Source organism: Heteronotia binoei, chromosome 16, assembly GCF_032191835.1.
Source record: "Heteronotia binoei isolate CCM8104 ecotype False Entrance Well chromosome 16, APGP_CSIRO_Hbin_v1, whole genome shotgun sequence".
Lineage (NCBI taxonomy): Eukaryota > Metazoa > Chordata > Lepidosauria > Squamata > Gekkonidae > Heteronotia > Heteronotia binoei.
In genome coordinates, this window is record NC_083238.1 from 43,807,669 (window position 1) to 43,879,172 (window position 71,504).

The following is a 71,504-nucleotide window of genomic DNA, read 5'->3' on the forward strand; positions in this document are numbered from 1 at the left end:
TAATGGCTTTATCTATCAGCTAATACTCCACCAAGAGGTAGGGCAGGTTTCTTTAATGTGCAGGCTTGCATACGTGAAGATGAAAATAATAGCAGGGACCATAAATACGTTTCAAGGATAACTATCTTACCTAATGATCCCAGGTAACAGGGCTTTTTCTGTAGCAGGAAGAAGAGCCCTGTAAGTTCTTGGAGGATTGGCTACATCAGCGGGTGTGGCCTGATATGCAAATGATTCCTGATACAGAAAAAGCCCTGCCAGATAAGATATCCTGTGCTGATTCTGGTGGGCCAACTCCTCCTCCCAAGTCAATCAAAGCCCATATCTTTTGTGATAAACAGGGAATTCTGCTTATCAGACCGTTTGCTGTTTTAATTACATGTAAGGATCTCGTCGAGCGGGCAACAGGCTCTTTGAAAAACTAGTAGACAACAGGGAGAAGTCTTTTAAGAGGATCTGAGATGCTCTGGTTTGCGTTTCTTTCTTTACCCACTCTGCATGGTGTGTGAGTTGGTAGTCTATTCATGGTTGCCTCAGACAGTATAGCCGCTAGATACAACACAATAGAAACCACCATGCTTTAATGCCCCTTTCTTCTTCCAGATCGTGTCTCCTCTTCTAGGTCTCAACTGCGCTTTACTGCTTCTCCTCTACTGCTTACTGTGAGTTCGTATCACACCAGGATATCAATGGTACCAGATTGTCGACTGCATTCAGAAGTCTGAATGCATGACATTTCTTTTTTTAAAAAAAATTACAGAGAATTAACGAAGGACCCAAGGTAATCTTTTTCAAGTTATGGAGAAGCTTCTAAAAAAAACCCTCCCCAAAACCCAGATGGAGATTACGAGCGACAAAAAAGCAAGCTAACAAATTCTTCTCTGCGAGTTCATTCCTTCCCTGCGAGAGTGTGTCCTTTGGCATCGTCCCATCGTACAGCAGTTTGAGAGTGGATACTGGAAACCTTGCAGGCATTTGGCAACCACTGTTTCGTTGGAGGAGCATCATACCTTGGCTTGGCTCTGGGGGTGGGGCACGGGATACATCTGGGCGGAGACTGGGGTGGCTGACATTCCGACAAGCTCAGCACTCACTCCTGAAACGCTGGTGACAAACATCACTTTCCCACGACACCATCACAAGAGAACATGGTTTTCACTCCTTGAAGAGAATGGCAGGTAAGGAAGTCTGTTCTTGTTCTTCACACTCGGGACAGGCTGGGGTGAAAATAAACTTGTAGGGAGAACGGGGAAGGGGGGGAGTAGCGGAGGCAGGTGATTTCAACATTCACAGTTTAATGCAAAAGCACAGACGAATTAAATTCTGCAGTTGCTTTCAGGCAGTTTTGCGCGTAGAAAAAAAAAAAGAAATGTTTACAAAATAAACAGTTCGCTTTTTGTCTTTCTGGCTGTCGCCGAACCAGTCTTTGTCCCCACGTTAACAAACCAAAGATGGGAATCTAAAATTAATCCGATTTGTGGCAATAGAGGTCCTTAAGTGCTTTTAGCTCTTCGATCAATGTCTTGTTTTGGTTTTCGAGCACGGCCACTCTGTTTTCTAGACATTTGACGTATTCCTTTTTCTTCCTGCGGCACTCACGCGCTGCCTCTCTGCAAGCAAAAAAGTAGATACTGAAAACAGTACGCATATTATGGTCAGGCTACACTGGACAACCATCATAACAGTTTTAAGGAGAATGCAATGTGACTCTAGGCAAATGAGCTGTATCTTGCCTCAGCGCTCCATTTCTGCTAGGCTAAATGAAATTCTAAAGGCGGCATTCACTCAACTGTGTGGGGGCTTATAGTCATTCACAGCTGAGCAAAAAGACAACAGGAGGCCACTTCAACACAAGGGTGCTGCTGACGCAACTCCAAGGGGTCTCTCTGTCTGGGGCAGTGATGCTCTGTATTCTTGTGCTTGGAGGGGGGCACAGTGGAAGGGCTTCTAGCCCACTAGTGAACCTCTTGATGGCACTTGGGGTTTTTGGCCACTGTGTGACACAGAGTGTTGGACTGGATAGGCCATTGGCCTGATCCAACATGGCTTCTCTTATGTTCTTAGGTCCTTAAACTGGAGATCTGTTGGTGGAGTGTTGCGTTGATACCATGCCGGGGTAAACCTGGTGCTGGCAGAACAGCCAGAGACAAGCTGCACTGAGGGTGCGTTGGGCAGGCCCATAGCCACGGGGGGCCTGGCCCCCCCCCAACCCCCCCCGGACCCTTATGGGCCCTCCGTTCCCCAGCCCCCGCTCTCTCTGTCCCACTTTGGCGGCCCCCACCCCACTCCGCAGGCACCTGCCTCTCCCTCCCTCCCAACTCACCAATGCAGCGAAACAAGGAAGAGCGGGCTTTCAGGGGCTCTTTCAAGACATCCACCCCCGCCAGTCATGTGACCGGCAGGCAAAGCCGCTCCGAGGCCGGCAGTTCGTATGCCAGCTTTACTTGCTGAGCGCGCTGTAAAGCCAGTGTAGGAACCACTGGCCTCGAAGCAGCTTTTCCCGCCGGTCACATGACTGGCAGGGGCGGCCGTCTTGAAAGAGCCGCTGAAGCCCGCTCGTCCTTGTTTTGCGGCGTTGGTGAGTTGGGAGGGAGGGGGAGGCAGGTGCCCGCGGAGTGGGGTGGGGCGGCCTCCATCCAACATTTTTTCCTGTGGGTCTCCCATCTGGAATTTTCTGGCTACGGGTCTGGTGTTGGGAGAGGAGCGGGATTTAGTTTGCATTCGAAACCCTCTGCCCACGTCTTGCCATGGCACATGGATAAAAGAACCCCATTCCAAACTGACCCATTTCCCAGCAGACCACTACATTCTTTTGGTACAAATGAATGCGACGACATCTATGTCTGGAGGCCCAATCCAAGTTAACTCGGAACACTGACCTGTTCTTCATTAGACGGACTTCCCTCTTTCGTGCGGCTTCCTCTGCTGGCTGGGTGGGAAGTGCGGGTGAGGATGCCATAACGACGCCTGGGGCGATGGTGCTGGTGGGCGCTGTGCGGATTTGGTACGTCTGGACATCTCCTGAGGCTGCTAAAGAGGAAAAAGTGTCCCGGGGTGGAGGAGGGGGAGAATATGAGACTTGACAATTCTGGAAGACCACTGAACGAAAGAGCAGTGGAAACAATCCCCATTTTTATACAATTTTTATACAATTTAAACGTTACTTGAAGTGGGATGAGGTCACGGGGGTGCCCACTTTCCTGCCTCCCCCTGCTGCGGTGGCCAATGAATGAAGCTGCACATGCTCTAGCTGCATTTGCACCTGTTTTGTAACACAGAAGCAATTCTCTGGCCTCTCTCTTTGTCCTTCTAGCCTTTCTTGGCCTCTCTGCCAATGCTCCCCCTAGGCTGCAGAGTCTTGTGAGCAAAAATTCTACTTTGTGAGCTACTGGCATTAAAGCTATGAGCGACTGCATCAATTATTGTGCTCTGGGGTCATCCTTCCTGAGCTAAGACAAAAATGTGTAAGCTGGAGGCTAAAAATCTGTGAGCTAGCTCATGCTAACTCAGCTTAGAGGGAACACTGCTCTCCGCTACTACCTCATTTTGCTGCTTTGAATCTTCTTGTACATTCCTGGCCAGACCCTCTCCTGTGTTTAATGGCCTCCTTGATGCTGTTCCCCAAGCGTTACTTGCCCCTCCAATCCCTTTCCAACTCCGCTCTCCCGACCTGTGGCCTTTGCGGCTGTTTCTCCAACCCGTTCAAGCACCGTCTGCTTCCCTTTCATGTTCTCCACCTGCTGCTCTTCAAAGGCACTGCTGCTTTCTTCCCTGGGGTTGGCTGGCCTGTGTGGCTTTTCAATGGCATGTTCAATTTAACTTATATATATTAATTACTGGGACCTTTCCAGAATGCTGCTGAGCCCTCGCTCGGCTGCCTTGATTTACTGAATTTGTTTCTCCCAAGAATAGAAGGACGTCTTCGCCATGATTAGATCGCTCTTGCCAAAGATTATTTTGGCAGGGCCAGAAACTAAATTCTAATGGAAGGACAAAAACAGGGGTGGAATTCTAGCAGGAGCTCCTTTGCATATTAGGCTACACACCCCTGATGTAGCCAATCCTCCAAGAGCTTACAAAAAAGAGCCTTGTAAGCTCTTGAGGGATTGGCTACATCAGGGGTGTGGCCTAATATGCAAAGGAGCTCCTGCTAGAATTCCACCCTGAGACAAAAATAACATTTTTCTTTCTGATGGAAATACAGGCTTATTATGGGGTTGTTACTCTGGACAGCAGTGTTTAGAACTGAAAAGCCAAATCGCTACCTACCCCACCCACACTACTTTATCTCTCGTCATTTCCAAAAGAAGCAGAAGTAACCCTTCCCAAACACATGATGCTTCATCAGACCACCATGCTTCTCAGGGTCGCTCGCTTGATATATTCGGGGAAACTGATTTCAAAAGTTAACACATACATCCCTTAGGTAAGTAGAAAGGGCCGTCAAGTCGCAGCTGACTTATGGCAACCCTGTAGGGCAGGGGTGTCAAACATGAGGTCCGGGGGCCAGATCAGGCCCTTGGAAGGCTCCTATCAGCCCCCCACCGAGCAACTGGCTGTCATCTGCTTCCTTCTCCCTCTCTCTTGCTTCCTTCTGCATCACAGCTTGCTTTGCGAGGCTTGCTCAATCACACAGGAGTTACAGAGTAATGCTCCTCCCTTGGGGAGAAAGTGGGGGAAGGAGAGTTAGCTTCGCCAGGCTCTCTCAGTTGCACAGCAGAGCTACTGAACCAAGCCTCTTCTCCTTCTGTTGGCTAAGGCTCAACAACCCAGTGAGGCGGATTAGGCTGAGTCTGTGTGCTTGTCTACGTCCTTTATAAAGTTTATATCTCCCTTACCTGGCATTACATTTTATGACACACATGGCCTGGCCTGACAAGGTCACGTTTATGTCAGATTCAGCCCTCCTAACAAATGAGTTTGACACCCCTGCTAGGGATTTCAAAACGAGACACAGTACTGCAGCTCTACCACTCTGCGCCACGGGGCTCCTTCACCTAGTGTTACTCTTGTCCAAACTGCTTCCAAAGGTTCTTACCCTGAACGACGACTTGGTTGCTGGGGACAAGGATCTGCTGCCCGTCGGTGGTCTGTGCGTACTGTAAAATGGTGGTGCCAGGCTGGGTGGCGGCGGCGTTGGGGATGGTCAGCGTCTGCAAGCCCTGCACTCCGTCCGTGCCGTTGTTAGCTAACTGTATTGCACCTCCCTGGGTGATAGCAACTGAAAGGGGGCAGATTTGAGTGGGCGGTTAGGTTATTGAGTCCCTCGGCGCCACGCACACAAAACGATTTGCAAAGCATAGTCCTCCTCCCTTCCCCACTCAAGAGAAAAACCACCACCACTTATAACTAAACCTGCTTGAAGTTCCTTTGGTGCGGTATTTTGTATAGTATGTAATGACACTATGGTTCCTGGCAGGGGCGGAATTCTAGCAGGAGCTGCTTTGCATATTAGGCCATACCCCCTGCTGTAGCCAATCCTCCAAGAGCTTACAAGGCTCTTTTTTGTAAGCTCTTAGGGGATTGGCTACATCAGGGGGTGGGGCCTAATATGCAAAGCAGCTCCTGCTAGAATTCCACCCCTGGTTCCTGGTTCGTTTCGTCCACTGAATGCATGATGGCCTTGCCCCGACTCTGCAGTCCCAGCTGGGGAGGCTTCGCACCAGGTTCCCTGTACTAGACCAATTGTGAGCTGCTTGGCAAGGGCTTGCTATGGGGACTTCCCCAAAAGCTCCAGGTATCCCCACACAGCATTTGCTGGAAAGCCTGCCTCTCTCTGCAGCCCCTGCTGCAGGAGAGCTGAGCTGCAAAGACTGGGGAAGGAGACAGCACCGAACGGCATAAGGTTATTACAGCACCTTGGTTGACACATGAATCGCTATGTAGGTCAGCGGAAAGAACGCTCTCATCATCTCTCTGCCAGCGCCACGTCTGGGCTAACCTGCAGCACTGCTGTGGTTATGGCTTTTTTTGTTTTAAAAAAAGCCTCAGTGAACTGGTCATTTCTTTCTGCAAGCATAAAAGCCGCCCTCTTTTTAAAAGGCAAAAGACAGCTGGGTTTTCCACTGCCCCCTCCCTGCCCCCCCCCCCCCCAACTATGCTGCAAAGGCAGCCAAGAAGATTTGGCTTTGGTTCAGAGAACATCAGCTCCCATAAATACATGCAAACAACATTTTGTTTATTAATAAGGCACTTCTGAAGAAAAACACTTTTAGCCCTGTTCAGTATGTAGGAAACTTTGTGTGCATTTATCTTGCATACTGTGGTATTTTGCTTTTTTTTTTTTTTTGAACAGTTCAAGAATAGGGAGACTTGATTTTTGAATATGGATCGATACTGAGGTTACATATTTACAGCCTGGCTAAGTGAAAGAAATATATTTTATTATCAACAGAAAACGAGCTGCAAATCATCAGTGATGTAATTAATCAAAGCTCACCAAAAGCAGCAATCTACTTGGTGACATGGCTGTCTAGCACACGCTCCGGTCAGCTGAGTGTGCAGAATGAATAATTTTCCTTTCCTCCCTCACAGACCAGCATACGTGTTCAATGTCCTTACTATTTAGGATGTTTCCTCCGACACAACTTGATTATTCTTGTATGTTTGTCTTGTTTCTCTTTGTTCTTCGCACACCATTTTCCCACTTCACAGTTTCTTTTCACATTTTGTTACAGTCAGGGCTTTTTTTTGTAGCAGGAGCTCCTTTGCATATTAGGCCACACACCCCTGATGTAGCCAATCCTCCAAGAGCTTACAGCAGACCCCATAAGAAGAAGATGATATTGGATTTATATTCTGCCCTATACTCTGAATCTTAGTCTCAGAGTGGTCACAATCTCCTTTACATTCCCCCCCTCCACAACAGACACCCTGTGAGGTGGGTGGAGCTGAGAGAGCTCTCCCAGAAGCTGCCCTTTCAGGGACACCTCCTATGAGAGCTATGGCTAACCCAAGGCCATTCCAGCAGCTGCAAGTGGGGGAGTGGGGAAATGAAACCCAGTTCTCCCAGATAAGAGCCCGCACACTTAACCACTACACCAAGCTGGCTCTCTGTAGAGCCCTGTAAGCTCTTGGAGGATTGGCTACATCAGGGGGTGTGGCCTACTATGCAAAGGAGTTCCTGGTTATAGTCTACCCCTCCTTCATGAAACTCCTGAGTCCACTACATCCCCATTCAGACTGCAGCAGGTACACCGTTCACACATGGCCCCTTCATTCAATGCTTCCAGCACGGACTCCTCTGTTCTGCCACATATGCACCAATCCATTCATGCAGACAATACCTGCATTGCCATATTGATGGTGGATATCAGCAACACCAGTCCCTAAAAGAAAATCAGGACCACACTGGGGAGGAAGCAGATGATAGTTCACAAGCACTACGCCCTCAAGCCTCCCGCCCAGCCTTGAAAAATCTGCCATGTTAGGATGAACTGCTCAACCACGCATCTCCAGGAACGACTGCAACTACGCTTGGCCTGTGGGAGGCGGCTAGTTCCAGAGCAAGGATCACAGAGCCAGCATCAGTGGCAGGGGAACTGGAATGTGATACTTGCTAGCTACTCTCAGAATCTTATGTCTGCCAGCCCATCAGTCAGAGGGCAAAAAGGGCTCTTGATGCTGGACAAAGCTGGCCACCTCTGCCCACAGACAGGTCAAAAGATGCTGGGACTCACAGGCCCTGGCTTTCCCCTTCTGGCGCTGCTCACCACCCTGCTGGTCTCCCCTGGGTTTCATCAGGGCAAGCACAGCAGGGCTGGGTGTGGCCTTTGGCACCTGCGAAATAAGCTGCAACCAAGGTTGGTATCCATTCCTTTCCAGCTTATAAGATTGGCCTAATACTGTGCTTCTGGGCTTGTTTCCGCACATTTTCTTCTCTCCCCTATTCAGCGTGTCTAACGGCACATTTTAAATTTCATAATGTGGATCTGAACACTCTGTTTTGGGTTTATTAATCCCACACTTTTCCTTTGCTGTGCCTAGTTCGTTTTGGGTGCTTTGGATTGAATGTGCTTTTTCTCTCCAATCACATAATAATAGTAATAATAGTAATTATAATGGTAATAATAATGATAACACTGCCGTACTGTATTGCCCGCTGCTCGTCTGGTAAATTGGAGTTGGCACTGTCACGGTAGCAATGGCAGGTGCTGCTGCTTCCTCTTCCGATTTTTCTTCTTCAATCCGTGGCACTCCTGGGGCATCCGAGGACAAGTCATTCAAGATTTTTCTAAAAGAGAAAGAGTACTGAGAAATCTTACCCATTCTAGTAGCTGCAGGAATGCTTGGGATCAGGGCTTTTTTTTGTAGTAGGATCTCCTCTGCTATTAGGCCACACCTCCCTAATGTAGCCAATCCTCCTGGAGCTTTCAGGGCTCTTTGTACAGGGCCTACTGTAAGCTCCAGGAGGACTGGCTACATCAGGGGTGTGTGGCCCGATACGCAAAGGAGCTCCTGCTACAAAAAAAGCCCCGCTTAGGTTGCATCAGTCATAGGAACGTGAGCCTTTCTCAATCAGATTACTTATCCGTTCAGTTCAGGGTACGGTTTGCAGGCTTGGCTCCAGACTAAACCAGCCATTGCCACCGATTCCCCCTGCACACTGCAGGATCCCCCCTCCCCCGAGGTCAGGGTCCCTTATTACTCTAGAAGCAGGTCGGGGGTTATAATAGGAAGGGGAGGCAGGCAAGTCCCATTCTTCTGATGGAAAATTAAGACCGGTTTCCCACTAGCCTTATGCTTCTCTGACGCTCCTCTTCTCAGCGGGGCTTCAGTTGGATTTCACACTATCTGTCCCGGGGGTGCAACTAGCTTTGCCTTTTTTGTGTGGAAACAGAAACTGGCTTTTAGAGGATCTTGTTTGCTGTGCGAAAGAGGCGGGCAGATAGTGTGAAATCCAACCGAAGCTTCGCAGAGGAGACTAGTGGGAAATCGGCTCCCAGTCTGGATCCAACCCAGATGCCACTAAGAAGTTTCCCAGCAAGGAATGAAGGCAGCGGCTCATCCTTACTGTACAAGCAACTGGTATTTAGGGACATTCTGCCTCTGAACCCAGATGCTCCATTTAGGAACCATGGCTGATAGCTACTATTAGATCCATCCGTCAGGATTTTGTTTCATCCCATCAGCAAAATAAATAGGGTACGAAGAAGCAACGTCTGTCCTAAGTCTACTGCCAAACAAGTTAATTTTGTGAGCCAATGTCCACGTCTTAGGAAAGAAGTCAACACCCTCTTTGGCCAATTCTCCACAACATGCATAATATAATGTTTTTGAGAGACAAAGAAGAGACAAAACTGTGTGCTTTCACAGAAGAGAAAGTGATGGACATGAAAGAGAATGGCCATGGGGAGGGGAAGGCAGCTAACGAAAGGAACAGAAGTGACGAGTCTGTCTTTCATACAGCCCTGAAAAAAGTCACTGTCTTAACTGCCTAAAAAGGCAATTGTTAGGCACTGGAGATACAGGCCAGGTGGGTTTCTAGGCAAAGCCCACTCACAAAGGAGCCCAGAATGACGGTGAGCAGGAGAGGTGGGGCAGATACTAAAACTGCTTTACATAACCACAGGGCCTTTTTTTTTGAGCAGGAATGCACAGGAATGCAGTTCCAGCTGGCTTGGCACCAGGGGGTGTGGCCTAATACGCAAATGAGTTCCCGCTGGGCTTTTTCTACAAAAGAAGCCCTGAATAACCATGCCCTGCCAGTGTGCCTATTTAAAATGACTGAAAGCTGCCACCTAATACCATAAAAAGAATTACTTCCATGAAACAGAATGACGTGGCTTACAGCCAAGCTCTGCGTGGTACAGGACTGATTCTCTTGATTTCCCCCCTTTAATGATAAAAAGCAGCTGGAAGGGGATGGGGAAGGGATGAGGCACTCTGTTGAGTGGAGGATGGGTTTTCCCTCTTATACTGTTAACCAGGGGTGGAATTCTAGCAGGAGCTCTTTTGCATATTAGGCCACACACCCCTGATGTAGCCAATCCTCCAAGAGCTTACAAAAAAGAGCCTTGGAGGACTGGCTACATCGGGTGTGTGTGTGTGGCCTAATATGCAAAGGAGCTCCTGCTAGAATTCCACCCCTGCTGTTAACCAACAGAAATGTCTCCCTGGGCTCTGTTAGCTACAGAAGGAAGGGAAAAAAAGAGACCGGTACTCATATTGGTAAGGACAAAGAAATGTTACAAAAGAGGGACCCATTACCTCACACACCCCCAGCACTGTGGCCCCATAAAAAATGCCCCCCTCAACCAAAGCCTGCTTTTTAACATTAACTAAAATGTTGGGAGATGTGATCGTGGATCTCCCACACGCCGATTCGTTCAACCGTAGGAGCCGCTGAAAAAAATTTCAATGGAAAATAATCAGCAGAAACAAAATAAATTTTTAAAAAGATGTTTGTCCATCTGTAGATGAAGGACTTTTCAAGATCTGCAATGCAGCATCTCCGAGCATCGAAGTTATGCAGCAAAGGCAACAGAGGCTTGTCCCAGCTCTGAAGCTTGGGATGGTATTTCCACCTCTGCTGTGGATGAGACCAGGTGATGACAGAAACCATTGAGGCACAGGCCTTAAAAACCAGGAGTGCCTTACAGTGCCAGCCTAAGCAGTGTTACATGTAAACAGTGTTACAGCTTCAAAAGGGGACTGGATGAACATATGAAGCAGAGGTCCATCAGTGGCTATTAGCCACAAAATATTGATGGAACTGTCAGGGGCAGTGATGCTCTATATTCTTGGTGCTGGCGGGGGGGCAACAGTGGGAGGCCTTCTAGTGTCCTGGCCCCACGGATGGACCTCCTGATGACACCTGGGTTTTTGGCCACTGTGTGACACAGAGTGTTGGACTGCATGGTCCATTGGCCTGATCCAACATGGCTTCTCTTATGTTCTTTTTAAGTCTGCTGAAGTTAGGAGGATGTAATTTGGCTTAGGGTGGCATGATTAATGTGGCTGACTACTGCCAAGAACAAAAAGTTTCTTACCTGTAGGAGGGTCGCCTGGAAAGGATTTCTCTGCGTTTCTGGGAATCTGTGACGCTGTCTACAGACTCTTGTGAATCTTCGCTCTCTGCAATAGTGGAGATCTAGATACAAGAGAACAGTAAGGTTACCTTTTTGGAATGTATTTGACAAGAGGCAAAACAGAGTCCAAGCGAGGGTGTCCTTTAAAGACAATACCTTGAAAATAACCTACAAGTTGAGGAAGGGTAAAAAAAAAAAGTCTACTATTTTTCGACATTTTGAATCATGGAAGAATTGGGCGCAACAACTTGGGAATAAGGAATTCCATCTAGTAGAGAGGGCTTCTCTTTTTGTTTTTCTCTTATACACACCCATGTTCTCTTAAAAGCTAGGTAAACAAGAGTGGCAGATGGCAGACAGGGATCCTGTATGAAGAGCAGTGTTCCCTCTAAGCTGAGTTAGCGTGAGCTAGCTCACAGATTTTTAGTCTCCAGCTCACACATCCTTGTCTTGGCTCAGGAAGGATAACCCCAGAGCACATTAATTTATGCATTTATGCTCACAGCTTTAATGCCAGAAGCTCACAAAGTAGAACTTTTGCTCACAAGACCCTGCAGCTTAGAGGGAACATTGATGAAGAGGTAAGTAGTCTATGCTTTGGATCCAAAGCAGTGCAAGGAAGGCCATTTCCCCACCTCCTCTTTCTCACTCCCTTTTGGTTCCTCCCCCATAGGTTGGAGGTTTGAAAGAAACAGTGAACCAAGGGGAAAGAAGGTCAATAAAAACCTCCCTTCCTCTATGGACAGAAAAGTCCTTCCTTTGGAAGAGCTGCTGCTACGCTGACAGAATGGCACCTTAGAATCCGAGGCAATGGATGCTGTCTTATACTGAGCAGACCCTTGGTCCATCAAGGTCAGTATTGTCTGCTCAGACTAGCAGTGGCTTTCCCATCACCTATTTTTAGGCAATCCTTTTATAAGGAGATGCTGGGGATTGAACCTGGGACCTTCTGCATGCCAAGCAGACGCCCTACCACTCAGCCACAGCCCCTCTCAATTCTTAATGACCTAACCTGATTATGAAAATATAATGTAAAATTAAATGTGTAGCAAAATTCAAAAACACGTATCATTTTAAAGGTTTTTTGGGGTGGGGTGGGGGTTGATTTCTGAAGACATTAGCAAAACTGCCAGTTGCCTTCACGCAGACAACCTGTGGGACACGCACAGCTTGAGATCTGCAGGTATACGTAATATCGCAACATTCCTTCTGCATTCCTGCCTCTAATCTCTTCCTTTGGAATTCCAGCCATTTTCGTTATCAGCCTCTTATCTAGTTTCACTGGAGCCAGGAATTCGTTTTACACAGTTTCCACTCTAGTGGGTTTCTCTCACCAGGCATGGTAGACTTGTAGCCTAGGTGCAGTTACTGTAGGCAAAGGCAACAGAAATGACAGGGCTCATAAAGCTTAGGGTGAGAAAAATGGCCAATATCAAAAACATTCTCATTCTGGGGACCTGTGCCCAATGAAACTGCATAAACACGTTATGCAGTCTGTTTATTATTTGTCAGTTCCTCCATTCCCAGTGACAGAAAAATGAATGGCGCCATTTATGTTACATTAATGAGTACTATCAAAATGTTCCTGGTTTTGGTGTTAAACAACATATGGACTGGGAAGGAAGTTGGAACCTGCTCAGAACATCCAGATTTTTTTTTTTAAATGAACTACTGAGGCCTTTTATTCCAAATTAAGAATAAGGCCCATTGTGAGAATAAATACAACACCCTCAAGAAAGGTAGCCTTGGGCACTCAGGGTCAATTTGCTGTGGCGTTATAACATGACGACAATCTTGCAGACACTGAAGCTCAGCATTCCTTCTGTCTGTAGTGCACTGTTGTCGCCTTTTCCTGTCATATTCCACCTTGTGGCATTTAGCATCAGTGTGAGCTTGAACAGTGATCTGGCTTTTTTGGACTGGCATGGTTGTGTTATGGTATACCATAAAGTATGCACCTCAAGGTGGCCGTTTTCTGTAGGGGAACTGATCTAACTTCAGCTTTGCAACTCCTCCCCCCTCCATGCAGCCTCTACCTAGAAAAAGTACAGTCTTTCTCCACAGTGTAGACCAAAGCAGCCATTTCCTCCAGGGTAAGTGTTCCCTGCCATCTGGAGAGCAGCTGTAGTTTTGAGTAATCCCCAGTCCTCACCTGGAGACTGGCAACAATGGTTCCCCCGGAGGAAATGGCTGGTTTGGAAGGTGGAGTCTATGGCATTGTACCTGTCTGAGGCCCCACCCTTCTTCAAACCCCAATCTCTCCAGGTTCCACCTCACAAATCTCCAAGAATTTCCCAACCTGGAGTTGGCAACCCTATCTCCTTCCCAGCTAAACATCAACCTACCTTTATCTGCCCTAGGAAAAGGACAGTGTTTCTCCGCAGTGATGACCAAAGCAGCTTACAACATTCTCATCTCCCCCTTTTGATCTGCACACCAACCCTGTGAGGTAGGTTAGGCTGAAAGTCTGTGACAGGTCCCAAATCACCCAGTCGGCTTCCACAGTAAGAACCTGGGTCTGGCAGACCCTGCTCTAAAGTGTTAATTGCTATACCACACTGCCTGCCATGGGGCAGGGGCTGCTGCTGAACAGGAGCAAGCAACCAGGCCTAGTTAAGTCATGGTCAGTTGGCATCAAGTCATCCAGAGGGTGCTGCCAGGCCTAGGGTAGCCAACCTCCAGGTGACCTCCTGGTTGACAACTGAACTCCAGACAACCGATTTCTCTCCCCCTGGGGAAGTTGGTGCTTTGGAAGGTGGACTCGATGGCATCATATTCAGCGAAGGCCTCTCCTCTCCCCAAACTCTGGCTTCCTTAGATTCCACCACAAAATCTCCAGGAATTTCTCAACCTGGAGCTGGCAACCCTAGTCAGGACTGGCCCCAATGAGTTCTCTCTCAAAATAGGCCTGGAAAGGGCTTCCTCCCCCTGCCTTTTACTGACAGAACCAAACTTGGAATACTTTGATTGCTTAACAACAGCCACTGAGAGAAAATGGAGGACCTGTCAGGACAGGCCAACAGGATGGTAAGGCAGCTTCTCCAGTAGTCCAGTCCTTGTCTGTCCTGGGGCTGGAGGGTGGGGTTGCCTTTCATGGAGACTGAGTGACACATGGCTCAGCCAGTGAGAGAGTACGTAAGTCATCAGCAAGACAGCTTGTGTTTTATATATATATGACTAGAGGTGAGCAAAATGTGTGGTAGTCCTGGGGCTACGCATTCCTATTTTAAATTGGCTTATTGACTCCACCCCCAAATACACATGCAAATGCCCTTTCTCTCTCACACAAGATCTCTGGCATGTTGACAGTGTGTACACACACGCACAAACTCACCCATGCACCAATTACTTCTGTCACATAAAACCATATCCCATTTTAGCAGGAACTTAATAAAAATGACTCCTTTCTTTGCTCCCATACCCACACTTTCCTTCTTTTTTAAAAAATTAATTTGTGTATGTGTGTGTAAATGCGTGTATGTATGCCTGGAAGTCATGGCTGACTTCTAGTGACCTCCACTGGACACCTGGACATTCAGAGAGGTGGCTTCTATTTCCTGCCTCTGCACCCCAGCCCTGGTATTCCTTGCAGGTCTCCCATCCAAGTACTTGCCGGGATAAGCCCTGCTTAGCTTCAAAAATCTGATGAGATGGGACTTGTCTGGGGTATCCAGGTCAGGCTCCCATACCTACATGTTCAAAAGTTACTTTAACAAGGCTAACCCAGTAGCTTTTCAGCTGCTTTCCTCAAGCAACCTGTTACCCCAGTCCTCCTCTTCATTTGTGGCCGAAACAAAACCATGTCAATTTCCTTGCCAGCTCCCTCAGAAACCCACCTTTGGTTGATGTAACCCCATGGTGACAGAGAGGCAGGAGGGACCCAAATTATTAGGACCCGTTTTCGAGGGTGGGTGAAAACAGGCGCCGTTTGGAGCCCCAAGCCTCTAGCTCTGGAGTCACTTTTCCATCTTAATGTAGCATGGGCTTCCTATTAACCTACAAAGTCAAGACTACTTAACAAGCTTTATCGCTTCTTCATGTGGCTAAGGACCTGTCCTCCGATGGAAGTCCCACATGCAAATGTACGGCTGGCGTTTTGACTCATCGTGGAAGGAGCAGTTTTGTGAAATTCTTTTACAGGTACCTGGACTGTCTGGACTTGTGGAGATTGAATAACAGACGGCTGGGCAGCCTGAATAACGCCATGGACTTGAACTGTTTGCCCATTGGGCAACTGTACTAAGGTCACCGTGGGAGCCGAAGATGTTGCATGAGCGGCTGGCATAGACACCTAGGGGACAGGGAGAGAGAGAAGGATTCAGTCTCAAGAAAATCATTATCTTACTACCAGAATGATGGCCAGGAGGAGACCGGAGGATATGACCGATGGCCCATTAACTCTGTGGCCGCATTCAGAAATCACAATAAGCCTGTTTATATGCGATGCGTATGGACACAGCTTATCTTGTGCCTGCATGCTATCTACCCTTTCATTTTCCCCCTTGTGTGCAAAATGTGACCAAAACATTTCTCGGTGTGGGAAGCCTTCAGTCAAATTCCATCCAGAGCTGGCATATGGGAGTAGGTGGGGTAGGCAGCTGTCTAGGGCGCCACCTCACCTGAAGGCACCATTGGGTACCCCCTTTCTCCCCTGATGAGCTGGGCCCGGGGCTTGCGTACTGTGCTCCTTGCGAGGAGCGCAGTATGCAAGCGTCGTAGGTCTCCTCGCCCCCGATTAGGCTTCCTGCAATGCAAGAGGCCTGAGCGGGGGCGGGGCTTGCGTACTGCACTCCTCATCCCCTGGCCTGCTTGATGATGTCACTTTTGGTGACATCATCATGCCGCGGGCGATTTCCTGTTGCAAAGGAGGGGGGCACGGTGCAGGGGGCTGCATTGAGTGGCAGAACCCCTAGCGCCAGCCCTGATTCCATCTTGCTGGGACAGTCAAAGGAAGGCATTGGAACAAATTCAAATTTGTTTCCTCTTCACAAATGGGAATTCTAAAGCCAATCGGCTAGAATCTTGGTCTGTGGGAAGAAAACAAAATTTTGTTTGTTCAAATCTGCACATTGTCGCAAAGAGGAGTTTGGCTGAATGTTTCCCAAGAAGCTTTTCCGTTGTCCTCTGTGCAAGGATGGGGGGAGGCAGAGGGAGGGACAGGGCAAGCCAGCACAAGAGGAAAGTGTGTTTGGGTGCTGATCTGGCATACTGGCCAATCCACTGTCATTCTAGCCAATCACCATTCCCTTGTGTAAGGCTTTGGGGTGGGGGAAAGGAAAGAACAAAGATGATCTGCAAGGTAATTGTTGCCATTTAAGAGTTTTTGTCAGTCCATGGGGAAGTACTTCTAATTTTCAAAGACAGAAACACCCCCACCTCTTTTTGTATTTATCATGTGTGCATACGCATCTGCACCTGGAAGTCATGTTGACGTCTGGTGACTAACCCCTTCTGGAGGCCTTGAGGATATTCAGGGAGGTGGCTGAATAAGTCTGCCCCTGCCTCCCGACTGGGTATTTCAAGGACAGTCTCCCATCCAAGTACTAACCAGTTTGACCCTGCTTAGATTCTGAAAAACCTACTGCTTTTGAAGGGGAGTGGAAACTAAGAACATGATTAGTAGCTTCCCAAAAATTACTTCATAATACTTTTGATTAAAGAACACATTTCCTTCTGGGGGATGAAATAAACCTGTATTAGTTTATTACAATGCTGATGGAGAGAGAGCAAGATAAGACAGCTTGATATTTGCCGCTGATGGATGTACTAGAGAGTTGGGATCTCTCCAGCAGTTGGGTAAAAGAACCAGTTTGGGATGGGATTTGCCTAGTCTCTGCTCTCACATTCTCTTGTACTTTACCTTCACCAGGAGACAGCTTGCTTTGTAAACCTTTTCCCACTTTGAAGATAACGCAAAACAGCAAATCGGTCCAAGCTAATTGATACCTGGGCTAACGTTGCAATTTGTGGCTGTGCCTGTACTGTCATCTGTTGGTTTTCTGCCTCTGTAACGGCTGCATCTCCGCTCTGCTGAGTCTCTGCCCCAGATTCCATGGTCATTTAGTTATCTAGATAGAATGATAATGATTTCTGTTGTTAGGACAGGTGTATTTGTTTTAATTACAGCTCTTTTCATTCTACTCCAATGACAGCATTTGCATGGAATGCCTCATTAGTTAGTTCCCAATAATTTAATTTTACACTACAATGTTCCATTTACATGTCTATTGATTTTGGCATAAAGTGATAACTGCTGTAGCTGTTGGGGGGGAAAACACTTCAGGATAGCCATTAGAGGTACAAACCAGTCAAGGAGTTTGACACCAAGAAGCACAACTATATATGCTCACTCGGAAGCAAGTCCAACCAAATCAATGAGCTTTATTCTGCACTATGTGCGTTTAAGGTTCCTTCCCCCAGAAACAATTTTCTTTAAAAAAAAAAATCTGTACAAGGGACATTGGAGCAATATGACCAGGCCCGGTGCTGAGGTTTCCAGTGCCCCAGGCTGAAATATGTCCCCCGCCCTCTCCTTTTTTCTTTTTCATAAACTTGTGTGCGCGAGAGCGCGTGTGGCCCGACGTCATGATGCTGTCATCAGGCCGTGCGTGGCGCATGCGGGCCCCCTATTCTCGGCCCTCACCTGCTTTGAAGCAGGAGAGAACAGGGTACCCCCCTACCATGCCAAGGCTTGCAAAGCCTCGGCAAGAGCAGGAAGATAGCATGCTTGCTCCCCACCCCCCCATCTTGCTGAGGCTTTCAACCCCCCCCCCGCTGATCCTTACCCCCCCCCCCCGGTCACGGCGCTACAAGCCAGGCTGCACGCCCCCACTGCTGTGGCCACCGCCAAGGCTGGTCCTTACCAGCTTCAATGTGGCTGCACACAGCTTCTAAGCCTTTGAAAGGCCCGCGGGAGGAGAGTTTGCTCCCCCTCCTTCCTGGAACCGGAAGTGAGGGGGAGCGAATTCTCCTCCTGCGGGCCCTTCAAAGGCTTAGAAGCCGCGCGCAGCCGCATTGAAGCTGGTAAGGCTTGGCGGTGGCGGCAGAGGCCAGTGTGGCGCTGGCTTCCAGTGCCGCAAAGGGAGGGAGGGAGAAGGACGGCGGTGGGGGGGAGGGGCCAAGGGTGACAGAGGGAGGGAGGCACACCAGGCCGCCGTCGCCTTGTTCGCCAACTCCCACACGCCAGCCCTGATATATGACTAAAAAAAAATCTTAAGAAAAAAAACAAAAGTAACAGAAACATCAAATTGCTTTACTGGATCAGTGTGACAAAAATGTAGCTTGCAATGCTGGTTACAACTCTGGGTATTAATTTTAAAAGCCAAGCTAGAATATACTATACTATACTCTACTCTACTCTACTCTATCATCCATCCATCCGCCTGCTGTAAGCTGCTCTGAGACTGATTCAGAGAGAAGGGCAGGGTATAAATCTACGGTCTTCTTCTTCACCATCATCATCTGTCTTAGCTAGCTAGCTGTGGAATGGTTTATGAATCAGAGGGCCGGAAAGGAATTAGTTTTCATGTAATATTTAGGGCAGCTAAAAACTCCCAGTATAACTGTACTGAATACTAGTGAACAGAATTCCAGCCTGCATACTAGCCATAGTGGGAAAGATGATTTTCCAAGCCCCGCCCACCCCCCCCCCCCCCCCTGAAAACAAAGAAGAGAAACCCAGCCTGGGAAGGAAAAATAGGTGGCAAAAAGTCCATGGTTTCTGGCAGGGCCTATTTCAATGGGAAGTATGCAAGAGAAGCCATACTAAGATCAGATGTGATGCATAGCTAATAATGGAAAATTAAATGGAAAATCTATGCATCTCATCTCAGGCATCTATAAGTACATCTCTTTAATTTTTGGGATCTGACTCAACTATATAAGCAATGAAGCATGTGACCATGCCGTTCAAAATAAAAACAAGTTTTGTATTTCCCCATAATACATCTTTTTCTTGCCCCAGTATATAGATCTCAAAACTGTTTTTTTTCTACAACCTTAACATGTTGACTTTCTGTGTCTGGATAAGTGCTCCACACTAAATGCAGAAATAAGGTGACAATTTTTTAATGAGGAAAAATCTATTATTTTTCTAAACAACCATGTGGTTTCTATTTTGACTCATAACACATGGCCATCTTGTTGTGAAAAGGGACCTGAGATAACCCAAGAGAGCTGGATGCAGCACTGGTTACGTTTCTAAGTCTCTAATAACTCTAATTTGAGTGGACTTAACAGTTAAACCCAACTTTCATTTGAGAAGTCACTTGAGATTGCAAAACATTATGAAAACACAACACCAATGTGATCTTGACTGCACCAACTCCGCACAGTTGAGTCTGCACAGTCTGAGTCTTGCTCCCTACAAAGGGCTCAGAACATCTGGTGGCAGTGAAACGCGCATTAAGCTGCAGCCAACTTATGGCGACCCTGTGGGGTTTTCAAGGGAAGGGATGCTCAGAGGGGGTTTGCCGTTGCTTGCCTCTGCGCAGCGACCTGGGGCTTCCTTGGTGGCCTCCCATCCAAGTACTAATCAGGGCTGACTTAGCTTCTGAGATCTGACGGGATTGGGCTAGCCTGAGCCAACCAGGTCAGGGTGCTGAACATTTTAAAAAGGTAACGGTAGTCCCCTGTGCAAGCACCAGGCGTTTCCAACTCTGGGGTGATGTCTCATCACGACGTTTTCACGGCAGACTTTTTTGCGGGGTGGTTTGCCATTGCCTTCTCCAGTCATCTACTTCCTCCCCAGCAAGCTGGGTACTCCTTTTACCCACCTCAGAAGGATGGAAGGCTGAGTCAACCTCGAGCTGGCTGCCTGAACCCAGCTTCTGCTGGGATCGAACTCAGGTCGTGAGCAGAGAGCTCGGACTGCAGTAACTGCAGCTTTACCACTCTGCACCACGGGGCTCTTTCTGAACATTTTAGGGAAAGCTATTTAACTCACTGCCCTGACCTGGATAGCCTAGGCTAGCCTGATCTCATCAATGATAATTATTCTTCCCATACCTTCCCATACCCATACCTACATATCCAATAAATACTTGTTTCTTTCTGTGCGTTTTTTGGATTCACTTTCCTTTGAAACAACTTTGTGTGATGCATACTGGAGGCATGCAGAGGGCCCCTTTTAATATGCTATGCATGTCCTGGTAACGTCTCAGCCTGCTATTGTAATGGTTTTACGCATTTGTAAGGCAGCTTGTAAATTGCAAACGGTCCCAGGTTATGGCAACATAATTTTTATGGACCACTTTGCACAGGTTGTGGTTTACATTTTAAGCCAAATTCCATTTGCTAGATTTAACCTTTCCAAAACTGAACTGCTTGGGACTGGGATATAGAAAGAAAACTCTTTCCCAATATATGCAGGCTTCCAAATTCAGAAAAGACAGGTTGCTTACCTGTAACTGTAGATCTTCGAGTGGTCATCTGTGCATTCACACTCATGGGATAGTGCGCCTGCGCCGATCCCCGAATCGGTATCTGAAAAAGCCCGGGATTTTTCCGCGCTCGGCGCCAACGAGCATGCGCAGGCGACCCACTGCGCATGCCCACCAGCGCCCGCGCGGCAATCCCGCCAGTTCCTCCCTGACCGCTGAAAGCCCCTTACTGAAGAGAGACCGTCAGCAGCGGGGAAGGAGGGCGGGTAGTGTGAATGCACAGATGACCACTCGAAGATCTACAGTTACAGGTAAGCAACCTGTCTATCTTCTTCGTGGTCTCTGTGCCTCACACTCATGGGAGATTAGCAAGCAAAGCATACCTGGAGGCGGGAAGACGGTCAGCCTGAAGAAACAGCTTGCAACACCGCAGCTCCCAACCGAGTCCTCTGCTGAGCATGCACGTCCAGCGCGTAGTGCTTCATGAAGGCATGCGGAGAAGACCAGGTAGCCGCCTTGCAGACATCGGAAAGGGACACCCCCTTCAGGAATGCCACCGACGTGGCCATCGCCCTTGTGGAGTGTCCACGAACAGGTCCAGGCAAAGGCTTCTTAGCCAACAAATAACAAAGTTTGATCGTCTCAGTAAGCCATTTGGACAGTCTCTGAGAGGAAATTTTGGACCCTAACTTTGGGGCAGAGTAGGAAACAAAAAGTTGATTGTCCTTACGAAAACCCCGTGAACGATTCAAATAAAACAGGAGGGCACGCTTAACATCTAACGCGTGCAGTCTGCGTTCCTCATCCGAGGAAGGACTAGGGTAAAAGGTGGGCAACCAAACTTCTAAGTTAAGGTGAAACTGGGAAACCACCTTCGGGAGAAAAGTAATGTCTGGAGCCAGAGAGACCCCAGCCTCCCTAAAGGCAAGGTATGGGTAGTCACAACGCATCGCTGTGAGCTCCCCCGCACGACGTGCCGAAGTTATGGCAACTAAAAATGCAGTCTTCCAAGACAAAAGTTGCAGGGAACATGTCGCCATAGGCTCAAAGGGACGACGAGTCAACTTGTCCAGAACCAAAGTCAAGTCCCACAGCTGTGGAGGGGATCTAGACGGGGGATGAAGGCGGAACAACCCCTTCATAAATCTCTTGGACTGCGGGTGAGCAAAGACGGAGTAACCCTCAACTGAACCATGAAAAGCAGAAATAGCTGCTAAATAGACCTTAATGGATGAGAATACCAGCCCCTCATCCACCAAGGACAAAAGAAACTCAAAAACTGTGGGCAGCCCCACAGTGTCAGGTGACATTGGAGAGTCAGCCACAAAGTCACTAAACCTTTTCCACTTCCTCTCGTAAGAGGCACGGGTGGAAGGTTTCCTGCTACTCTGGAGCACTTGCTGAACCCTGGTGGAAAAGTCTAGTGGTCGATGAACCACGCTGTCAGCTTCAGGTGCGGCACGTTGTGATGGAACACGTGCCCTCCCTGGGCCGACAACAGGTCCGGTTCTGCCGGGAACTGGTAAAAGGTCCCCTTCGACTGCTGGAGCAGGATCGAAAACCAGCTCTGACGGGGCCACCACGGGGTCACCAGGATGCAACGTGGCTTCTCCTGCACTAATTTGTGGACCACCCTCGTTAGCAGAGGTAAGGGCGGGAACATGTACAGGAACCAGCCCTCCCACTGAAGTAGAAGTCCGTCTCCCAAGGAAGCCGGATCCGCACCTCCCCTGGCACAGAACAATGGGCACTTCTTGTTCTGCGCTGTGGCGAAAGCGTCCAACTGTGGGTAGCCCCAAAGTTGGAACACCGGCTCTAGGAACCTCCAATGCAGTTCCCATTCGTGAGGGGAGGCTCCACCCCTGCTGAGCGAGTCCGCCTGTATGTTGAGGACCCCCGGCAGATGTGTAGCTTTTACAAAAATGTCCCACTGGAGGCACTCCTCCCAGAGGTCCATCGCCAGCGAGCATAGCCTGCGAGACACTGTCCCCCCCTGTCGGTTTATATAACACAGGGCAGTGGTGTTGTCCGTAAGCAATGCCACAGTCTGTCCCACCAGCAGCGGGCGGAACGATCGAAGGGCAAAGTGAACTGCTAGCAGTTCCAGATAGTTTATGTGGCACCGGCTCAGTTTCGGTGGCCACTTGCCCCCCACACATAGCTCTTCCAGGTGGGCTCCCCACCCCCACATGGAGGCATCGGTAGCGATGGTTACTGTAGGGGTCGGCAGATGAAAAGGGGCCCCTTGACGGATATTGCTCTCTGTTCCCCACCATTGCAGGGAGCGGAGAGTCCCGGGTGGAATGGTGAACCTCTTCCGAGGTGAGTCCCTGAGAGGTCGAAAATGGCGCAAGAACCATATCTGTAGGCCTCTCATGTGCAGTCTTGCGAAACGTAGCACGCTTGTCGTCGCGGCCATCAGCCCCAGCATCCGCTGAAGCTGCTGAGCCGTGCCCCACTGCCGCCTTAGAAGTAGCTGTACCAGAGTGATAATGTCCTTCGCTCTCTGCGAAGGGAGGAATGCTCGATGTTGTTGAGTGTCCAACAGAGCCCCTATGAATTGAACTGTCTTTGAAGGAGTGAGATGGGACTTTTCCAGGTTGACTTGCAGGCCCAGGGTGCCAAGAAGACGCAGAGTGATAGCGATGTGGGTTGCTAGACTCTCCCTCGACTTCGCCACAAGAAGCCAATCGTCGATGTATGGAAAGACAACGACTCCCTGCAGACGAAGATGGGCAGCCACCACACTCATCAGCTTCGTGAACACCCGAGGAGCAGTAGACAGTCCAAACGGCAGGGCCCTGAATTGGAAGTGACGAGCACCCACTGCAAACCGTAGAAAACGCCTGAACGCTGGATGGATGCTGACATGAAAATAAGCATCCTTGAGGTCCAGAGTCGCCATCCAGTCTCCCTGATTGATGAGGGGCAGGATTGTTTGCAGCGTAGCCATTCTGAACTTCTGGTACAGAATAAATTTGTTCAGACTCCGAAGGTCCATGATAGGCCTTAGGCCTCCGTCCCTTTTGGGGACCAGAAAATACCGGGAGTAGAAGCCTCCCGTCCTGGCCTCCGGTGGAACTACCTCTATGGCTTGTTTCTGTAGGAGGTTGTTCACCTCCGCCAGCAGAGGTGGGGAAGGGGGAGTGGTGACTACCACGGACTGGTTCGGGGTCTGAACAAACTCTATTTTGTAGCCCTCTTCTATGATGGACAGAGCCCACCTGTCTGTGGAGATCAACTCCCAGGCCGGTAGGAAAGGGCGTAGGCGGATGGATGAATTCCCAATGGGGGCGATGACGCGTGCTTGGAAGAAGTCAAACCCCCTGCTTCTGGGAGCGAGCCCCCTTCGACTTGCTGGGCGGTTGTGACCCGTAACGGTTCCTGCCGTTGCCTGAGTAGGGTGATCGTTCGGATTGGGCAGGGCGAGGACGCCACTGCTCTGGGGAGAACTTCTGGTAAGGCTTTTTGGTCCAGGGTTTGGACCATTGCTTGGATTTGGAAGCCTTAGCAGCAGATTGGACACCCAAGTTCTTAGATGTCTTAACGCTCTTGTCGAACTCCTGGAGGGCCGAGTCAGTCGTTGTACTGAAGAGCCCGTCACCCTCGAATGGCAGATCCTCAATGAAGGTCTTAGTGTCCTGGTGGAGCGTGGTAGACCTGAGCCAGGAGTGCCGTCGGATACAGACTGCAGACGTGATCTGTTTGGCTGAAGCTTCCACCATATGTTTTGCTGCGGCCAGTTGTTGTCTGGCCACAGCGAGACCTTCTTTCTGTAGCCTGGTTGCAGCAGCTCTCTTGTCCTCGGTTAACGAGGAAAGGAAGGGGGAAAGTTGTTCCCACATGGCATACTGATATCTAGCCATGCAGGCGGCATAGTTAGACACCTTTATGCCGAGTGCCCCCGCGGAGTAGACCTTGCGGCCCATTCCATCGATCTTCCGCCCTTCTTTGTCCGGTGGGGAGGAGTGGACCTTCCTTGCCTTTGAAGAGGAGGAAACTACCACCGAGTTCGGGCGCGGATGGGTGAACAAAAATTCAGCCCCGGGCTCCTGGACCCTATACATATGGTCCAGTCGTTTGGATGAGACTGGCGTCGAGGAGGGTCGTGCCCAAGGCTCCTTGACCACTTGAAGGATCACCTTGGTCACTGGCAGAGCCACCGCAGTGGATGTGTTCCGTTGCATTATATCGAACACGTTGTCGTCCACTACAGGCTCTGGTTGCGTTACAGGCAGCTTGAGGGTGGCAGCAATCCGCTTCACAAGGTCCCCATAGGACTTCAGATCCTCCGACGGTGAGATCGGAAGATCCTCGGCCGTCTGGGAACCCGGTGAAGGCTCCAGTCCCTGGACTTCACTCTCCGATTCCGACGACGAGGAGTCTCTGTGTGTAGAGTGCTCCGAGAGCATCGGGGTCGACTCTCGCGGTGGAAGGATTGGTGTTCTTCGATCCGCATCTACCGGAACCAGCTGTCGATCCGGGGGAACCGATGCCGACGCAGAAGCCTTTCGGGACCGATGGGAAACCCTCGAGACCGATGAAAATTGGGATGCCTGCTCCCAATCGGGGTAGTCGTCCGGGTACCAACGACAGGTCTCGAACCGGGAGTAGGGAGGCTGCCACCTGCGTTGCTCCCACGATGGTATCGGGAAGCGTTGAGGAGGGTAGAAAGTTTCTCGCCTGACTCGGGGCTTGAATGGTGGATCGATCACCGGTGCCGACGCGTCAACCTCCGAGGTCGATCCGCTTTCGGAGCGACGACGGGAGCCCGAAGACGAAGACCGCTGGGTCAAGTCGATTTCCGGCTCCTGTTCCGACGCCGACAGGCGCTGCTGGTCAGCTGGGCTACGGCGCGGAGGCGTCCGAGGTTTTTTCGGGGGTTTTGTCGACGTCGATGCCGACGTACCGCCCGATGGGGAAGGAGTGCGGGGTCGCTTTCGCTTCTCCTTCGACTTCGCCTTTTTCGGAGGTCGGGTCCCCGAATCCTCCTGGCGCTTTTTAGCAGGCATATCCACCGTGCCCTCGAGGGGACGTTTAGTGGAGCCCCGCTCTTCCGGCAAGTCCAGAGTCAGTATCGGAGCCGCATCGGCCGATGCGAGCTCCAGTGCCGGGGTTTCGGACGACTTCGGTGCCGATGCCTCCATCGGTCGATGGGGTCTAAGCGCCGATTCGATCAGTGCCGCCGATAAACGAGCCGCCCGGTTCTTTCTCGTCTGCTTCGAAAAGCGGAGACAATGCGGGCACGCGTCTACTCGGTGGGCCTCTCCCAGGCACAGTAGGCAGAGGGAATGACCGTCTGGAGGGGCGATCTTCTTCCCACACGCACGGCAGCGTTTGAAAAACCCCCAGCGACTTTCCATAGAAAGTAGCCGCAAAAAAACTCCCCAGAACAATCTGAGCGAGAAAAAGAAGAGCGGGGGAAAAGCGCGGGCGAAGCGCCCCGAAGGGCCGTAGCCTGACGAACACAAAACGCTTTTTTTTTTTTTTTTTTAACTAACTAACTAACAACTATAAACTACAACTAACTACTAAACAACAATATTAAACGGGCTAACAAGAAGAAAAGGCGAAGCCAAAAACTTCTCACCGACCGGGGAAAACGGAAAGGTAAACCTCTCAGCGCAGCGGTCAGAAAGGAACTGGCGGGATTGCCGCGCGGGCGCTGGTGGGCATGCGCAGTGGGTCGCCTGCGCATGCTCGTTGGCGCCGAGCGCGGAAAAATCCCGGGCTTTTTCAGATACCGATTCGGGGATCGGCGCAGGCGCACTATCCCATGAGTGTGAGGCACAGAGACCACGAAGAAGATTGATGACTATTTACAGAGGTAAGATTTGTTACTAGTGGCAGCAGCTCCTTTTTGCTGGTCACCTATTTATTGCAGAACTTTTTCTTCTGGCCTCCCCCCCCCCCCCCCCCCCCCCCGTTATTAGATGTGGTTACAGGTTGGAGAGAGAAGTTGGATTTTGCCATCAGTTTCATGTTGACTTTGATCTTAAGGATGGCTAATTTTTCATCACATCGCAACCATTGTATTTTACTGGTGCCATAAGCCGCTTTGAGACCATTGGCTGAACATTTCTAATGAACAAATAAGCGGATAAACAGGGCATATGTTGTTTTAGAAAAGATTGTGAAAATACGACCCGGTGGTTTCGAATCAAGATCAAAGAGAATATATAAACAAGATCTTAATTTTGTGAAGGGAAGGAAATCAACCATTATTCTACAACTATTTTTTTTGGGGGGGGGGGAGATTAAGACTGTTAGCATAACCCAGCACCACTTTGTAAATGTTCAGAAATACATTATTTATGAAACACTCATTCTTACCTTTGTAACTCAAGAACTGAATTTCGATACCACACATTCTTGGATAAGGCAAGTTCTAAAAAGTTTAATGAGAAAAGGACACCCTGAAATATATTGAGCACACTTCTTATTGCACAAAGTGCATTTATAATAGAACACTTAACTTCTTAAATCACAGGGCATGTTCCTTTGTTTTGTTCAAATGACGGCTGTCGAGACTTCTCTGGTATTAGGGAAACGCTCCAGCTTTGCTAGTTAAGTTTTTTAATTGCTATCCCTTTAAGTTAAATTGTTTCATACTTCTAGTTGAGTCTTCTTACAGTCACTTGGGACTTTGCTTCTCCAAAACCTTCAGGTGGCTACTTTGGTGTCAGCTGAACCAGTAACTGTTATCGTTGAGTTGTTAGCGGCAAAGAGTCAGGCTCCAGCCGTTTGAAATTGAACTGACACATTAAATACAAGCAGAAATAACTGAGCTGGGTGTTGTTACATGGGGATTTGCTGGTAACATTTCCAGTGACATGACAGGCAAGCAGCTTATCCTGTTCCTAAGCATTTATGAACAAATTGTTGGGGGGAGTGGGGGGGGGGGGGGAGACAACTAAAGGGCAACTTTCTTGAATGTAGAAAATGTAAACCCACTTTTTAAAAAGCTGTAAAAGAAATAAGGAGGTCCGGGAAAGAAGCAAGAGTGGAGGGAGGGACAAACATTATCTTTTGGATTGGACAATTATGTGTACGGCTGTGATTACTTCCACTACGACCATTGTTTTCCATCTCCAAATGCCAAATGTGTTTCTGATTAATCTCTGCATATGTTCTCAGTGTTAACAAAAGGACTACTTCAGGTAAATGAGAGATCTCTGTTACATATACGCACACAAATAAGTACCCCAGTCAAAAAGTTCTAAAAGCCAGTTTTCATCACTGAAAAGCTAGTATTTGACTACAAAATACTGCTGACGCAGTAACATTCAATGTCTCAGATTGGAGGGCGGGTACTTTTCTCGATACAAAGGAATTACAGGAGGATTAAAGAACAGCAGAGCACAAAGGGGAAAAAAAACATTCGGAACCCCGAGTTGATCTTTCCTCCCTCTTGCTCCAAAATGATCCCCTGTGATGTTCTGCCATCTTCAGATTTCTGGTCTCTTTATTATTTTGAACTATATCGTGCATTTATTTTTTTCACCATAAAGTCCTCAAAGCGGTTTACACACATGGCAGGCATGGTATAGTGCTTGGAGTTTGAGACTACGATCTGGGAGACGCAGGTTCAAATCCCTTCTCTGTCATGGAAGCCCACTGGGTCCCCAGGGCCTATTGCGATTTTTCAGTCTAAGCTACCTTACCTAGTTGTAGTAGTGAGGATAAGGTGGAGGAGGGGAGAGCGATGGGAAAAGCTGTTTTGGGTCTTGATAACGGAAAAGAGCTAAGAAAACACAATATTCACTGTTTCTCCCCTTCCTCAAAATACTCTATCTCTAATGTACACACAGAAAAAATAATTTAGCATGTCATTTTTCTGCTGCGATAAAAGAATAGCGACACTATTAAATACTGGGTTCAATGCATGAGGAGACTCTTGCGTAGTGATTAAAGCTCTTTATTAGTGATTCAGCATCTCTGCTAAGTGAGTACCAAACTAATGCTAAGCACCAGAATATGTGGCAATATATGCAGCTGGGGCAGGAGAAACCCAGCCCCCAAGGAGCAGAAACTCATCTGTTGTGATTGTGCCCTTTTTGGATCCTTCATCAGAATATGCATCCTCATTGGCAGATCCGAGGATTCTCAGTCTATTGCGATGCGCCTCAAGCTCTGTCCTACAGCTCTAATGAGCCAGGAAGGAGCTTACGCCCAACATGTCTGGGCATGCCTTCACATACATAACACCCCTCCCCCCTAATCTGCAAGCCTAACATATATAGTCCTTCAGATGAGCCAGCTTGCGTCACTCCCATGTCGAGCACCTTGGTGTGAGCTGTACACCTAGCAGAATTTCACACTAGAATTCTATATTCTTGAAGATGCAGGAATTTATCTCTGTGTGGACAAGCCCTGCTTGGTTTTCCTGGCTCACCATTTTCCAATGCCCCTTGCCTTTCCTTCTTCTATTTTTAAAAATTGATCTCAGATCCATTTTCTTCTTGGGACACTTCTTTCCATGTCTCTACCACCTGCTCTTTCCTTGTTCCCCTGCTTTCTGCAAGTGTCACCTCTGTATGATTCATTCAGAACACAATCCTAAGCAAGTCTATTCAAAATCCTACACAAGGCCAGGCCTCAGATTCAGCAGGAGCTCACAGGAGCACAGCTCCTGAATCTTTCTGATGGTTCGATTCTCCTGTCCTTGTGGTAGCTGACTGGGAATTTTAATGTAAAGTGAGACTGGGTCTTGTTCTCTCTCAGCCATTTCTGAATCAGCCCTGGCCTCTTATTCTATTAGGTCTTTGGCTCAACATCGCATAAGGCTCTATAGTCTGGTTTAGTGCTGTATTTTCCCAGGGAAAAGTGGATTCACTGATGCACTTTGCCCTAGAAAGAATAGTTTATATTTTTCAAGTCTATGGTGCTACTCCAAAGCCTAAACAGATTATCTGCCTCTTCAGGAACCCTTGGCACAGTATATGTTTAAGAGCTTCCTGACCTATTGATGGTATACAGATTGCCACTTGAAGAGGTGCCAGGATAGTCTGGGCTTCATGCCCTCACAGATAATACATTAGTAACAGGCAGAGTTCATACTTGCTGGATATGAGGGGTTGGATTTGGTCAAGCACGTCAAATGTCCGTCACACTTCTGATTGGCAGCCACATTGGCTTCTATTGATGGGAAAAGGTATTTAACGTATGAATTTTTAGTCGTTGTTCTGAGCCAACCACTCTCTATTGGGGTCTTGGCAGAATACCAGAATATATTCTCTATAGAACTACAGTGCAGTCTGTTTTACTATTTTATTACTTCTGTGTGCTGCATACTAGAACGTTGTGTTCGAAAATTTCTGCATTATGGTTTTGTTTTTCAATAAATAAAAGATACTTCAGGACAGCTGACTCTCTCTCCCCACTTCCAAACTCCTCTTGACTTCAACTCCCTGTTCTCTTCCGCCTGTCTTTCCCTCAGTCACCTCCTCCTTCCCCGTCTTTCCCTTTCCTGTTCTTCTCTACACTGTATGTTCCATCATGGATCTTTTCTTCCTGCCCTCTTTCTGGGAGTTTTGCGCCCCTAAGATTCTCTACCAACTGTGGTTGCCTCACACTGCCCCTACCCCTAAGCCAGTGAGGCCCCCGCTCCAACAAAACTAACAGTTCTCTTCAATTCATAAAGCAAATTTCATACTTGACACAACTTTCCTCTGAAGACAATTTTTTTCTGAACATGACATCACAACTTAGCCATTACCATATTTACTCAAATGGAAGACTGGTTTCTTTCACGGATATGCCACTGCTGCAATCTCCATTATCAGCCATCAAAAAGGGGGGTTGTCATAAATTTGCATACAAGTTACAGCTATGTCCAGTAACAAAAATCTTTTTGGGTACAACATTTCTTGAGGAGGGGGCCATCTTACAGTCAAGGTTGTCATCTTTTTCAAGAAAATACGGTACTCCACTATTGAGTTACAACACAAACTAATGATGGAAATCACCTTATCTATTCCAAGCCCCAAAATCACACTTTTTTGGCATTTACTAATTTTCAGTGAACACAGATACATTCAAAGATGAACTAAGAGGCTAATAAGATGGTCAAGTGCCTGTTTATTCCCATTAATGGAATTACAAGTCTAACAGGATTCGGGCATAACTGTAAAGCCATGGTCACACAAAAAAAGATGCTCTCCATTTTTTTCCTTGAAAATTTACTGTCCAAAAATTGCAAGGTTGTTGCACTAATTACACACACAACTCCACTGCCTTCAACGTAACCGTGAGAGATAGCTACAGCAACTAATATAAATATGGTGAACAAAAATCTACATTTTAGTCCTATATCTAGCAATATTAACGAAATATGTTCTTCTGTTCCTCAGATGAAGATTGTTTTATAATTCCTTAAAATCACTTTGTTTCCAAACAATGGAAAGATATTTATTTGCCAAACAATGGAAAGGTATTTATTTCAAGAAGCCCACCTACCTTTACAAATATCTATGAAAATAACATAAAACTGACAGCGGAGTTGCTGAATTCTTGACTCATAAAAACCTCCCTTATGGTGCATTACAGAAAGAGGCGCACAAAAGGTATAACTTGAGCCGTTTTTCTCATGGTGTAATTCGAGCCCATGTTGGATTTGTTTTAAAAAGAGAGCCAACAGAGCACAATTTACTGGTAGCAATAAAAACAAATACAGGTATGAAAATCCTGAATGGTAAGTCTTGTTATCAGAGATCAGAATTTTGCTCCTGCCACCACCAGCGAAGCATTCAAAGACTTGTGGCAGGGCAGTATTTCCCAGCTGCTACCTGTTCTGGCAGGAAGAGGATGAGATTGGCACAGCCCAAGATCCCTTGTTGGCACTATCAGCTGTGACAACTGCAGAACTATGCCTCTCTTTTACCTCTCCTGACTCCAGTTCCCGCTTCTCCTGCTTTTCTTGGCTGGTATAATTGTGGCTCCAGGGGATCTCTCCGAGGTGGAGTAGAGGGGCAAGTACAGGGCCTACAAAGGAAGGAAGGCTGAGACTTTACACACCACAGGTGTGAGGCAAAAAGGTGGGGCCATCGCACCTCTTCAGCTTGTAGCAAGAACAGAAGCATCCCTATTTTCCTACTTGTTGCTTATCGCCACAATCAAGGAGCTATATACCTTAACACAGGGGTGGCTGATCTGTTGCTCAGCAGCCACATGTGGCTTTTTCACACATATTGTGTGGCTCTCAAAGCCCTCACTGCCCCTTTGGTTGGCTTGGAGAAGGCATTAACTTTAAATGTTTTCTTTCCACCTCTCCCTCCCCTCTCATCTATTTTCCTTCCTTCCTTCCTTCCTTGTCTTGCAGCTCTCAAACATTTGACATTCATGTCTTGCGGCTCACAAATATCTGGCGTTTATAAATGGCTCTTACATTAAGCAAGTTTGGCCATTCCTGCTTTAACAGATAACATGTACACTAAGTTAACCCTAACACTTTCATGAATATCCATGTACATATTCAATCTCTGATGATATTCTACATAGGTAGAGCATCTGTTTGGTAAGCAGAAGGTCCCAGGTTCAATCCCCAGCATCCCCAACTAAAAAGGGTCCAGGCAAGTAGGCGTGAAAACCCTCAGCTTGAGACCCTGGACAGCCGCTGCCAGTCTGAGTAGACAATACTGTCTTTGATGGACCGAGGATCTGATTCAGTATAAGGCAGCTTCATATGTTCAAGGCTGTGACACACACTCCACCCTATTTGAATATTTTTACATGGAAGCACAGGAAAAATCTACCCCAAGGAAATTCAAGTTCTGTGCTCAGATTCAATAGTGACAATCTACATATATATTCTATATGGAAGCTCTCTATTTGAGCTCTTTATGATGAACATATATAAGTTTCCAGAACCTGCAATATCATCATGCAGGAATCACCATGGTGGGAAGACAGATTCAGGTGGCGTAGCCAAGTCGATCAGAAGCAGCAGAACAAAGGTTGAGTCCAGTGACACCTTTAAGACCAACAAAGTATTATTCACGGTATAAACTTTTGTGTACAAGCACACTTCATCAGATACAGTTGTGAAACAGAATTCCCCTGACTAATAGGGAGTGGGATGGCTTCCAAGAAGTTTTGCACATGTTGGGAATATAGATGTGAAGGGTTTTGTGGGTTTTTAAAAATTTTAAAATGGCTTTCGGACAGAATTTTGGAGTTTGACTTTATTCTGTATTAGGGTTGCCAGGTCCAACTCAGGAAATATCTGGGGACTTTGGGGGTGGGGTCAGGAGACTTTCCCATTCCCTAAAAACAAACAAATAAATAAAAATACAGCAGTGCAGTTCCCCTGAATAGTCTTCATTTCCTCCTCCTCTTTTTGTTCATTCAAATGGTTCCACAGCAGCTGCAATTCCACTAAAATAAAAATGAACTCTCTCCCTCACACACACACACTCACAAAGTAGCCAAAATAAACAGTTTTCATGTTCACACTTGTGTGATCTCTCCGCAGCAATGGTATAGATAACTTTATTCACTGGAATTGCTGAATGTAACTATCTGCTGTATTTCAACCAACTTATGGAAAGAAAGGTCTAGGGGGTAGAGTTTTCCTCCATCCCGTACTCAGGTTCTAGTTAGCTTTACTATATAAACGGCTTCTGAAATGAATGCAAAACCAACAGAGGGATTGAGCTTTCTAACTTCTCTCTCACACACAAACATGGCTCTTCCTGCTCCCCACCCCCTCAGCTTCAGTCTTGCTGAGTTTTAAAGACATACATGCGCCTTCCAAAACAGAAGCAGTTGTAAGCTTCTAAACCTGCCTGAAATCCAAAGGCACATCGTGGCTGTTGGGGCAGGGTTTCCCCCTGCTAGCCAGCTGGCTGGTGGCAGACAGGAACCTGCAAAACCAGGGCTGCCCTGTCAAGACTGGCAAGCCTATTCTGTAGTTTTACTTTTCACTTTATATGGTGCTTTGGATGAATTCAGCCTGCTTGACCTTTTGTACTAGCCTTCCTTTGTTCACATTGTATGGTGAACTTGTTTTAGCCAGCATCTAGACCAGGGGTGGCCAAACTGTGGCTCTTTCATACATACTGTGTGACTCCCAAAGCCCTCACCAGCCTGTCAGCTGGCTTGGAGAAGGCATTTGTCTCTTTAAATCACTTCGCCAAGCCAAGTCAGCCAGTGGCTTGGAGAATGCATTTAAAATTAGTTGCTTTCTTTCCACCTCTCCCTCCTTCCCATTTGCTTTCTTTTCACCTTCCTTCCTTCCTGTCTTGTGGCTCTCAAACATCTGATGTTTATTCTATGTGGCTCTTCTGTTAAGCAAGTTTGGCTGCCTCTGATCTAGAGAGTAGCAAACCTGAATCACACTTCAGAGATTTTAGTTCAGATTCACCAGGCCTTAAAGCACCACATATACATGGACTGGGAACCAAAGCACTGATGGCTTTTGAGAATCATATTATAAATCTGTGATTGGTCCCTTCAAATGTTGTCCTGATGTTGGTATCATCATGTTTTTTCGGATGAGTATCTGGTTTTACACAATTTTGCACTGATGTTTTTTGAATAGAGACTTTCTTATACTGATTTTACCTTGATTATTGAGTACCTTATAGTTGCTCCCATTAAGAAAAAAAAATGTGTTGAATGATTGACTGAAATAAATTTTCCTTTAGCATCTGTTGGCAGTTTGTCTTTTTTCTATCTTTGGGGACTGGATCACAGACCCGCATACCCTTATCTCCCAACTCATCCTGTGGAATTCAGATTTCCTCCTACCCTTCACAAACAGTTCAAGGTTTATATGAACACTGTGTATCCGTGTCACAGCTGTTTCAATGTGAACGGTGGCTGGCAAACCTGTTCACACATGGTACTCTGGGGTACAGTCATATCCCAAGCCAAATTCCAGTGCATTTTGGGGTAGAAAAGTTCCAACAAACACAAAAAATGTTTATGGTGACATGAGTTATTGTATTTCACAAAATCCAAAGGCCCAGAGTCTTAAAACGCACCTTCTGACCATGTAGGGTTGCCAAGTCCAATTCAAGAAATATCTGGGGACTTTGGAGGTGGAGCCGGGAGACTTTGAGGGTGGGGACAGGAGACCTTGGGGGTGGAGTCATGAGCAAGATTGGAACAAGTACAATTGCACTACAAAGGGAGTTCTGGCCATCACATTGAAAGGGACTGCACACCTTTTCAATGCCTTCCCTCCATTAGAAATAATGAAGGATAGAGGGGCACCTTTTGGGGGGGCTCATAGAATTGTCCCCCCGGTCCAATCCTTTTGAAACTTGAAGGGTGTTTTGAGGAAAGACATCAGATGATATGCTGCAAATTTGGTACCTCTACCTCAAAGAATGCCGTCCCCCCCAAGCCAGATACCCACGGATCAATTCCCCATTATTCTATGGGAATCGTTCTTCATAGGGAATAATAGAGTGCCCAGTAGATATTTTCCTCCCCCCACACACCCAGTAGACATTTTCCTCCCCCCACACACCACTTTCTAAAGCGGGGCGAGGGCCTCCAAACCTGCCCCCTCCCTCTCCCTCTCTCTCTCACACACACACTTACTGGGTCTAGTTCCTCCACAATTTTACTTGCTCTGAAAATGAAAGCAAAACAAACAGAGGGTCTGTGCTTTGATGAAACTGCTGCTGAACCTTCCCCATGAAGCACTTCCTGTTTCCTGCTCAACTTTAAAGGCGCACATTTTAAAAATGGACCTGTTGCTCTAGAAGTACTTGGTGACAGTGGGGGCGGGGCTTCCCCCCACCAGCCAGCTGGGTTGGGGTGAGGGGAAGCCTGTAAAACCAGGGTATCACCCACTGGGACCTGGGAATTGGGAAGCCTATGCCCATCTCATTCAGGGAAAGCAGAGTCTACCGAACATGTTCTGTTGTCGTATAGAGAAAGCAGAGGTCTACTGAACATGTTCTGCTGCACAGCTCATTCTATAATCACATGAAGTCGAAGAGATCCAGCATATTTTATTGAACTGCCAAATGTATACTAATCTCCAGAAGGCTCTGTTAGATAGTCTTTCCTTACCATCTTATAATCAAGAAATCAGGATTGATTGCCGTTTCCTACTAAATGACAACATAACCGATATTGCAAGAGCTGTTGCCAAATTCTTGGCTGAAGTTGTCAAAGATTATTTTAAGCAGGTTTTATTGTGATTCTTAATCTTATTTTAGCCTTTTATGCTTTGAACAGATATACTGGATTGTTGTTTGGTTGACAAGTCTCTGAATATCTCTTTGGCAGGGAGGGCGGGGTATAAATCGAATCAAACTTAAACTTTGGTTATGCCAATAAAGGTATGCTATTGCTATAATAACATTAGATCTCAGCATATCGCTCCAATTCTGTCACCTTTACCAGGAAGGTCTGAACAACTTTATGTCTTTCTCCCTCTTGTAGATTCTTCCCAGGAGATAACTAATAAAGTTGCCAGATTTTGCCTTGGGAAATGTGGGATACATAAGTGGCTGACTGAGTTCCAATAACTTTTTTTTTTTACTATTACTGACTCTCCAGAGCTGATTTTGTATTGAAATAAAATTCTGAACTTGAAAAACACAACTTCAAGAGGCAGAAAATGTTTGAGTAGATTTAAAAAGGTTAAGGTAGTCCCCTGTGCAAGCACCAGTCGTTTCTGACTCTGGGGTGACGCTGCTTTCAGAACGTTTTCACGGAAGACTTTTTACGGGTAGATTTACCCCTCCTCTTTTGTGTGTTGAATAAATCACACCAGCTACGTTCCTTTGTCAATCTATAATTTTCATTTTCAGTCTGAAACAACAAAAACTATGCTTTGAACATGAGGCACTGAGAAACTTCGAAACTTTTGTAAATTTTGAAAGAAAACATGACAATAATTGCTGAGATAATCTGTATCTGGGGCATTTTTCTACCCCCAAGGCATCTCTCTTTGTTGGGAGAAGAGTGTTAAATATTCTCTAGGTTATCAGAAAAGGTTGTAGCTCTCCAGAGCACTTAAAATCCTTCCATGGACTAGTGTTTTCTGGGGGGAAACCCTATGGGGCATTTTTTCATGCCATGGGATACAAGGGTACCCTCAGTGGCAAAAATCAGTAGAGTTCTAGTGTTATTTTATACCCAATTTATAATCTTAATTACAGGAAGAAAACTGTAATTGGTAAATGAGTACTTTGGGAACGCTGTTCAATAATGTGCAGGTCCTAAGAGGAAAGAGTTGTAGAGCCTCTTCTTTATTCATTTTCTGGCAAAAGAAGTGCGATCAGGGTAGAATTTCACCACAGAAGTTGTCTGCAAAGCTCTAAACAAAAATCAGTATTCACCTCAACCTTGGATTTCAAAACAGGGTCAAAATCCGGCTACAGATTTTGCTCAGGGAACTTGCACTCGAGAGGGGAGGCTCTGGGAAGAAAAAGTGCATAATGATACCACAAGCTGATCCTGACCACAAAAATACAGTCAAAAACTGATTTATTTTGAACACTAAAGATATTGGCAAAAATTACCCATTTAAGAAATATTATTTGCCACCATGGAGGTATTACTTTTTTCAACTGAAAAGGAAAACACCCATCAGGTATAAGATTGTACAGAAGTGCCCATATATGTGCTGAGTACACTGTATGTTAGCCTATTACTTGGAAAACTCACAGGATGCTCCCAGTAGGTTAACAGTGAATAAAGCTAAGCAACACTTTAGTTTTTAAGTTCCTTTTTTCTGTCTGGATGGGGGTAGTAAATTTGTGTATAACTAAGATCTTTACACTTAACCAATCTTATTTATATAATAAGAAAATGAGTGGATCACAGGGCCTGATTATAGCTTTTCTGGTAATAAATGCAAATTTGGTAATTTGAATGTAATGTATGCTCAGAAAACACACAGGGGTGCAACCAGTCACCTGACTGATCTCTGCCAAGTATGCAAGGGTTTACTGGGATCAGTCTGGGTAGCATCATCCAAAACAAAGACCACAGCCCAAAATCCCCTTACTTACAGGCACTACTTTCTGACACCTGTCACTCCACATTCTAGAAACAGTGCTGATGAATGAAATGGAGGGCAGGGAAGGATAAGGGGTTAGGGTTTCAATCATCTTGACAAAATGCAGTTTTAGCAGTTAAGCCCAAATTCCATTTTAAGGGTCTTTTTAAAAAAGACTCGTCTTTGATATATTCATGTATACTAATGGTGCCATTTTGTCAGTTTACTTTCCTTGTTTAAATTCTAATCAGTGTGCATAGCAAAATCCTTTATGCACATTTTTAATGACATTCGATGAAATTGCTGAGCAGACAGGTTAAAACGGATAAAAGGAGTACTTCTTCACCCAAAGGGTGATTAACATGTGGAATTCACTGCCACAGGAGGTGGTGGCGGCCACAAGCATAGCCACCTTCAAGAAGGGTTTAGATAAAAATATGGAGCAGAGGTCCAGTGGCTATTAGCCACAGTGTGTGTGTATATATAAAAATTTTGCCACTGTGTGACACAGAGTGTTGGACTGGATGGGCCATTGGCCTGATCCAACATGGCTTCTCTTATGTTCTTATGTGTTTATAATTAAAATAACTTTGTTGCCAGCTCAGAAAGCTCAGTGAATTTAGTTGCTGTTTTCCTTGAGCACAGCTTGCAGCCTCACTCCTGGTTTCACTTACGGAACATTCACGCCAGCTTTCCCCAAGGATTATGTGCCAGGAGGGGAAAAGTGGCACACTTTGCACCTATTCTTCCAGTTATCGCAGGTTAATGTTTCACTTTGGGGCTCGGATTGCATTGTGACAATTCCTTTTCGAAGAAGAATGAACTCCCTGAGGGGTACCTAAACATCACAAGGGTTTGCTTATGAGTAAGCAGAGCAGCCTCCACACTACATGTCTGAAACAACAAATCATACTGGCTTACTCATGAATGGATCAGGTGGCAGGGATGCCAAACTCCAGAGCTCCCCCAAACACCAGTCTGGAACCAAGAGGGCTCGGACAATAGGCTGCCACCTTTCCTTGGTATTTTGGAAACTGCTGTTTGAAGCAGCAGGCTCAAGGCTATCCAGTCAGTGGATCTGCAAGTGAAACACCTAAAGCACCCAATCCTCAGCTGGTGTCCTTGGCTATTACCCTGAACTTTGCTAGCAAAAAGCAGAAGACGGAGAGGAGGAACAAGAACAGATAGCTTGTTCCTTTTTCCAGAGAACAATGGGCTGGTGACAACATGCTGGCATTATTCCTCCTGGTCTTTCTTCTACAAATATGCATTTCAGTTATTTAAATCATATTCATGGAAGAGCATAACAGCACCAGTCTAGCCGTGGGTTCTGGGGATCACAAAGCAAATAATTTTTAAATACCCATAGTTGTCTTCTCCACTGAGGAGGCTGCAAACTATCAGAGCAATCCTAAACAGTTCTACCCTTTGTGGAATTCACTGCCACAGGAGGTGGCAGCGACTACAAGCAGAGGTCCATCAGTGGCTATTAGTCACAGCATATTATTGGAATTGTCTGGGGCAGTGATGCTCTGTATTCTTGATGCTTGGGGGGGGGGGCAAAGTGGAACCTTTTTTTTGACCATTGTGTGACACAGAGTGTTGGACTGGATGGGCCAGTGGCCTGATCCAACATGGCTTCTCTCATGTTCTTAAGAGTCAAACTACATGTTACGGCCTCCATGGATCCTACCCACAGACACCGACACCAGGATAGCACTGTGTGGATTTGGCAATCCTCCTCAAGAGCTCCAGGAAAGAGGAATGTCAAGACACTGAAAACGTGAAAAAGAGATGTACCCAATTCTTAACGTCTGCCAGCCACACGATGAATATAGACACGGCTTTTTATCTATTCAAATGCTTGCAATTCACAGAGCACATCCACTGCCAATAAGGCAGGAATTCTTTCAATGTGACATAAGCACCACAAGGAGATGGCACACCCTTTTTTTCAAACTGGCCAATCAGAGAAGTGGTGCAGATGAGAGGGAGTGAACAAGCAAGCATGCATGCTGCTTCTGGCACACCAAGTGAAGTGATTCTTTGTTCTTACCAGATCTCATTTCTTGCCACTGCAGGGAATCAATGCACATCAATCTATAAGGGCACAATATAGCCACAGGTAATATTTGAAAGTCCCATTGATTGCAACAGGAGAGTTGTGAGCATACAAATGATCTGTTTCAAAATAGCAACTTCCTTAAGTGCTTGCATATTTAGCTGGATTGCACGCTTTGTCTAATGATTCCTTACGTAAGGAAAATGAAATGTGTAAACGTGTGGCCCTCATACTTGCTGCACGTGAAAACAACAGTGGAATTGGGAAAAGAATGGCAACGCAACCGTGAATGCAAGAGATAAATATGTGGCAGGCCGACAAGGGAAAAATAAAAACTGTGGAGTTAAAACCTAGTATAGTACCTTGGAAAAAAGCAAGTATATTTCAGTATCTTCTGAGGTTTTAGAAAGCTTCAATGTAATCAATGATTTCAAAGGCCATAGAATATATTTATCCACTGGTCAGACAGAATTTTAACAATGTAACTGGAATTACTGCAGACTTTGTGGGCTTTCTCTGCAGTCCAATATTTGCAATGCAGGATGTTGCAAACAAAAACGATGCTGTAACATCATTACTATCCAACTCCCTGAGAAAAGCAAAGGGCAAAACAATTCTCAGAGACCATAACTGTCTGATCTGCAGACAAATATAATGCACGTACCTGCAATATAATGCACGTACCATTTGGCATTTATTCAAAGACAGATTCCATGTTCACATCCACTGAAGTAGTCCTAACTACCGCTTAGGAACAATGGGCAGGGATATAAAATTTCCAGAAATGCTTAAGCCACAGGGGCAAATATGTTTCCTCCTCTTTTTATTATGGAAAAAAACTGGCATTTTTGGGAAAACCTAAATACATGTAATATTTATTTGCCTGTCAAACCTAAACTTATTGTACAGATTTAACATATCTAAAAGCATCAGTTTTAATTTAGCATGTAATAATTTGCTGCTTGGCATATCTATGTAATTTAAAATGACACTTATTTTGGCTTTCTGTAGGAAAAGCTGCAAATATACCCAATACTTGAGAGAATTGTCAACTGCTACACCTTTTACTATGTTCCGCCATCTGAGACATAAGGAAAAATTATAATTTAAGGCAGAAAACAAATTCTGTAGTAAATAAAAGAAAGTGTATTTGGGCAAAGCACATTTATGCAATCACAACAGAACTACCAGCATATTTAGATATCCAGTCAAATTTGACAACGCTGAAACACTTAGAATCTTTAATGATGTATTATCATTAAACACATTATTGCATATTGTTACTGAAATTATTTTAAAAGGTAAAGGTAGTCCCCTGTGCAGGCACCAGTTGTTTCTGACTCTGGGATGACGCTGCTTTTTCAACGTTTTCACGGCAGACTTTTTACAGGGTGGTTTGCCATTGCCTTCCTCAGTCATCTACACTTTCCCCCCAGCAAGCTGGGTACTCATTTTACCGACCTTGGAAGGATGGAAGTCTGAGTAAACCTCGAGCTGGCTACCTGAACCCAGATTCCGCCGGGATCAAACTCAGGTCGTGAGCAGAGCTTAGGACTGCAGTACTGCAGCTTTACCACTGCACAAAAACATAAAATACGTTGTATATGTCTCCAGTCTACATAGGAATTAGCGTTAGCTAATGCTGTAGACTATCTTACATAAAATCTTTCACAGTACTCAACCTGAGTAAAAAAAAAAAAATCACATCTCAAACAGAAAAAAAATTGAGTGAGGTTTTTTCCAGTGCTCTGAGCCCCTCCCTTTCTTCTATATTCCTCCACCCATGCCTTTAAATCTCTACTAATAGGAGGTGGGACAAATCACCCAATAGGCTGCTCTGGTGTACACCCACAATTCACCAAGTCCAATAAATAAGGACCAAGGAGTGCCTTCAGGGAAAACAGCTCACACAAGTATGAATTTTCTTTCCTCAAATGGAATAACTAGTGCTGCCCCGCCCTAACCTGGATTGTCCGGGCTCGCCCAATCTTGTCAGATCTTGGAAGCAAATATTTGGATGGGAGACCACCAAGGGATACTAGGGGTGCAACACAGAGCCAGGCAACGGCTAGCCACCTCTGAATGTTTCTTGCTTTGAAAATCCCACCAGGGGTTGCCATAACTCAGCTGTGGCTTATTGGCAGACAAAGAAAGCCCCCCCCAGAGAATCACAGACATGGATGAGCCACAAAATATTCTTGCAGCCACATTCTGCACTGAGATCTCTAGCTTCATTTTACTGCTGAGCTGCATCTCCAAATGGCTGCAGAGAAACTAAAAACTACAAAGGGCAAAATGCCCACTCACCTTTATGCTTTCATTATTTTAGGGAAAGCCCACATCATGGTGTCTGAAGTACTCTTTCGTGTTGTCTTCCATTTTGGAATGAACAACAGCAGCAGAGAATTGCAGAGTTAATCACCTATTAGCTGCAAATGAGCATCCATGGGTCATTTAGGTAATATCCCATATAATTAAAGCAGTAAAATATGCTAAGCAGCTTCACTGGTCAAGCTTATTTTATGCTTTCTACTTTCTGGAAGAAGTGATTGTTTTCCTGATATAAGCTAAGATCTGATCAAATGTATGCTTCTTCCTAATGAGCCTTTCCAGGTATGTCTGCATGTACTTGCACACACAAATACATCCCTAATGTTTAAAATGGGCAAGCACAACCACTGGCAAAGTGGCTGAAGGAACACCGCAACCATGCTGGTGGTTGCAATGTGGGTTGGATCCTACAGAGCAGGGGTGGCCAAACGTGCTCAATGAAAGAATAAATGCCAGAAGTTTGGGAGCCGCAAGACATGAAAGCCTCAAGGAAGGAAGGAAGGAAGGAAGGAAGGAAGGAAGGAAGGAAGGAAGGAAGGAAGATGACGACATTGGATTTATATTCCGCCCTCCACCCTGAATCTCAGAGTCTCAGAGCAGCTCACAATCTCCTTTACCTTCCTCCCCCACAACAGACACCCTGTGAGGTGGGTGGGGCTGAGAGGACTCTCACAGCAGCTGCCCTTTCAGGGACAACCTCTGCCAGAGCCATGGCTGACTCAAGGCCATTCCAGCAGGTGCAAGTGGAGAAGAGGGGAATCAAACCCTGTTCTCCCATCTAAGAGTCCACACACTTAACCACTACACCAAACTGGAAGGAAGGAAGAGTGAGGAGGGAGAGGTGAAGAGAAAACAGCTTTAACTGCATTCTTCAAGCCACCAGACTGCCTTGAGGAGGAAAGGAGGAAGGAAGGAGAGGTGGAAAGAAAGCTGCTGGCTGGCTTGGCAAAGTGATTTAAAGAGAAAAATACCTTCTCCAAGCCAGCTGATGGGAGTGGGGCTTCAAGAGCCACAGTTTGGCCACCCCTGTTACAGAGGATTTCTGCAGATGGGGGAAGGATGATTATTGTAAATTCCATGGCTGCTGCAGACTTCCAGCTCCCTCTCATGCTGTTTCTGAGGGTACCTTGCTGCCCCCCCCTTCAGGGAACTGAATTTTGGGCTGCAATGAGATAGCTGGAGTAACTGGCTGAAGGGTGAAGATAAACTTATGAAGATGCTTAAAGGACGCAATCTCAATCATGTACATTTCACTGCAATTACTGCAACTTGCTTCCAGATGCATAGGTTCAGAATCAAAGCACAAAAATGGAAACCACACACATGTGTGTCACTTCTTAGAACTTCCTATAATTATACAGAAAAAGAGCAGCAAAGTGATGCCGTTCAAGTGACCAGGTGAACCACAAGGAGGAAGGAAAAGCTCAGTGGACAGAAAATATAGTGCAGCTAGTAAAAACAAAAACACAGTAGCACTATAAAACTGTTTGTTATAGGTTTTCTATTTTTTTCTTGTGAGGCCTACAGGCTTGAAGGCTTATTGCTATTGTAAATGCTATGGGGTTGTTCGCTGTTAAGTATAGCACAAGGTTACAGAGGCTGCCCCTCAATTGGGCTAAGGTTGCTGGGTCAAAAATCTTAAGAACCTGTTACATAACACTGAAATGAGAGCTAAATGAATGATGTGTAGCATTTTACAGATATGCCAAAAACTGACTCAACAACAGGAATGCCAACTGGCATATTATTGGAGAGTACCATCCCTGAAGGCTGCAAAAAACATGACAGCAATGTATTAAGAATTATGATGTTTACATTCAACCCCAAGATCATCCAGCTGGTTTCACATGGAAGAGTGGGGAATCAAACCAGGTTCTCCAGATTACAGTCCACCGCTGTTAACCACTATACCACACAGTATACAGCCACAAGCCCTGGTAAATCTAGTTTACAAAAGCAGTGGTCTTCAAAAAGAAGTCTAGGGTTCCTTAGGACTGCAGGGATTCTTCAATAAACTTCTCTCCTAAAGGCAGGATTTCTGCATTCCACAGCTAAGGGAGCATTGGAAGTGCTGCAGGACTCCAGGAAGGGGTATGAAAAATGCCTGGGAGATTATATTTACTCCATCTTTTCTCTGCCCCACCAATTCTCATCAGTCTTGCAAGGTTAGACTGAGAGTGAATGGCTCAGTGAGTGCCATAGCCAAGTGAGAAGGTGAACCAGGGTTTTCCAGGTCACGGCCAGTACATAACACTTGCTAAGATCTTGAGTCAGATATTACCCTTTCTCCCCCGATCAACCAAAACGTTGAGTGGGCTGAATACCCTTTAGCAGGGATCATCACTGACCCGCACTGCATTTATGGGGTGCTCCCCTCATTTCAAGGGCAACAGCTGCCATTTTGTTTTAATGGGATTTTCACCGCATGAGGCTTTGGAAGGAATCGGAGCTGTCTCATTCTATTTCTCCAGTGCCAATGTTGCATTAGTACCCCCAACCACAGACTGCATGTTCATAACAGGGTGCAAGGCTATCTGCATGCTATTCTGCAAAAAGATGGGAGGGGACACAGAAATACATAGATTAAATTTAGCTGAGGTCAGAAAAACTGGGCACTGGTGTAAGGTGCACTCTCAATTTGTATAGGATGTAGCTAGCACTCCATCTGAATGGTGTTTACACTCCACTGCAGGCCTTTCTTTGTAGTAGGAACTCCTTTGCATATTAGGCCACACACCCCTGATGTAGCCAATCCTCCTGGAGCTTACAGTAGGCCCCGTACTAAGAGCCCTGTAAGCTCTTGGAGGATTGGCTACATAGGGGGTGTGGCCTAATATGCAAAGGAGTTCCTGCTACAAAAAAGCCCTGCACTCCAGTACCCCTTTAATGAGATGAGGGCTTCTGCTGAAGACCTACATTTTCCTCAACAGATAGATCAATCTATAAAGCGTCCCTGATACTGTGAAGCTTGAAATCTACTGGACCTGAGCACTGAGAAGGAAGATGGACCCAATCCTACTGGCATGACAGTCAAACTGACATGGTAGTCAAGAGCATTCACTATCAGCTGCATCTGGTTCTCCAACTCTCCCCTTTCAGATAACTCAGCTGTAATAATCCATGTTTTTGTAATTTCACAACTGGACTACCACAGCATGCTCTATGTGAGACTGCTTCTGAAGACAACAGTAAAACTATAACTGGCTCAGAATGCCACGGCCAGATTGTCAACGGCTAGCCTACTTCATAACACTGACTTCTGGTTTGTTTCAAAGCTCAATTCTAGGTATAGAAGAGGAGTTGGATTTATACCCTGCCCTTCTCTCAGAGTAGCCTATAATCTCCTTCCCTTCTTCTCCCCACAACAGACACCTAATGTTCCCTCTAAGATGCAGAGTCTTGTGAGCAAAAATTCTACTTTGTGAGCTACTAGTATTAAAGTTTTGAGCTACTGGCATTAAAGTTGTGAGCACATAAATTAGTGTGCTCTGGGGTCATCCTTCCTGAGATAAGACAAAAATGTGTGAGCTGGAGGCTAAAAATCTGAAAGCTAGCTCACGCTACCTCAGCTTAGAGGGAACACTGCTTGTGAGGTAGGTGGGGCTGAGAGAACTCTCAGAGAACTGCTCTTGAGAGAACAGCTCTGAGGGAACTGTGACTGACTCAAGGTCACCCAGAAGGCTTCATGTGGAGAAGTGGGGGATCAAATCTGGCTCTGCAGATTAAAGTCCATCACTCTTAACCACTACACCACACTGGCTCTCTTATGGCCTTTAAAGGCCTTTAGGCCCACACCCTACATGTCTGAAGGGCCATTCATCCCCATGTCCCTCTGCATCCATTACTGTTCTCTAGCCACACCCTTCCAGCTGCCCTCTACGCTCTAGCCACACCCTTCCAGCTGCCCCATCATTTAAGGTTGCCCATGTGGCATCTGAACCCACTTCTTTTCAACAGTGGCTCCCCCGCTTTGTGGAACAGGCTCCCTGACAAAATGAGGAAGGCACAGTCCTCAAAAGTTTTCAAGAGGCAGGGTAAGGCTGTTCTCTTAGCTACAGGTTTTAATGGGGCTTAAGCTGCAGGCATTTTCTTGGGGGAAGATTAATAGTATTCAGGGCTTTTTTTGTAGCAGGAACTGCTTTGCATATTAGGATACACCCTCCTAATGTAGTCAATCCTCCAAGAGCTTACAGTAGGCCCTGTAAGCTCCAGGAGGATGATGGCCTATTATTGCATATTAGTGTGGCCTAATATGAAAAGGAGTTCCCGCTACAAAAAAGTCCTGGGAGTGTTATACTATTGTGGACAACTGTTATTTAAGGATTATCTTTGGTTCTAGATAAGAAGAAGAAATTGGATTTATATCCCGCCCTCCACTCCGAAGAGTCTCAGAGCGGCTCACAATCTCCTTTACCTTCCTCCCCCACAACAGATACCCTGTGAGGTGGGTGGGGCTGGAGAGGGCTCTCACAGCAGCTGCCCTTTCAAGGACAACCTCTGCCAGAGTTATGGCTGACCCGAGGCCATGCCAGCAGGTGCAAGTGGAGGAGTGGGGAATCAAACCCGGCTCTCCCAGATAAGAGTCCGCACTCTTAACCACTACACCAAACTGGCTCTCCAGGGATGGTTTAACTGTTATTTGTAAGCCACCTTCAACCAAGAAGAAAGGCAGGATATAAAGGTTTAAATAAATATTCAAAAATTCTAACTCATCATGAGCTACCACTTACATTTTAATATAAAATATTTATACATTATTTTAATACATAAATACAGTAAAAATTAGATGTGGGTCCTAGTTCCATAGCAGTTTGAAGAATATGAGGCTAATGCATCACCTGGAAGAATGGGTTGTTTAAAAACACTCCTAAATTAGATCAGGCTTCCTAGTGTTTCTTTGAGGCTACTGTCATGTTATGTATGACTTAAGTGCTACATATTATAATTACTTCAAACACATTTTCAGATTGCCAAGAAAATGCAGAAGCATTAACAGCTAGTAAAGTGATATGTGGTAAAATCTGTAAAAAAATAACTGCAAGACTAGAGAAAGGCCACCTTAATTTCAAAAAGCAGATAATAAGTTTACTTGAGATACCACTGCAATGGAAAATATGGCTGTATTTTAAGAACATTTTCTGTTTAAGCACATATATTATATAAGCTGACAAAAAAATTGAATCATTTTCTCAGGCCTGTTTAATGCCAATATTCCCATGATACACAGAATTTATCCTGGAGTAAGTAAGAAATCCAGTACATTTGGAAAACTATTTGAGCAAGTATCTCATTCTGGCAGAATGATAGAAAATTTCCACAACTATTATTTTCCAGTCTTCTTGTGATGAGATCCGTATGGACATAGCTCATGTGAAAGCTTCAACTTCTCTGCAGCTTTCTTAGCTACTGTTACACTGACAACTGGATTTTGACATGTTGTTAAGATAACCAGATACCAAACAACTGTTAACCCTATCATACAATCTAATACATGGGGAGTTCCAGCAACTACTTTATGGCTATAAGAAAACTGTTATTGACTACATCCTTGACATTGGGTGCTTGAAGTAAAAGCTATTCCCTTCCTCTGCCAATTTAATCAAACCAACCCAAATTGGTTTGAAAGGTGCAAGACAAGAACTTCCAATACACATATACCAAACAAATCTACTTGACAAAATAATCACCCAGTCTAAAACTGCAGAAAGAGTAACTGCTCTGTTCAACTTTGCAGGGGTCACAGCTGCTGTGGTGATGGGGGCAGCTTCCCTTTACTATACTAAAACTCCATTCAGACCTGTTTTCAGTGGCAGGCAAGGACACAGCCTGCTCTTGTGCTGACACATTCTGTTCCCCACGACTCCCTCTTCCCCTGAAATAACAGGACAGGCAATGCCCTGGTTTGGAAAGCCTTCAAGCAGATTTCCCTTCTGCTGACATCTAAATGCAGGCACCTGGGCAAGTCAGAGTTTGCTTCTTCTTTGGTAACTGGAATTCCAAACTGGGCAAATAAGAAACCTAACTTTGTGCTGAGGAAACAACATCCCAGCTTGCTTAGGCACCTGCATGCAGATGTCACAGAAAGATGGTGTGTTATGTATGACTTCTTATATAATGAAGGTTTCCCAAATCATACCCCACATACTGTGCAGCACAATAACTGTGTTTACTGATTGCCATCTGAATGTGGCCTGTCTAATAGCACCTTAAAGTCTGACAGGTTTTCCACCCTGACCGTTTATTTCGTTTATTCTAAAGAGTGAGGGGGTTCAACATGACTTTTTGAAGAAAGTCATTTTGGAGGGAAAGTACATGTGCTGTGATGATTGTATTAACTAGGAAAAACTGACAGTGGGAAAATTTTTTTACAGGTCCTACTTTTAATATAGTTGGGTTTTTTAAACAAAAACTTCTCTAGCTGTACATAAGATGGTTGTATTCTGAATATAGTCTGAGGACTGCCCCCTTCCACTAAAAGTACATACCAGAAAACCACAATTTTATGGACACTTTATAAAGAAATTCAACAAAAAGCAATATTCATAGGAGGAGCCCTGCTAGACCAGGCCAATGGCCTATCTAGCCCAGCAGTATTCTTTTTCTAGTTGCCAACCACATATCCTGGAAGGCCCACAGCCAAGATACAAAAAGGCCAAAGTCTGCCCCTGCTGCTATCCTTCAGCAACACCATTCATAGGTATCCCACTTCCAAATATGTAGCCACCGATGAAACAAGGGCTGTGATCACACACTAAATAATGCACTTTCAATGCACTTTCCAAATGGATTCTGCCAGTCCATAAAAGTAAAATCGAGTTGGAAAGTGGATTGAAAGTGCATTACTGAAGTGTGTGTGATCACAGCCCATGTGTCTAATCCCTTTTGCAGAAAGCATACATTTGGGAGAACAAATAGGGTAGTATTTGGCTGAAAGCTAACTACAATGCTTGCAGCTGCCACCCTAAGAATCCTAGAATAGGATGACTTTCATATAGATTCAGGCAGGCAGCAATGTTGGTCTAAAGCTTATTTTTAGTCCAGTGGCACCTTTAAGACCAACCAACGTTTACTCAGCATACAAGATTTTGTGTGCAGGCACACTTTCAGAGGTATCTGCCTATGTATCTGAACTGTTAACTTCCATTTCTATGCATCTGAGGAAGTATGCCTGCACCCCAAAGCTCATACCTTGAATAAACTTTTCTTGGTCTTAAAGGTGCCACTAGAATAACTTTGTCTTGTTAATACCTTTAGAGCCGAACAATATGGCTTACAGCAGCACTGTCAGTGAGGTGCGATCCCCCCTTTGAAGTTGCATCAACTTTTATTATTTTCTACATCTTGTAGATTTTCTACGGACATGTTCATTTCATTGCAATATTTACCATTCAAATTGCACCTCCTTCTTTAAATGAACATCTTTCCAAACTTTCAACTGCAGTTTGAAACCCATGTCTTTTCACAACTCAGTCCCTTAGTGCATAACATAAACGCAGCCTAAATACTCACATTTATTCTCAGTTTTATCTGACCCTGCTCTCCTGATTTACTGCCTCCCACATCATATAAATTTAGACTCCAAGCTCTTTGGGGCAGCTACTTCTCCTCTAGGTCACTCTGCAACCTGTCATGTATACTCATGATCTATGTCAGTAAACATCATTAACAAATGTACATTTTATAGTCATAAATCCAGATGGGCCTCATTTATCATAGTTCTCCTCCTAAACGTTACAGTCATATACCACAATGCTGAACAAGACACACGGCTAAAATACAGGAAACTGGAATATGACTGCGCTTGGTTCTGGCCCAGTTTTTCCATAAGATCTGAACAGCAAACCCAAAGGAAAACAAAACAAAACAAAAAAATTGTTCAAGAATACAACTTGGTCCAAAATTCTTTATTAAGAAGGAACCTTTTAAAAAGGCCTTTCCAACTCAATGTACTTTCAAAGCACAACTTTCAAGCCATGCTTAAAAAAAAGAACTGTGGGTGTTGGGACTAAGCAGGTTTTTGACTTTAAAAACTAGAACACTTTAAAAACTTGGAATACTTGCTAAATGACCCTGGGATCTATACCCAGCGGTGGAGAGGCACAAGTGGTCTAGCAGAAGCGGCAGCAGCAGGGGTGGCCAGGCTGGGGCTTCCCCCCTTCCTCCTGTTGACAGCGCCAGGGAACTCCCTGCCTGGAGAGAGGCGGGAACACGTCTCTGGCTATGGGTTACAGGCGAGTTTCTGGGGTGGGGCGGCCAGGCTGTTCCTTAGCCAGAGGCTAAAAGAGAAAGGGGGGGGAGAGAGAGGGGAGGAGAGGGAAAAAGGCTCCCTCCACCAGGCTCTGTCTCTCCCAATCCCACCCTTTCCTCCAAGGTACAGCCAAAAAAATAGCCCTCCCTGCAGGGCGAGGGCCTGAAAGTGTGTTGGGGGGGGGGCGCCAAGAGAAAGCGCCGATCCGTTTAAAAAACACTGCAGCAGTCAGAGAGAGAAGCTGCAGCTGCAGTTTCCCTCCAGTTCGTGAAAAGGGGGGAGGAGAGACAGAGGCCGAAAATAACGGGAAACGGTGACCTGTTCCGCGCTTAGACCTTTTAATCCTGGTTTAGCCCTGTCCCTAGACTGACATTCTACAGTGGAATCAGAGGAACCAGCATATTCTATAGTTTTAGTGCAGAATGTCAGTTTGGGGAGAGGGCTGGAACCAGGACGAAAGGTCTAGTGCGGGACTGGTGTCTCTCTCAAAACCCCCTCCAAGGCTTTCCCCCTCCGAACAAGAAGCGTCTCATCCTGACGGTCAAGAGACGCGCGTTGGTTTTGTTTCCTCCCCCCTCCTCCCTCCATAAGGAGAGGCCAGAGAAGAGAGAGAGAGAAAGAGGGAGCTCTGCGGTAGCCCAACGGCGAGCAAAGCAACCGGAGGGGGGAAAGAGGGGGAAGCCTCAGCGCGGTACAATGTCATCGCCTCCCCCCCGAAGCAGCCCCCTTCTTCCCGCCCCGCGAAAGCGGAAAGCTCGGCTGCTTCTCTCTCTGGGGTTGCTTCGCCCCACCGGGCCGCCGCCGCCGCCTCCATCCGCCATTATTCTTTGTTCGTTGCGCGGTGGGGCCCGAGCTCGGCGGCGGCCGTGAGGAGACGGAGGGCCAAGGGGGGCGGGGGAGGGGAGAGCTGGGGCGGCCCGTGTGAGTTTTTTGAGGGGGGGATTTGTGAGGTTAAAAAAAGGGCTCCATCTTTTTTAGAAATTCGGGCGGGGGGAGGGGGGGGGGAAAGAGCGGGCGCGTTTCCCGCTCGGCGGCGGCGCCAGGCCCAGGCGGGGACCCGTCGCCCACCCCAACGGTCGCCAGCGCTGCTGCCGCCGCCTCCAACTGCCTGCCTGCCCCTCCCTCCCTCCTTCCTTCCGTCCTCCCTGTTTTTCTTCTTCCTCCTCCTCCTCAGGCTCGTCGGCCCTTCTGTCTCTTTCCATCCTCCTTCTTTTTTTTTTTCCTCCTCGGCTTTTTTCCTTTTCTCCTCTTACCGGGCTAGAGGCTGCTCCGTCACTGCTTTCGTTCGCGCCTAGGCTCTCGCCGCAGTTTTATTCTCTCCCCCACGTAACACACCGCGTCAAACTACACCTCCGCCGCGTCACTCACAGAACACACACACACAGCACACGCTCTCGGGCTCTCCCAGCCCCGGCGACAGGCAGGCAGCGGCAGCGGCCGACTGAGAGGAGAGAGAGGAGGCAGCCCAGGGAGCAAGCGCCGCCGCGCGCGCCTCCTCCTCCCTCCCGCCCTCCTCCTCTCTTCTCCCCCCCCTCCCCGCGGACGGAAACAGCCGAGCCGGGCCCCCCTCACGGAAACAACCGAGCGGGCTGAGGGGGGGGGCGGGTGAAGGAGGAACGAGGCAGAGCCAGCGCGAGAGCCGCCGTGGCGGCCCCCCCCCCCCCCCCGAAATGGCTGAAAGGGAGAACATAAGAGAAGCCATGTTGGATCAGGCCAATGGCCCATCCAGTCCAACACTCGTGTCACACAGTGGCCAATACATGTGTGTGTGTGTATATACATATATATACACACACACATACACTGTGGCTAATAGACGGGTGGGAAACGGAAGAGGGCAGCGAAACCAGCGGCCGCCATTCCTCCTCCTCTTTGAAGTCTGGCACAGGAACGGGAGAACAGGCCGAGGGCGGGAAAGGGAGGCTTATCCGACACGTCGACGATGCCTCATCGGCCGCGCTGCCCCCCCCCCCCCCCGCCACGGAAATAGCCGAAGGGGCTGAGGGAAAGTGAGAGGGGCGAGGTGGGAAGAGAAGGCTTATTGATCAGTCTCGTTTAAACTACGGTTGCCGAGTCCAATTCAAGGAATACCTGGGGACTTTGGGGGGGGTGGGGGTGGAGCGAGGAGACTTTGGGGCGGGGCCAGAAGCAAGGTTGTGACAAGCCATCATATTTAAAGGGACCACACACCTTTTAAATGCACTCTCTCCATTGGAAAGAATGAAGGATAGGGGCACCTTCTTTGTGGGCTCATAGAATTGGACCTCCTGGTCCAGTCTTTTTAAAACTCGCGGGGTGTTTTGAAGAGAGGCGCCAGATACTATGCTGGGAATTTGGTGTCTCTACTTAAAAAAAAAAACAAAAACATACGGATTGAGTCTCTGTTATAGCTAATGGGAATCGGTCTCCATAGGGCATACTGGAGTGCCCAGCAGACATTTCCCTCCCCCTCCTTGCTTTATGATGACCCTGAAGGGGGGGAGGGCCTCCAAACCAGGGGATCCTCTGCCCCCACCTGGGGATTGGCAACCCAAGGGGGGGGGATGTTAGAGGACAGCGAAACCAGCAGCCACCATTTCTCCTCCTCCCTGGAGTCTGACACAGGAATGGGAGAACAGGGGGAAAGGGAGGCTTTATCCAGCGCCTTGTTGGCCAAGCTGCCCCCCCCCCCGCCGCTAGCCACAGAAATAGCCGAACAGGCTGAGGGAAAGTGAGGGGGGGTGGGGAAGAGAAGGCTTATTGCTCAGATGGCACTGACTGGCGTCTCTCTCATCCAGTCCGTCTCCCCTGTTTCGGCACTGTGCCGCCAAAAGGACTTTAAACTAGGGTTGCCAAGTCCAATTCAAGAAATACCTGGGGACTTTGGGGGGGGGGGTGGAGCCAGGAAACTTTGGGGGTGGAGCCCAGGGACATTGGGGGTGGAGCCAGGAGCAAGGGTGTGACAAGCAGAACTGAACTCCAAAGAGAGTTCTGGTCATCACATTTAAAGGGACCACACACCTTTTAAATGCCTTCTCTCCAGTGGAAAGAATGAAGGATAGGGGCACCTTCTTTGGGGGCTCATAGAATTGGACCCCTTGGTCCAATCTTTTTGAAACTTTGGGGGTGTTTTGAGGAGAGGCACTAGATGCTATGCTGGAAATTTGGTGCCTCTACTTAAAAAAATACCCATGGATTGAGTCTCCATTATAGCCTATGGGAATGGGTCTCCATAGGGGATAATGGAGTGCCCAGCAGACATTTCTGCGCCCCCCTGCTTTTGGATGACCCCAAAGGGGGCAGGAGGGCCTTCAAACCAGGGGATCCCCTGCCCCCACCTGCAGATTGGCAACCCTATGGCCCTGTAACCGTCAAAAGGACTTCAAACTGCCTCGTGGAGAGGAACGTCGTTGAACGACAGAGACCCCCTCCCCCCACACACTGAAAAGGCTCCTTGGAGCAAAGGAGTTTGTTAAAAAAAAACCACACAAACGCGGGGACGCAAAAAAGCCTGCTTCATGGGAACGGTTCGGACCCAAGGCCCAAAAATTAAATTATCAAAACGGGGAGGGGGAGAGTCAGTTCGCCAGCTCAGTTTTCTCTCCCCCCGCCTTCTCTGTTTTTTGCAGAAATAGCTGAAGAGGTTTCGTAAAGCTCAAGAGATGAGCCATTATACATAGGGTTGACAGGTCTGTTGAGAAAATACCTGGAGAGTGGAGACTTTGGGGGTGGAGCCAGTAGAGGGTGAGGTTTGGGAAGGGGAGGAGCGTCAGCAGAGTACAGTGTGTAGAGTCCACCCTTCCAAGCAGCCATTTTCTCCAGGGAAGCTGAGCTCTGCCAGCTGGAGATCAGTTGTAAAAGCGGGAGTTCTCCCTCTGAGGCGGAGGCCATCTCTGTAGGGTTATTCCCATCCATCCTTCAGGGAGGCAGGAAATACTTTTTCCTACTTCCTGTTGGCGCCTTCAGAATGACCCGTCCTTCAGTTCTTTTCCTGCCTCTACAGGGAGAGCAGCTTAGATCAGGCCTTGCCTTTATCTAACTCTTAAACTCTAGATTTTTCTTACATATTTTCCCTCATAACTACCTTTATATACTTCCTTCACTGTTCTGCCTTATATCCTAACTCATTTTGGTGAAGACTAACAAAATCTGCTGCATTCTCCCTCACAGGAGAATGTTCCTCCATGTTCTGTGTTTCCTTTCTATATCTTACCACTTTTCTCCTCTGCCTCCCTTCCTCCTCTCTTCAGAGGCCGAGGATCGATACTTTTTTGCACTTTTGAAGTGCTCCTGCATATTTCTTCTCTCACCAAATGGTGGAGGCAGAACACTCAGAGGCTTTTCTGACTGACAAGGAGTCAGCGGCGTCCTCAGCTGTGATTGCTGCATACCTTTTAGGCGGGGCCAACATGCCTTCGTGGCTTGCTCATGCCGTCTGGATGGAGCCCAGCACTCAGCGACACTGGCAGCCAAATGACAGGCCAAGAGGTGCCATCCACTTTCAGGTGGGGCCAACTTGCCTTCGTGGCTTGTTTGTGCTATCCATCTCAACAGCCCAGCAGTCAGCGGCAGTCAAATGACGGGCCAAGAAGTGCTGCTTGCTGGTAGAGCATGCCCGTCCTTCAGGGCTGTCAGTAGCTGGTGGCGGCCATTTTGGAGACTTGGAGTCTGCATCTGCTCCATTCCCTCCACATCAACTGGCCCTGGCAATGGCTGACAGTGACAGAGGTGCCTGTTCAGCATACCAGACGGAGCAGGGTCCTCACAGAGCCACCTTCCTCAGTGGTAAAGTACCCCATTCCGGGAGTTTCTTTATTCTACATTGGGGTGATGTGAACCTTCTGCAGAAGCATGCACGAGGGGATGGCTTCTTTCTGCCCTAAGGTGGTGCTTATTTCTCAGGGCTCTGATCAACCTCCTCAAACTTCTCAGCCCCTCCTGCCCTGGGCTACTAAGACACCAGGTAGGCTGTTACCTGTACAAAGAGATGGAGAAGCCCTGGAGCAGAACCTAGGTTATCTGACTCTGTGCCTGATGACTGGGAGGAGGGGGAATCCCTATCAAAGAGGAGGAGGAGGAAGAAACCCAGGTGGCTTTCTTAACAAAGGCTATAGCAGCCCTTGCATTTCATGCTTACCTTCCACATGCATAGGAGCTTAAGGCTTCTTGTAGAAAGGTTATGACCACGAGTACTAATGAGTTTTCCCTTTCATACGATGGCTGAATATTTGAATGTCACCTCAGGGTGGAATGGGGCAAACCTGACTCAAATGGGCAGTTTCTACATTTGTTTAAATGCTTTATGCTCTGTCTAATTATGCTGATGAGTTATTACAGGTCTCCCCAGTTGACGGGCCGTGGCAGCATTGCAGTCTACTGGTCTGCTCCCTGAGGATGGTGAGAGCTTCCACTACAGCCTCCATCACATCCAGAGCAACAATCATCTGGGTCCGCAAGATTATCCAGGTCTTGTCAGAGAACAACCATTGCCTCCTTGAAGGCATTAGCAGGAGGCTGAAGGCTGCCTTCTTTCTTGCTGATGCCACCTTAGACAGCTTAATGTTCATTTCTAAGGCCATGACTTCTACCACTGTAGCTAGGAGGTTGAGTGCTTGGCCTGCAGGCATGCTTCCCAAATCTATGGTATCTGCATTCCAGAGGGATAGTCTCCTTGGTGACTGCCTTGGTAGATTTCTGGGGAAGACACAAGACTAGAAACACACTGTGTCTCGTACATCTGTTGTTTTGATAGATGGGGAAATCACTCCTTTTGTGCTTAGTACTCCTTGTCCAGGTTTTGGTCTGTGCCCCCCCCCAAAGGCAATGTGAGTCCAGTCCCATGCAAGCATGGCTGCATGTCCCTTCCAATGGGAGTCAGGTTTTTGACCTTCCTTCTGGTCTGGAGGTATTCTCAAGAAGACTTGTGGCCCCTAGATGTCATTGTTCATGGCTACACCTTAAAATCCACAATCTCCCATTGGAACGACTCATTCAGTCTCTGGTGTCCAAAGTCTGCATCCAAAGAATAATCACTGAACAGGCCATACAGCGTTTTGTCACGTTTCGGTTATGCAGCCCATTCCCCTTCCAGAGTAGGGTTGGGGAGTATATTCCATCTTTTTCACAGTTTCTGAGAGGAATACCAACTGGAGGGCCAGTTTGGATCTCAAGTTTCTCAACAAGTTTGTCAAACTTCGGGGCTTGCTCAGGGAATCTTTGAAGTCCATAACAGAGGCCCTTCAACCCCAGGTATTTTTTTACTTCAGTAGTCCTGACTGATGTCTACTTACACATCCCCATTAATCCTGCTCACAGAATATTTCTCAGATTTGCAGTGAAAGGCCAGTGTTCCCAATGCTGGACACTTCCTTTTGGACTTTCCAAGGCCCCCCGGGCATGTACCAAGATCCTGGTAACCCTGTAGTCCACCTCAGGCACCAGGGGATTTATGTCCATCCATAATTGGACGCCCTTCTCATCAAGTCCAGCAGCCTCTCCAAATACATTCGGGGCACCTAGTCCACTCTCCGCTCATCGGAACATGGTTTTATTGTAAACCAGTCAAAGAGTTCTCTTTAACGGGGAACCATCATTGACACATCTGCAGTTCCCTTTTCCTCCCACTGGAAAAGGCGCAAGATCCAGGCTGCTGTAATCCTGGTAATCCAGGACAACTTCTCATCCCTGTTGTTTCTGGACAAACTCATGTGTCTGCCGATCTCCTGCTTAGACACAGTCTGGAGGGCCAGGCTTCATTCCAGATCACTGCAGCATTCCCTTCATTCCTACCAGTTGTCCATCATGGGAAAGAGAATTTTTCATCTCTGGATTCCTGTATCCATCAGATCCAGTCTTCTCTGGCAGGTGAAGGTCAGCAGCCTTTGACAGGGCGAGGTATTGTACACCCAGGTCTATAGGGAATTCACAGCTGCAAGCCCTCAACATTGGGGAGCTATCCTGAACAAGGTTCTGCTACACGGTCAGTGGACTCTCGAAGAACAGAGTCTTCTCATCAACTTCTAGAACTCAGGGTCATCCAGCTGGCTCTGAATTACTTCAGGTTGGATCCGGCCCATCAGCCTGACTTTATCTGGATGGACAACATCGCTACCAAGGCATATCTCTACTAGCAAGGGGCTCTCAGTCATCTCAGCTCCACAGAGTGGATTTGAGGATCTTGGCCTGGGAAGAGAGGAATCTCCCATCAGAGTGGAGTACACCAGGGGGGTGGACAGGACATGGCTGGACTGGCGGAGGGGAATGGTCCTTCCATCCCAAGATCTTCAATCTCATTCGCCAACACCTAGGATGTCCTTTCCTAAACCAATTTGCGTCAAGCACGAATCATCAGCTTCCTCACTTCTTTCATGGGGTATTACTGCATGAAGATGGAGGCGATCAACATTCTCACATCTTCCTGCCCCAGGACTGCTTCCCTCTGCTTCTACTCATTCCTAAGACCATTTGCAGGATTTGGGAACAGGCAGCCAAGGTCACACTGGTGGCCTGTCATAGGGCTCAACGATTACAGAGATCTGCCCTCCTCTGCCTATTCCAGTCTCTCCAGACATGCTTAATCAGAGCCTGATCTGGTGCCCCCAGCAAGACTGGCTTCGTTTTCCCACTGGAGATTGAGTGCAAAACACTCTTCTGGAGTAAAAGACACTATCCAAGAGCCAATCACATTCACAACACTATCTGGACAGCTTTTGTGAGATGGTGCAAACAAAATCAGATTGAACTGTTGGCACCCTTCACTGTTTTTCTGCGTTAGTTTTTCTCCAGGATGGTCTGACATTAGGTCTAAAGTCCTCCACTATCCACAGTCAGATTGCTGCCCTTACCACAGCGCTTCCTGTTCATGGAGGATACAAGCTGCCCAAATATCATATCCTGTGTTTTCCTGCAAAATGCTATGCTCTAGGCACCTCCTCCAGTATATTGCTATCCTATTTGGAGATTACGGTATCGTCTGCCTTTGCAAAGTCTCCCTTTGAGCCTTTCAGGGAAGTTGGTCTGTAATGGGTACTCAAGATGACTCTCTTTTTAATTGTTGTAACCTCAGCTCACAGAGTCTGGCAGATTAGAGCCTTATCTGTTAAACCTTTCATCCTTCACACAGATAAGGTAGTGCTCAGTGCTGATCCAACATTTTTTTGCCTAAAGTTTCTTTGAATTTTCACAGATTACAAGAGATCTATCTTCCCACATTTTGCCTACTGTCCAAGCATCCCAAGGAATTTGTGTGGCATACCCTGGATGGTCACAGAGTGCTTAATATCTACATTTCAAGGACAGACTCCATCACAAAAACAGACAGTTCCTTCAGCAACATCACCCTCCAGGTCTGGAGGTTGAATGTCCAAGACTTCCATTAGCTTAGTTCTCAAGGCTTGTGATATGCAGCCTACAAGGCTTCTAGCCTGGAGACACCTACCAGAATTATGGCACATTCCTTGTGTAGTTCATCCACCAATGCAGTCCTACTTAATAGATCATTTGCAGAAGAAGCTTGTAAAGCTACTGCATGTTTTTCCATTTCCACTTTTTCTTTATCATTACAAGCTGAATTATTTGGAAGAAGAGTTTTGCAGCACACTGCGATAACAGCCGATGATGATGACCTACCCATCTAAGGGACACTGCTCTGGGAGGTCCCACAGAGATGGCTTCTGCCTCAGAGGGAGAATGACCATTGGTACTTACCGCAAAGAGTCCTTCTCCTCTGAGATCAGGAAGCCATCTCGGCCCTCCCATCATCATCAACTTTCCTGTTTCTGTGTGCTGTTCTCTTCTTTTTGCCTTTCTACCCTGTATCTCACTGGGTACTGTTATGTGGCCATTAATGCTCTTGTTTAATATGTTTTCTTTAACAGAATTAGAGTATTACTTAAATTATGGTTACTGTTTTCGGAGTCCCAGAACTGAAGGGTGGGTCATTCCGAAGGCGCCAACAGGAAGTAGCAAAAACTATTTCCTGCCTCCCTGACAGATGGATGGGAATAACCCTACAGGGATGGCCTCCTGACCTCAGATGAGAAGGACCCTTCTCTGTAAGTACCAATGGTCAATCTCCAGACCCCACCTGGAGGCTGGAAACCCTAAAGCTGCCTTCTGAATCAAAGTCAGTATTGCCTACTCAGGCTGACAGCGGCTCTCCAGGGTCTCAGGCAGAAGTCTTTCAGATCAACTACTGCCAGATCCTTTCGCTGGAGATGCGAGGGATTGAACCTGGGATCTTCTGCATGCCAAGCAGATGTTCTGCCAATGAGCCCTGAGCTGAGCAAAGGTGGTTGGAGACAGTTCCCTTTGAACAAAGTTATGGGAAGGATGAAGAGGGAAAGCACCTGTTCGGTCTCGTTTATAGCTCATAGTTGGCCTGACTAGAATCCTTTTTTGTCAGGGGTTGGGCGGGGGGCAAAAGAGTACAGGGAAGGGCAGTCACGTTTAGGATGGGGCGGGGGAGCTCCAAGGCAGTTAGTATTAAAGTACTATATGACTTCTGAGCATATGCAGAGTATCTTTCCTCCCCGCCACTGAATATACACAGTTCCTTCATCCACAAGGGCAGGCATCAGATGTAGCATCTTTCCTTTAAAAAAACCTCCCCTCCCCCCAAAAACAGGCATAGTGTATCCATGGCATTCCATTGCTATGTGGAACACCCTCCCCAAAAACATCAGGGCCCTGTGGGACTTGCCACAATTCCGCAGGGCCTGTAAGACAGAATTGTTTAAACTGGTATTTAACAAATAATGGTGAGGTGACCACTATTCCCCCATCCACAGCACTGACACCTGAACCATCCCAGTACAAATCCAGAGTGCCAAATAACATCCTATGATATCATAATATGCGGCACTCAATAAAAATAAAAACTTGCCATCTGGATCCTGGCGAGTGAGCTTGGAACCGTATTACATATTTTAAACTCTATGAACTGTTAAAATGTTTTAATGATTTTATTGTACTTTGATTTTAATACTCTGTAATTTTAACTGTTGTTAGCTGTCCTGAGCCCATCAGGGGAGGGCAGGATATAAATACAATGAAATAAAATGAAACAAACAACATCTTTTATATAAGAACATAAGAGAAGCCATGTTGGATCAGGCCAATGGCCCATCCAGTCCAACACTCTGTGTCACACAGTGGCCGAAAAACCAGGTGCCATCAGGAGGCCCATCGGTGGGGCCAGGATACTTGAAGCCCTCCCACTGTGGCCCCCCCCCAAGCACCATCTTAAAACTGCTGATAGAAGAAAGAAAGAATACCAGCAGTTTTAACTTTCTCTTTCTTTCTTTCTTTCTTTCTTTCTTTCTTTCTTTCTTTCTTTCTTTCTTTCTTTCTTTCTTTCTTTCTTTCTTTCTTTCTTTCTTTCTTTCAAATTATTTTTGTAATTGCTAAAAAAAACAACTGCTGATATCTTAAAATTGTTGCTAATTACAGGCTTGCGACCAGTGTTCCCTCTAAGCTGCAGAGTCTTGTGAGCAAAAATTCAACTTTGTGAGCTACTGGCATTAAAGTTGTAAGCTACTGCATAAATTAGTGTGATCTGGGGTCATTCTTCCTCGGCGAAGACAAAAATGTGTGAGCTGGAGGCTAAAAATCTGTGAGCTAGCTCACGCTAACTCAGCTTAGAGGGAACACTGCTTGCGACTAACATACCCTAAAACATTTTTCTAACTTCACCAGAGTCTTGCTTGATCAGACAAATAGTTCCTCTAATCAGGCATCTGTTAGGGGAGGATTAAAGCTACTAAAATTCCCACCCCACCCCTCAGTCTGGGAAAGAAAATAATAACCCAAAGCTATAGACTGGAGGAACCAGTACCTCTAGAACAGGGGTGGCCAACGGTAGCTCTCCAGATGTTTTTGCCTACAATTCCCATCAGCCCCAGCCAGCATGGCCAGTGGCTGGGGCTGATGGGAGTTGTAGGCAAAAAAAACATCTGGAGAGCTACTGTTGGCCATCCCTGCTCTAATAGAATGGCCATCGACACTAGCGAGTCAAAGAGCAAGTCAGCATCCACACATGATAAAGAATTTCTCTTTCGTAGGGTGGGATGGATAAAGTTTGGGGTCTGGAATTTTGGATCTTTGCATCCTGTTATAGTATCTGATTGCCTGGGAAGTCCACAAGCAGAGGCCAGATTATCTCCCCTGTTCCTTTCCACAGCTTTCACTGGTATACTGCTCCTGAACATGGAGGATCCATTTAACTATCATAGCTAATAGTCACTGATGGATCTATTGTCAATTAATTTGCCTAACGTCATTTTAAAGTCGGGCCTTGACCAATGTTGTTTGGGTCTAGGAACCCATCCCATCCCCCACCCCACTTTTCAGGTATTTTAATAACCAGATTTTTGAATTATTTTAGAAGAGGCGTTCCCTCCTGCTTGACAAAGAATACGTGTCTTATACAATATTGCCTGCTGCCAGTTGCCATTACAAGCAAATAAATCACATTAATCACACAGGCATCTTTTAGTTGATCTAAAGCTTTTCATTGGCTAATCTAATTAAACAAAGTGATTAAACATTGCAACTTTGCTTAGCAATAAATACGCTGGCTTTGAACATGGCCTGCTTCCAAGGAACTACGTTTATGAGAGCAGTTTTCATATTATTAGAAATTGTGTGCCAAAGTTGTCATAAATTAAAAATTGGTAGTTCAGTTAGAAATCAAAGTATCATATTAATGTATGATGAACCTGAAAGACTAACAATATTTGTTTAAGTTTCATGTGGATAGCTGTGTTGGTCTGCAGCAAAAAAACAAAGTTTGAGTCCAGGGGCACCTTTAAGATCAAGTTTAATTCTGTGTATAAGCTTTTGTGTGCACTAGGGTTGCCAAGTCTGTGTTGGAAGATACCTGGAGACTTTGGGGGGTGGATCAGGAAGAGGGTGATGACTGTAGATTTATCCCCCCCCTTCTCTCTGAATCAGAGTCTCCGAGTGGCTTACAATCTCCTTTATCTTCTTCCCCCACAAGACACCCTGTGAGGTGGGTGGGGCTGAGAGAGCCCTGACAGCAGCTGCCCTTTCAAGGACAACCTCTGCCAGAGCTCTGGCTGACCCAAGGCCATTCCAGCAGCTGCAAGTGGAGGAGTGGGAAATCAAACCCAGTTCTCCCAGATAAGAGCCTGCACACTTAAGCATTACACCAAACTGGGTGGGGTTTGAAGAAGGGAGGGGCCTCGGCATGGTCCAATGCCAGAGAGTCCACCCTTCAAAGCAGCCATTTTCTCTCTGATCTCTGCCAGCTGGAGATCAGTTGTAAAAACAGAAAATCTCCAGGCCCCACCTGGAGGCTGACAACCCAAGCCTATGCACGAACACATTCAATTACAGATATCAGATACTTGTTTCAATGTGTGCTTTCATGAGTCAGAGCCCACTTCTTCAGATAGATATGTGAAAGGGAAATCATACTGGGAAATCTCATGGGGAAGGCTTGGGATGGAGGAAAAAAGAGAAGACTGGATATGAATGATATCATAACTCTTTTAAGTGTAAATCTCAATGTAAGGGGAAAGAAGAATTCAACAAAATTAGTAGTTGTGAATATTGGATGGAGAGAGAGGTCAGAACTGGAAAGACAGTTTAAGTGAAAATTAATTTGTACTGGTGACAAGGTCATAGTCTGATAAAACATGTTAAAAACAGCCAATTAAGATTTTTCCAAAAGATTTTGGAAAATCTAGAGGAAAAATCTGCTCTAGAGGAAAAGATTTTTCCTCTAGAGCAGGGGTGTCAAACATGCGGCCTGGGGGCCGGATCTGGTCCTCAGAGGGGTCCTATCAGGTCCGTGAGCAGGGGTGGAATTCTAGCAGGAGCTCCTTTGCATATTAGGCCACACACCCCTGATGTAGCCAATCGTCCAAGAGCTTACAAGGCTTTTTTTGTAAGCCCTTGGAGGATTGGCTACATCAAGGGTGTGTGGCCTAATATGCAAAGGAGCTCCTGCCTGTGAGCAAATCGAAGGGAGGTTTGCAACTTACAGATACACACTTGAACAACACCTGAACAGCATACTCAAGATAGCTATAACTTAGACATTGTCTCCAGTTTTTGATGCAGTAATTCAGAGCAAAAGGTGTCAGTTATCAGAGACTGCTAAATAAACAAAATATTGCAAGAATGCTAATGTTTTAAGCATGTTTTAAGTTTTTTTTTTTAAAAAAATTAATTGTGTGTATCTGTGTCTGCTACCTGGCAGTCGCTTCTTGACCCTTATACAGGTTTCTCAGGAGACATGTGAGATGGTCTGGTACTCCCATCTCTTTGAGGACTTGCCACAGTTTGTTATGATCCACAAAAAGGCTTTAGCATAGTCAATGAAGCAGAAATAGACGTTTTTCTGGTGCTCCCGTGCTTTCTGCACAATCCAGTGAATGTTGGCAATTTGATCTCTAGTTTCTCTAACTCTCTAAAACCCAGCTTGTACTTCTTGTAGTTCCCGATCCACATACTGCTGAAGCCTAGCTTGTATGATCTTTAACATGATCTTGCTGGTGTGTGACATGAGTGCAATGGTGCGATAGTTTGGACATTCCTTGACATTACCCTTCTTTGGGATTGGAATATAAACGGACCTTTTCCAATCCTGTGGCCACTGTTGCATTTTCCAAATTTGCTGACATAATGAGTGCATCACTTTAACAGCATTGTCTTTTAGGACTTTGAATAGCTCAACTGGGATACTGTCATCTCCACTCGCTTTGTTGTTATGGTAGTAATGCTTTCTAAGGCCCATTTGACTTTGCACTCCAGGATGTCTGGCTCAAGGTCAGCAATTTCACCATTGTGGTTGTCAAGGACACTGAGATCCTTCTTGTATAATTCTTCTGTGTATTCTTGCCACCTTTTCCTAATCTATTCTGCTTCTATTAGGTCCTTACCATTTTTGTCCTTTATCATGGCCATCTTTGCACAAAACGTTCCCTTGATTTCTCCAATTTTCTTGAAGAGATCTCTTGTCCTTCCCGTTCTATTATTTTCCTCTATTGCTTTGCATTGTTCCTTCAGGAAGGCCTCCTTATCTCTCCTTGCTGTTCTCTGGAAATCTGCATTCATTTGGGTGACTCTTTCCTTTTCACCTTTGCCTTTCGCTTTCCTTCTTTCCTCAGCTATTTGTAAAGCCTCATCAGACAGCCACTTTGTTTTCTTGCATTTCTTTTTCTTTTGGGATGGTGCTGCCTCCTGTACAATGTCACGAACTTCTGTCCATAGTTCTTCAGGCACTCTATCAACTCTAGTTCCTTAAACCTATTCTTCACCTTCCCCAGTAGCATATTGGACACCTTCTGACCTGAGGGGTTCATCTTCCAGTGCCATATATTTTAGCCTTATGTTACCGTTATGTATGTGGACTAATGTCCATGTTCCTCACTAGTGTTTCCGCCTGGCTCATTTGAACCTAGAAGACTGAGCTTGGGGACTCTAGAACAATGGGCAGCAAGATCCAAATCCCTGCTGCCCTGGCCCAACCAGGAGCCCCCTGCTGGTTCAAACGATCCAATGGCGTTCTAGTGCAGGAACCCAGGACTGTATATAGTTGGCCCCGTTGGCCCAGTTCGCCAGTCTTCTAGTCCAGTGGTCACCATGCTGTAATCAATGAAGAGAGCTATGATCACTGTAACTGTGTCTCGTCTATGCATTGAACCCACTATATTATAGTTACTGTCCCTGGGGTTTTCTCGGTAAGGATACTGGAGTGGGTTGCCATTTCCTTCTCCAGTGGATCGCATTTTGTCTGGGTTCTCAGCTGTGGCCAGTCCGTCTTGGGTGGCCCTGCATGGCATAGCCTCATTGAGCTGCGCAAGCCGTCTCGCCACGTCAAGGCAGCAATCTATGAGAGAGATATGTTACCTAGCTGCTATTAAAGGGAAACCCAACTTTTATGACATAGATCTATTAGCCTGCTGTCATGCCATGTTATCACCAGATGGCAGTCTATACCAAGATTTGGTGCATGTATCAAGTTGCACAGTAACTTAAAAAATAGTTCTGTTGGATATCAGTACTGGCAAATCCCCACTTTGCCATGGAACCCTGATGTTGGGCCAGTCACACATACACTCCGCCTAGCCTACCTAACAAAGTTGTTGTGAGGATAAAATGGAGGAAAGGAGAACGATGTAAACTGCTTTAGGGCCCCATCGGGGTGGAAAGGTGGGATAGAAATAAAGTCATCATGGATAGGGAAGAAGAAATGCAACAGTAAGTGAGAAACGGGGGCTGAGATACCTGACTTTGTGTTTCCGCCATGCCTGTGGGCTGCCTTCTTGTGCCTTGGAATGCCAGCATGGTGAAGAGGTTGGGAGGGCTGGACTCCATCGGAAGCCTGCTGGGTGACCTTGGGCCAGTCACAGTTCTCTCAGAGCTCTTCCAGCCCCACTTACTGCACAAGGTGCCTGTTTTGGGGAGAGGAAAGGAAAGGGCAATTGTAAGCCATTTTGAGACTCCTTCAAAAAAGATAAAAGTAGTCCCCTGTTCAAGCACTGAGTCGTTACCGACCCATGGGGTGATGTCACATCACAACTTTTGTTGGCTGACTTTTTACGGGGTGGTTTGCCATTGCCTTCCCCAGTCATCTACACTTTGCCCCAGCAAGCTGGGTACTTAATTTAACTGACCATGGAAGGATGAGTCAACCTTGAGCCGGCTACCTGAACCCAGCTTCTGCTGGGATCGAACTCAGGTCGTGAGCAGAGCTTGGACTGCAGCTTACCACTGGGTAGAGAAAGTGGGGTATAAAAACTAGCTCCCCCTTACCAAAAGGATATATTTATATTTAGTTTTATCGATTATTTTAAAACAAATATTTTAACTTTAAAGGTTATAACAATCATTCCAGAAGTTGCACCATCCATAATTTAAAGCTATAGATTTCCTCCACAAGAGACAAACTAAAATATATAAAGTTTGGTCCCATGGAGGATTTCTACCAATGCAATGCATGGCAATTTTTGTAAGTTTTCCAGCTGCAGATCTCTGGTTCCCTTCTCATCCCATCCCCAGGGGTTCCTTGTTCTCCAAGAGCAGCATTTCAGGGGGCATTTAGGGCTGCAGTAGGGGAGTGGGAGTTAAGACGTCATGCTTGGCAGGCACAAATCCCATTGTGGGAAGTTTTGCCCAGTTAAAGTGATATCAAATTAATATGTTTGTAATACAGATGTGTTGCTGATCTCACATAATCTGCTTTGTCTTTTTTCACAGGGCTTTTTTTGGTAGGAAAAGCCCAGCAGGAACTTATTTGCATATTAGGCCACACCCCCAGCGTCACCATTGTCTCACCCAGGGCTTTTTGTGGGAAAAGTCCAACAGGAACTCATTTGCATATTAGGCCACACACCCTGACATCAAGCCAGTTGGAACTCTTGTTTCTGTGTGTTCCTGCTTATATTGGCCTTTTCCAGTCCTATAGGCCAATATATAATTCTCCTCCTCCTCTTCCTCCGTTCAGACTTCTACATTGATAACAGCATGTGGAAACTAGATCATCTCTTCTCTGTAAATTCTGACCTCATCACTTTTCTGATGCCTGACAGTCTGGTTTCATTTCCCCAAGGAGTAGGAGGAACAATGTGGAGAAAGAGTGACTCAGGAGACAGATACCTGAAAGGGACGTCATCCAATCAGAATTGCTAACCAATCTTCCTGCCAAATAAGATCATACTAATCACACTGTTTCTGTGCACAGCAGTTCTACCTTCTGTCAGTCATTGCACTGTGTCAGGCTACAAAGTGATTCCCTCATTTCATTAAAGGTTCTGCATCTGTGGGATTGTGCCTGCTAGGTGTGTGTGGGAGGGAAGAAGCGAGCTTTGCTTGTACACACTGGCTCAGCAAGAGAAGACCTCGCAGGAGCTACAGCTTTCTCCTGATTCTCTCCAGTAACTCACCCACTTGAAATGTTTTGACTTTTATGATTTTATGTTTTTATGTCTTTTAATGTACTTTTATATTTCATGTATATACATGAACATGTAAGCCGCCCTGAGCCTGCTCTGGCAGGGAGGGTGGGATATAAATCAAACAAAATAAAAATAAATAAATAAATTTGGCATACTGCATGGGAGAGAGAAATGGAGACTCCTTTGAGGGGCGTTCTGAGATTACGGCTTGCTTCCCTCTGCAACGGGCAGCCAGATCACCAGAGCGTTAGGGAATTCTGTTTGAAAATCTATTTCTTTATCTCAAACAGTGCGATGGATCACTGGCTGAAATAATCCTTGAGAGGCATTTAACATGAAAAAGCAAAAACATTTATTTCTACAGGGAAAGGGTACTGGGAGATAAAACAACAAACACTATAGAACCACATGCTTACACTAGAAGATCATGTGCTTAATGGAGGCTACTTCCTCCTCGTTCTTGACCTCTCTCCTGAACCAAGGAAGTCACCTGACTAACTGACCAAACAGACAAAACAGGTTTTCCTGTTTCTAGACCTTGATTGACAGCAGTCAGCATCTTTTTCCCAGGTTATGCAGACAATAGGGAATCAGGCACAGTGTTAACCCTATAATGACTGGAACTTTAGAACATTGCAAAGGACATACAGAACATATATATTTCCAACACAGAGGGCAAAGGCAAAGACTTTGCCTGGACACGTTAGCAGGCAGGCACGACAGCAGAGCCTGTTGGGAACAGACTCTGTAGGCAGCACGCCTGCCCTGCGGACTGATGGGTGAGAGGAAATCCAGCCAGTGGCTTAGGGCTTCCCGCTAGAACTGTAAAGATCCCACATTCACTCGTAGTCACACAGAGATGCCCCAAGAGAGATCAGTGATAATAGAAGCTTGGAACATCTCCATGCCAGACAGAGCTACTGGTACAAAAATCTAAAATATTCTGGACCACCTTAATGTACTGAAAAGCATTTGTGGGGGTGACGCAATAGGCATGCATGCATCCATGTGTAATCTCTCTCCCTCTCTCTCAGGCTTGTCCTAGATGGTCAGGCACCCTAGGCAAGGCTAACTTCTGGTGCCCCCCTGCACTGATGACATCATTGAGTCACATGGGGAGCCCTCAGAAGGCCAGCGCCCTAGGCAATTGCCTAGTTTGCCTAGTGGCAGGGCCGGCCCTCCATCCATCCACCCATCCATCTAGAGCAGTCAAGGGGGAGAAGTAACCTTACACTCTTCCTTGCCATGCGTTTCTTTGATGTGCTTTGCATATTTTCTCCTGGCGGGGTTCTGAGACGAAAAGGGAACTGAATGGGGAAGGGGGGGATGCTTAAAGGACTGCTCTAAAGCAACAAACAGTATGAGAGCAAACACAGATTAGTTCCTTATGCTAAAGCATTCTATTTTTGTAAAAAGAAAAGAAAAGTCTGTCCCACCCACCCACCCACTTCCCTTGTGAATTCCCAGGACAGGAAGGAGAAATTTTTGTCACGTACCAAAGTCTCACCTGCCTGGATCAGCTGGGCAAGTGTAGGGGTCCCAATCCTCCCGCTCTAGCGGGGGACGCCAGGTTTCCGAGCCTCTTCCCCCGCCCCCCCAAAAAACGGAAGCGGGGGGAGAAGCGGCGTCCTCCTGCTGCTGCTGGCGGCGTCGGGGGCTGCCGGGGAGGCTCGCCGCTCAGTTCAGGTCCCCGGGCATTAGGGCTGATGCCAGGCTCCTCCTCCCCTGACGGCTTCTCTTCCCTCTGGGCCCGGGCTGGAGAGGCGGCAGCAGCAGCAGGAGGCGCTCTTGCTCCGAAGCCTCTGCCCTTCTGGAAGAGGGAAAACAGCGGCGGGGGGGCTGAGACTCTTGACCGGCTCGTCCTCTCAGTTGCTGCCCTCCGGGGACGCGGAAAGGCGCATTTTCTTCTTGCAGGGCTACTGCGGGCCCGTCGGACAGCCGCTGTTTCCCCCACTTCTCTCGCCGCCCCCTTTCCGCTGCAAACATCTGTCCAGATGCAAGTTAATGCTCGGGGCCGGGAGCGCGCAGGAACAAACGGGGCAACTCACGAGGGGGTCTTTGCAAGCCGCCGCCCCTTCCATTTCCCGGCCCAAAAGAGAAATCCCACTTGCATTCACACCGGGAGGCAGCCGTTCCTTCCCTCCTTTGGGAAAGGCTTTCCAGCAAGAGATCGCCCGCTAAGCGAAAGAAACTCCAAAGTTCCAACCAGGGCGCGAACTAGCAAAAAGAGATTTGCCCGGGCAGGAAGCGCAGGGAAGGAACACCTACTTTTTCCTATGGGCGCTTTCGACGTGCGGGCTGTTGGGAGTTGTAGTTCTTCGGGGCTGGAGGAAAAGTGAAAGTGGGCTTTGGGGCGGGTTTTTGAAGCTGCAGCGCTGCTTTAGGGGAAAAGGGCTTGCTGAAAGTTGCCTCGGATCCCACGGGCGTTGAGAACTGGTAACGTAAAAGGTTAATACGCAAATTAAGGGCCGTTTCCCCCCCTCCCCCCTAGCTCCACCCCAGTGTCTCCTGGCTCCACCCCCAAAGTCTCCTGGCTCCACCCCCAAAGTCCCCAGATATTTCTGGGGTTGGACTTGGGAACCCTAGGCAAGTGTGAGAACTGCAGTACGAATGAGGAAGCTTTCTCTTGTCCGCCTGATAATATCAGCATCCCAGGAACTTGTATTGCTGCGATCCTTGAACAACCGTTGGCGTTTTAAATTGCAAAACAAAGATCAAGAAGACTTACCTCAATTTTTACAAAATTCATTGCAAAATGTAATTGTGAAAAATGCGGGAGATGAAAGAGTTGCATTCGAAGAACACAACGCTTGTAGATGAAGAAGGGAAGGCTTTTAATACCCTGCCTCTCTCTACCTTAAAGAGTCTCAAAGTGGTTTACAATCCCCTTCCCTTCCCTTCCTTACAACAGGCATCTCGTGAGGCAGGTGGGGCTGAGAGAGTTCTGAGAGAACCGCGACTGGCCCGAGGTCACCAAGCAGGCCTCATGTGGAGGATTAGTGGGGAATCAAGCCTGGTTCCCCAGCTTAGAGTCCGCCACTTTAAACCACAGCACCACACTGTTGCCCATAGATGATGGCCCCATGAAGATATTTTGCTGTTTAAACTCAGGTCCGGGTTTGTACTTGCATCAAAAATGAAAGCATGAATCATCTCTACCATCTGCCTTTTCCCATCTGACTTTCTGCTAAAAGCCTTCTGTGTGTGTTCTGGTAACCTCTCAGCCATTATTTATTTACCAAGTTAGCTTGTTATTTCTAGAATGCCAAGAAAACCTGGGTACTGTACATCAATGTCGGCAGGCCTCAGATTCAGCAGGAGCTCACAGGAGCACAGCTCCTGAACCTTTTTGATGGCTCCCCCTCTTCCTCTCCACCTACCTCGTCCATTGAATAGTAGATGCAGCTGCACAACAATCCCTGGATTAGGAGAGCTAGCCACCAAGGGCTTTGCCATGCTCCCAGCAGCCCTCATCAACCCCCGGAGAAGGCCACACCACCCTTTCTCCATTTCTTGTGTGAATTGAGTGGCGAGTGACTTGCTGGCCTTTTGACTGGGGGTGGGGATGACCCAGAAGAGTCCCAGGCGAGCGAGGCCTGTTTGGGCTGGCTGGATATCTAGCTAGTCCAAGCAGGCCTCACTCAGAGCTCTCCTTTCTAGCATCAGGTTGCTTTTGGCTGGGGTGTGTGTGTGGCATATGCTAATGAGTTATGCTAATAAGCTCCACCACCTATTTTTCTACAAAACTACCGCTGAATGTGGGTAAAGAGCACAGTCCCTTCCCTCAAGTTTATGGGGCAAAAGACCAGACGCACTGCTGGAGGAAAGAGATTCCATGCAACAAGGTTCGAATCAGAGGATGATTCGGAACAAGCATTTCAGTCTAGTTGGGGACAAGAGGGAAGCGTGCAGCAGAGTGCTTTCGAAAAGCCAGATTTCAGCCTTTTGTCATTTAGAAAAGGTGGTGTTCTTCAGTAGCAGAATTCAAGCTAGTTGTATGAAGAAATCAGTGTGATGAGTGGACATATGATGAAGCTGCCTAATACTACCCCTGCATAACAGGTATGGGGTCAGGGCTTTTTTTTTTGTTACAGGAACTCCTTTGCATATTAGGCCACACCCACTTGATTTATTTATTTATTTATTTATTTGGGATTTATATCCCGCCCTTCCCACGAATGGCTCAGGGCGGCTTCCAACAATAAAATTTAAACAATTTCAAGTATAAACAGTTAAATATTTAACAGTTAAAAACATTAAAAACAGAGTAATTCAGTTTCCTGTAAACAGATGGCTGGCCAGTTACCTCAAGTTGTCATCCTAGCTAAATATAGGCTAGGTATAGGCTAGCCGGAAGAGGGTCGTCTTACAGGCCCTGCGGAACTGCGCCAAGTCCCGCAGGGCCCTCACCTCTTCCGGCAGCTGATTCCACCATACGGGGGCCATAACGGAGAAAGCCCTTTCCCTGGTGGCTTTCAGACGGGCTTCTTTTGGCCCGGGGATAGTGAGGAGATTTTGAGTTCCTGACCTCAGTGCTCTCTGGGGAACATGTGGGGAGAGACGGTCCTGTTGGACCTTACAGT

General features: G+C 46.8%; 1 protein-coding gene across 3 annotated transcripts; it reads right to left on the reverse strand.

Moving 5' to 3' along the window:
- Window positions 1–1,278: 1,278 nt before the first annotated feature.
- On the reverse strand, window positions 1,279–51,479 carry CREB1 (cAMP responsive element binding protein 1). Of its 3 annotated transcripts, none has more exons than XM_060257218.1 (9): window positions 51,271–51,477; window positions 26,744–26,798; window positions 16,977–17,098; window positions 15,175–15,321; window positions 10,992–11,092; window positions 8,091–8,233; window positions 5,039–5,221; window positions 2,880–3,030; window positions 1,279–1,610 (listed from the first exon to the last, which is right to left on the reverse strand). In XM_060257218.1, the coding sequence occupies exons 3-9, from the start codon at window positions 17,088–17,090 to the stop codon at window positions 1,466–1,468; spliced, it is 984 nt and encodes a 327-aa protein (XP_060113201.1). In that variant the 5' UTR covers window positions 17,091–17,098; window positions 26,744–26,798; window positions 51,271–51,477; the 3' UTR covers window positions 1,279–1,465. The 3 variants fall into 3 exon arrangements, with proteins under 3 accessions (XP_060113201.1, XP_060113199.1, XP_060113200.1); XM_060257216.1 differs by having other exon boundaries at window positions 1,279–1,606; window positions 2,876–3,030; window positions 51,271–51,459; XM_060257217.1 differs by lacking the exon at window positions 26,744–26,798 and having other exon boundaries at window positions 51,271–51,479.
- Between the last annotated feature and the right edge of the window lie 20,025 nt (window positions 51,480–71,504).

Bases quoted from the DNA above. Each gene is read 5' to 3' on its own strand.
- CREB1 (XM_060257217.1), bottom strand. From the start codon at position 17,090: ATGACCATGGAATCTGGGGCAGAGACTCAGCAGAGCGGAGATGCAGCC. The intron at 15,322-16,976 runs GTATCAATTAGC...CCTGTCCCCTAG, and splicing joins AAATTGCAACGTTAGCCCAG to GTGTCTATGCCAGCCGCTCA. The intron at 11,093-15,174 runs GTACCTGTAAAA...TCTTGTATCTAG, and splicing joins CACAAGTCCAGACAGTCCAG to ATCTCCACTATTGCAGAGAG.